The sequence below is a fragment of the Primulina eburnea genome, chromosome 3 (genome assembly GCF_022965805.1).
Source record: "Primulina eburnea isolate SZY01 chromosome 3, ASM2296580v1, whole genome shotgun sequence".
NCBI lineage: Eukaryota > Viridiplantae > Streptophyta > Magnoliopsida > Lamiales > Gesneriaceae > Primulina > Primulina eburnea.
The window spans coordinates 50,271,499-50,332,482 of record NC_133103.1 but is presented as its reverse complement, the minus strand read 5'-3'; the positions used below and the strand labels follow the sequence as shown (position 1 = coordinate 50,332,482).

Here is a 60,984-nt window from a genome sequence, read left to right as displayed (position 1 = left end):
ACATACAGCCTATTGAAAGTCTTACGAAATTCTGATAATAAAAATAAGTAAGATTTCTCTTTACAGAAGAAATAGAAGAATATATTAAACACCAAACAAGTCAGATTTACAGGGGGCTTATATACAATTTTCTCGTCATCTATCTAAAATTTTTATTTACGAATATTTTTTTTTTTTGCAATTTTATAAAAAAAAAGATGGGGCAAAAGCTCCGCTTGCTAACGGCCCAATACAAATATACTATTAATATTACAAATATTATGCCTATACAAAAAAATAATATTATGTTTTTTTTAAAATAGATTTAACCTATTTTTTATATCAAAAATCGAATCCGAAATATTATAACTGATATTTTCGAGAATTAAAACCGAATTTTTAAATTAACGGAACGAATTTTGTTCATCCCCACTCGTGACTCCATCTTAAGATTCAATTAGGTCCCAAAAGGCAAAAAGAAACAAGTAAAAAGATTCAAAATGGATCATATACCTTGAACATAGGTTTTTCAATTGGCAAAAACTTGTGTGAGACGTCTTACTGGTCGTATTTTATGAGACGTATCTCTTATTTGGGTCATCCATGAAAAAATATTACTTTTTATTGTGAATATCGGTAGGGTTGACCTATGTCACAGATAAAGATTTGTGCGACCGTCTCACAAGAGACCTAAATCAAAACGAGTTGTGAGACTGAATTTAATAAATTAGTACATACAATGTGATTTTTGAAGCATTAAAAACACCATTAATTCTAAGGCAAAAACTTGTGTGAGACGGTCTCACGGATCGAATTTGTGAGACGGATCTCTTATTTGGGTCATCCATGAAAAATTATAATTTTTTATGCTAAGAGTATTACTTTTTATTGTGACCGTGAGACGGTCTCATATGAGACCCACTAATTCTAATGGCCACTTAAAATTTAAATCCCATCCTTTCTATTAATATGGAGAGAATCTTGAAATTAATATAATATGCACCCTTGGACTCCACCAAATTCTAACAAATTAATTCCCCATTTTTAACCATATAGAACCCGGAAAATATTTTCACCAAACAATTAAATTTGGTGATAAATTCGTAAACATAATCCCAACAAATCAACTAAAAGCTTGCTTCTCCAACTCTTGCGAGCTAACAAATGTGCCATGAAACCCGTATGGCACTCTAGCAGGTAGCTTAACCGATGCTATCTCTTTCATGTTTGAAGCTTTCAAAACGACCAACTCCGACGTCTCTTTCTCCTCGTCCCTCACGAAATTCATGAGAAACCCTTCGTCCTCCTCGTCCTCGTCCTCGTCGCTAGGCACGAAACATGGCTCGCCCCCGAATATTTTGTCCAAGTACATGTACTTTGTTACATGTCCCGTGGTCAAGTCGACCTTAGCCATACCACTACTTTTTGGCCATGGATCAGTTATAGCCAAATATACATATCTGTCTTTCATACCTAATCTTCTCTTGTTCACTTGTCCACCTTCTAAGTTTATCCCTGATACAATGACCCTTCTGGTCGACTTGCATGTTTTCAAATTTAAACGAATTTCGGTTAGTTCGGTTACTATCGGGTCATCGGTACTAGTAAACATCGCGCCTACCGGCGTCATGCATGAGTTGATAACGACGACGATTTTATCTTTGTTTCCATCTAGTTCCTCCCATGCATTCCACATATGGAAGCAAAAGCAATTTGGGACATCGATCCATTGAATCTCGGATTCATTTTTAGCATTCTTGGGTAAAATACCAAGTCGGCTTATTTTCTTCGGGTCGTGGACCACGGGCGATCTGTCTCGAATCATCTCGGATAACTTGAATACCACTTGATGATCCGGTAAGACAATGTAACTCTCCGTGATGGCAAAGTCATGTATCATCGTTGACTGTTGGATGGAAATTGCTATCTCACTTGACTTATTGCCGCATGGATCGAATTTGAAGAATCGAAGGTGAGGCTTGGAAAGTACATTGTAACTCAAAGTGAATAATTCCCCCGTGACAGGGTCCACCTTAGGATGAGCAATCATGGAATCCTTTAATTGTCCGTTGAAATCGTATCGTTTAATCGTCTCAAGATCGCCGTGGTCCGTAACACGGATCTGGTAGGGGAGATCGTCCTCGGACATGGCTAAGAGCCGGCCATTGAAGTAGATTAAGCTAACATTAGCTACACCGATTCCACGAGCCGTGTCGATCAATCCAACCATTGCCCGAAAGCCGAAAAGGGCGAGCCGAGCCAAGCCCGAGTGTCCATGCAACTCACCGATTGGCTTAGGAAAAACCGATCTTCCCAACTCGACTTCTTGCACCAACCTATTTGTTCTAGTGAACGGCAAGCATAGGTGGCTTGGTTTTCCCCCACCAAGGAGACTACATGAACCATGCCATCACCGTCGAAAAGGTGGTGGCCACTGGTTGGAGGGAACAACGGGTTGCCACCATTTCTAACGTAGACTCCTCTTAGGGTTTTAGGAATGGTGCCGACAACCTCGAGATCATTGCGAACCGGGAACTCTCGAACCGGTGCGAAATTCCCTTCGAGCTGAACAGCCGGATCAACCATCCGGTTCAACCGGCGTTTCTTTTCCATCTTCATTACGACCGATCTCTCCACCATGTTAAGCACGGAGTTGAGAAGCTTTTGAATTAGGGTTAAGTTAGGAGGTTGTAAAGAATCCGGTGGAAACATGGACAACCTCGGAGACGACGGTGGCATAGGTGATGGAAGTGGTGGTTCTTTTTGCAATGTATCTTCAGATGGATTGCTTAGGGCTTGGCACATGAATGAAGAGGACACACATACCATTTCTTTAGTGGATTTAGGGTTTAGTAATGGAGATTTCATATTGGTTTTTAAGGGTATTGGGATGAAGTAAAGATGGTGGGAGAGTGAGATTTGCATGTCAATTTGATGGTGGAAGAAGAAGAATTCTTGAAGGAAGACAGAAACAATAATAATATTACAATCAAATCTTCAAAAATTAAGGATGTTGTGTGTCTTGAGACAATGGGCAAAGGTTTATGCTTTATAGGGGTAAAAAAGGCAGAATGGGGCAGCCATGGCTCGAGTGTATGCTATGTCTAGGAGACAAGTGTAATTGGGGATTATTTATATTAAATTAAATGGGGTGAAAATATTTAAAATATTATGAAATTAGCAATCTCAAACTTAAAAAGATTCAAATTTTGAAGAAAAAAAAAATTTACTTTAAATAATGTTAAACGTACAACCGATATATCGTTACAGCTATATTTACAATTATTATATCACGAGATTTTACTGTAATATCGTAAGATTATGTATTCAATATATAGTGAGATTTTGATAAATTGAATTTTTTGTATTGTACATGTAACATCAGTCATTAAATTTTAAATTTAAATTGAGAAAATCGTCCGTCTGTAAAATTCATAAGGCGACAAGCCAAATTTTAGGGCAAGATAATGAAGTCAAAAATGTTTTAATCCCCTTAAATAAAAGCTCAACCGCCATGCAATTAATTGGTGGAAACATGCCAAGGTAAATGGCAGGAAATGAATGCATATATTGCTACTTTATAATAAGGTTGCCACCAACATGTTAGGTAAAAGATGCTTTGAAAATCACATTAAATTCTCTATTTTATGTTTAGTTCGATTTTAGCAAAAAATTGTATTTTTAGTCATATATATTTGTCTTTTTACGATTTTGCTCGTTTATGTTATCGAATTTCAGTCTTAATTCGTTATATTTTGGGTTTTTGCAATTTTACTCATTTTTCCGATGTGGCTTTGATGTTGTGGTAATGTGGTTTCGACATGAAATTAAGTGGGGTATATTCAATCTAGATATTTAATGAATTTTATGAAATTTTTTGAATGATTGACTTTCGTGGATTTGACTGATTTTTTTATTTATTTCATAAAATCTTACAGATTTGTAAATAGAAATTCGTCAATGCTCGTAGACTTTTTGCAAAAAATTTATAGATATTTGTAAACTTTTTCATATGTATATGCATTTGTACCTTTAATTTTTATTTTTTTTATGATTTCTTTGAACTAATAATTATTTTACGTAAATAAAATCTTTACTTTGAAATAAAGCCTTTATATATGCTGGTGTAAAAACAATTCAAAACATTATTTATTATTGTATAAATATAATTGTTAAATAAAAATATGATAGCTCATGGACTAACTGAAAATACTAGAAAATAAAAAAAAATCAATTTTTAATCATATTAAAAAAATTAAAAAATTATTTTTTATTCAAAATTTAATGATAAATTTAAATTTAATTTATTAAAAAATCATTATTACTTTCAATTTTAGGCCAAAAACCAAAATTATATGAAGATGAAAATAGATAATTAATTAGTTTATATATAGAGGGATTACTCAACGTTATATCTGCAGTATTTCTTTATTTATGATGTGATCAAATGTTAGTTTTTGAATCATTAATATACATGTCAACTAAAATGTGAGGGACTCACGTTATCTAATAATATTGAAATAGGATGAGAAACACACTATCAATGTAGCATAGACTAACCCCATATAAAGATATTTTTTGAAGATGAGAGAGAGTGAGATAGAGAGGAAAAGATGGAAAGAGAAAAATACATCCAATTCTTTTGATTGGACAAAAAATATTTGTTGATAAATTATAGGTGTATTTTAAGCTCTATTGTTTATATGTTAATGAATTTCATGAAGTTATTAAAATTTTACTGACATTTTGAACATTTCTAGACTTTAGTAGAGTTTTTAAAAGTTAAGGTTGAATATCACCTAACTTTTTAAACTCTACAAAAGTCTATTTCGAATACAGCCTGATTTTCTTCAGAGCGTTTATGGAAGACAGGGCTCGAGTGAAAGAATACCTCAATACTTATGAGAAGGCGTCTGGGCAACTCATAAACTATGAAAGTCAGCCTTATCATGTAGCCCAAATACCAACACGATGCTGAGGGAGACTCTGAAAAAATTCTAACTATTCCAGTGGTACAATGTCATGATTTGTATTTGGGCCTCCCAACGGTGTCCATGAGAAGTAAAAAGCTTCAATTTCGATATCTGGTAGAAAAAGTGGCGAAGCGTATTCAAGGGTGGGGAAATAGGTGGTTCTCTACAGGTGGCAAAGAGGTTCTTATTAAGTCAGTGTTGCAAGAAATTCCATCCTATGCGATGTCATGTTTTAAAATTCCTGCTCTTGTTTGTGATGAGATTGAAAATGCTTGTGCAAGCTTCTGGTGGGGGGTGGAAAATGGCAAACGGAAGATGCATTGGCGTACCTGGAACTTCCTCTGCCAACCTAAACAGAGGGGCGGACTGGGCTTCCGAAAACTGGTTGAATTTAACCGCTCGCTACTCGCCAAACAGTTGTGGCGCCTCATTCAATACCCGGACTCCCTGGCTAGCCGAGTCCTTAAGGGCAGATATTTCGATATGGGCCAATGTTGGAAGCAGGTCTGGGGAGTAATCCCTCATATATATGGAGATAATTGTTATGGAGCAAAGAGCTCCTTACCAGTGGGCTGATTTGGAGAGTTGGAGATGGGCGTTCAATTAATATTTTTACAGATAAATGGATACCAAGTATTCAGTCTACGATTGGGCCCTCGAGGGAATCTTGGGATCGCGAGGTAACAGTGAATACCTTAATCAAGGATGGCGCCTGGGATGCTGAACTAATATGTGCCAGTTTTAATCCGTATGTTGCTGGTGAAATACTCAAAGTCCCACTTCCTCGTTCTAATTTGCGTGATTCGCTTTTCTGGCGTTTTGATCCTAAAGGTAAGTACTCAGTGCGAGATGGTTGTCGACTGCAACGTGGATTATTCTCAGTGCCGGAGCACCAATCGATGCCACCTAACGAAAAATGGTGGGCATTTCTCTGGAGTCTCTCGCTGCCGCCCAAGATCAGACATTTCTGGTGGAATATCACCCATGATTGCATCGCTACCAATTTGAATTTGGCTATACATCATGTGCCGGTTAATGAAGCCTGTGATCTATGCAAGTTCTCTTATGATTCCACGTGCCACTCTTTATTTTACTGTGCTTATATCAAACACCTCTGGAAGAACACATCATTTGCGTTCCTGCTGAGAGCTGTGCAGTGGGATTGCACTATGGATCTCTGTTTGTGGATGAAAGAACAACTAACTAAAGAGGAATTTGAGAATTTTGCTATGCATGCTTGGGCTATCTAGAAAGTTAAACAAAACTTTATGCAGAAGGGGCTCGATTACTATGGATGTGGACTGGAGCTTAACCTTCCTTGCCGACTATCGTAAAGCAAAAGAATCAGGAAACCTATGCACGAAGAACGCGAGGGGGAAACCGGAGAAGTCTTGGACACCGCCGAGAGCTAGTACATTAAAACTTAACATCGATGCAGCGGTCAACAACCAACTAAGCCACTACTGCGTAGGGGGAGTTGTGCGGGACAAGCAAGGCCGGTTGTTGATGGCTTTTGGCAAGCAAATTAACCAGCCAATTTCTGTTGTTCATGGGGAACTTTTGGCAATTAGGGAGGGTGTTAGTCTCCTATAAGAACTGAATTTTGAAGATGTGCAGGTGGCATCTGACTCTCTTTTGGCAGTGCAAGCAGTCACTATCGACTTAGAGAACCATAGTTACACTGGAGCTTGTGCAGCAGAGATTATACCCATGTTGAAGCAGCCAGTTGTTTCAGAGATTGTGCATGTTCGTAGAGAGGCTAATAGAGTAGCTCATACTATTGCTCATTTTGCTTTTTCTTCCCCTTCATCCTTTGTATGGGTGAATGGCGAATTTCCATCTTGGTTGAGTAGGCTTGTAATGGATGATCTATAGTAATAAAAATTGCGAGCTTTCTTGTCAAAAAAAAAAAACAAGTTCAACGAGTATATATGCATCTTAATTATAAGGGGAATATAAAACTTTGATGAGTAGGTATCTTGTGAGACGGTCTCACGAATCTTTATCTGTGAGACGGGTCAATCTTACTGATATTCACAATAAAAAGTAAAACTTTAGCATAAAAAGTAATAATTTTTCATGAATGACCCAAATAAGATATTTGTCTCACAAAATACGATTGGGTGACCATCTCACGCAAGTTTTTGTCAATTTTGGATTTTTTGGGATTCAGTCATCTAACTAATCAAATTATGGTCAATATATAGTATGTTTACCTATTTGCTATTTTAGTCATTTTTACATCAGATTATTTAATTTGAGCAGAAATTGATGAGTAGGCGGTCGAGCAGGGTATTTTATTTTTTAACCTCGGTCAACTATTTTTTTAAGAAAATGATATAATTCATATACACTTGAGCAGGTCATTTTCTTAAAAAAAGAGTTGACCGAGGTTATTTAGCCAATTACCCGGTCGAGCTTGGTGACGTGGACATCAAATTTTGTCTTCATGGCTATTTTTAGCCACCTTTAATGACACGTAACGTTACACATTAGCTACTTAATTTTATTTTTATTTTAAAAAGACAAAAAAAAAATTAATATGACATAATAAATTAAATGCGTCACTCAAGGTGCATGGCTAAAAATTGACATGAAGATGAAATCTTCGAATTTGATGTGTCACCAGTCAACAATTTCCAGTTAAATTAATTAATCCGAATCTTTATAGTAGGTCTCTTGTGAGAAGTCTCACGAATCTTTATCTGTGAGACGGGTCAACTTTACCGATATTAACAATAAAAATTAATACTCTTAGCAAAAAGACTCAAATAAAATATCGTTCTCACAAAATACGACCCGTGAGACCGTCTCACATAAGTTTTTGCCTATAATTTATATGGTTAATTTATTTTATTTTATTTTACTTGATAAAGTTGGATTTCAAGAATTAGTTTAAAATTATAAGTATAAAAATAATTTAGAGTTTGTTACGAGGAATGTGAAATTAATTTCACTTGCAAGGAAATTTCATTTGGCAATTTTTTACTCAAAGGATGCACAAGTACGGACATCATCCGGAGAAAGATGCACTTTGTGATACTCCGTCCTATCATAATCCCGAAACAGGAAAGGCGATTTGCCGGTCGTCTTTGGTGGATCGCGAAATTGCCAACCAAACTCACTTATTTTACGTGACAGACGGCCTAATCAGTTTTAACAGCTTTAATTGTCATATTAGACAGGTCGAGCCTCCATTTTGACGGATCGAAAAATTGTCAACTCAACCATCTATTTTATTGGTTGGACAAGCTGAGCCTTTTTTGATAGCTCTAATAATTCGTTGTGGTGACTAAATTGTTGTGAAAAAGTAAAAATTTATGGTAAAAAGTAAAAATCTCAAACTCTCAAAATTTACCAAACTACACACTTTATAATATTTTTCTCTCTACTCAATTGTGATTTTCTTCACAAATGAGAGATCTATTTATAGAGTTTCATTACACATAATCCAAAAATAAAATACATCATTACCTACATCATCACACACAAATTTCTAACTTTACAACTCTTATTTTCAACATTCAAATATTCAACTATTACTTTTTCCATATTAAAATATATTATTTCAACACTCCCCCTTGTGATGATGATCATGATACGATGATGTATTCATTACGTGTTTTTGTACTGCCTCGTTAAAAACCTTACTAGGAAAAACCCATTGGGATAAAAACCATAGTAAGGGAAAAAGAGTGCAGTCACGTAAACTCCCCCTCATGTTGACACGAACAATTCTTCACAAATTTCGTAGATTGCGCATCCCAATATTATATATGTGCTTTCTGAATATTGAGGTAGGAAGTGCCTTTGTGAAGAGATCTGATGAGTTTTCACTTGATTGAATGTGACGAACATCAATACATTTATTCTTCTCAAGCTCCTTGGTGAATGCGAAGAACTTAGGAGGAATATGTTTAGTTCTGTCGCTTTTTATGTATCCTTCTTTCATTTGAGCAACACATGCAGCATTATCTTCATATAGTATCACAGGCTTCTCGTCGAATGATAATCCGCATGAGATTTGGATATGTTGGGTCATTGATTTTAACCACACGCATTCACGACTTGCTTCATGTAGTGCAATAATCTCGGCATGATTTGATGAAGTTGTTACGAGCGTTTGTTTCTGTGAACGCCAAGATATTGCAGTGCCTCCACGAGTAAATACATATCCAGTTTGGGAACGTGCCTTGTGTGGATCAGATAAGTATCCAGCATCAGCATAACCAATTATACTTGGATTAGCATCTTTTGAATACAAAAGTCCCAAGTCTGTCGTTTCTCGTAGATAACGGAATATATGTTTAATTCCGTTCCAGTGTCTCTTTGTTGGATATGAGCTAAATCTTGCCAACAGATTCACGGCAAAAGATATATCAGGCCTTGTACAATTTGTAAGGTACATAAGGGCACCGATGGCACTTAGATATGGTACTTCTAGACCAAGAATATCTTCATCATCTTCACATGGACGGAATGGATCTTTTTCTATGTTTAATGATCTAACAACCATTGGAGTACTTAAAGGATTTGCTTTATCCATATTAAAACGTTTAAGGATCTTTTCTGTATAATTTGTCTGGCGAACAAACATTCCACATTCTTTTTGTTCAATTTGTAAACCCAGACAATACTTGGTTTTTCCAAGATCCTTCATTTCAAATTCTTCCTTCAAGTATGACACAACTTCTTGAATTTCCTTATTCGTTCCAATGATGTTTAAATCATCAACATATACAGCAATAATTACGCATCCGGATGTTGTTTTCTTAATGAAAACACAAGGGCATATTGAATTATTTACATATCCCTTTTTCATCAAGTGATCACTTAGTCGATTATACCACATTCGACCTGATTCCTTTAACCCATATAATGATCTTTGTAATTTCACAGAATAACATTCCCTGGGTTTTGAACTTTGTGCTTCAGGCATCTTAAATCCTTCAGGGATTTTCATATATATATTACTATCAACTGATCCATATAAGTAAGCTGTAACAACATCCATAAGACGCATTTCTAAATTTTCAGATACCGCCAAGCTAATCAAATACCGAAACGTAATTGCATCCATCACAGGAGAATACGTTTCTTCATAATCAATTCCAGGCCTTTGAGAAAAACCCTGTGCAACAAGTCGAGCTTTATATCTTACTATTTCATTTTTCTCATTTCGCTTTCGAATAAAAACCCATTTGTATCCAACAGGTTTTAAACCTTCAGGTGTAAGGACTATAGGTCCAAAAACATTACGTTTATTTAGCGAATCCAATTCAACCTGGATGGCTTCTTTCCATTTTATCCAGTCCTGCCGATTTTTACATTCACCAAAAGATTTTGGTTCATGATCTTCATTATCATTTATGATGTCGATTGCCACTTTATAAGAAAATATATCATCAATTTCATCTATATCTTTTCGGTTCCATATTTTTCCAGTATTAATGTAATTGATAGAGATTTCATGATTCTCGTCAGTTTGTGGTTCTGACAGAACATTTTCATCATCATGTGTTTCTTCAGGAACAACATTCTCTATTTTGTGATCATCATGTTTCTCTATGAATTTTCTTTTTCGAGGATTTTTATCCTTGAAACCGACTGGCCTTCCACGCTTCAGGCGTTTAATGACATCATGAGTATCTTCCATTTGTTTCTTTGGAATTTCAATTCGAGCAGGGGCATTTGCAGCATGTATATATGATTTAGTTACCCCTTTTGTGTCTGCAAATGCATCTGGTATTTGATTTGCTATTCTTTGTAAGTGTACAATTTGTTGTACATCTTTTTCACATTGTTTTGTTCTTGGATCCAGATGTAACAATGATGATACATACCATGTAATTTCTTTTTCGGTATGTTTTTGTTCTCCCCCTAACATTGGGAAGATTTCCTCATTAAAATGACAATCAGCAAAACGTGCTGTGAACACATCTCCTGTCTGAGGTTCAAGATATCGAATGATTGATGGACTATCATAACCGATATAAATTCCAACCTTTCTTTGAGATCCCATTTTCTTTCGTTGTGGTGGTGCAATAGGCACATACACCATACATCCAAAAATTCTCAGATGAGAAATGTCTGGTTCTTTACCAAATGCAAGCTGCAATGGAGAGTATTTATGATATGCACTTGGTCTGATGCGAATTAATGAAGCAACGTGTAAAATTGCATGTCCCCATATAGAAATAGAGAGCTTTGTTTTCATAATCATTGGTCTAGCAATCATTTGCAGACGTTTAATCAATGATTCAGCCAATCCATTATGTGTATGTACATGAGCAACAGGATGCTCAACAATGATTCCCATAGACATACAATAATCATTGAAAGTCTGGGAAGTAAATTCACCAGCATTATCAAGTCTAATTTTCTTGATTGTATAATCGGGAAATTGATTCCTCAATTTTATTATTTGAGCAAGTAATCTTGCAAATGCAACATTTCGAGTTGACAATAAACATACATGTGACCATCTGCTAGAGGCATCAATCAATACCATAAAGTATCTGAATGGTCCACATGGTGGATGGATTGGTCCACAAATATCACCCTGAATACGTTCAAGAAACATTGGTGATTCAGTTTGGATTTTGACTGGTGATGGTCTTATAATAAGTTTTCCAAGAGAACATGCTTTACATTGAAACTTATTATTCTGAAAGATCTTCTGGTCTTTCAGTGGATGACCATGTGTATTTTCTATAATTCTTCGCATCATTGTTGAACCAGGATGTCCCAATCGATCATGCCAATTGGTTAATATCGAGGAATTATCAACTACCAAGTTTGATTCAATGGGACTTATATGTGTATAATGCAATCCAGTAGGGAGCATTGATAGTTTTTCAATCACATATTTCTTTCCTGATTTATATGTGATAAGACACATATATTTCTCATTCCCTTCATTCATTGTTTGAGTATCATACCCATGGGAATATATATCATTAAAACTCAACAAATTTCTTTTCGATTGTGGTGAATATAAAGCATCATTGATCAAAAATTTTGTACCATTAGGTAACAAAAATTGTGCTTTACCACATCCTTTAATCAAGTATACAGGACCTGATATTGTGTTCACCGTTGTTTTTGTTGGTTTTAGTTCCAAGAAATATCTTTTATCTCGGAGGATAGTGTGCGTTGTACCACTATCGGGTATGCAAGCTTCAGCTTTGCTCATAGCATTTTCCATATTTGAACTTCAAAAAAATATGCAATGAAATAAAATTACTGACAATACATATATAAATATAACACATATCATAATTGTACAATAAAACATTATTATATGAATACATGAAAAACAAATTATTGTACATTTATATTCTATCACTATATTGTTCATTTTCAGAAAAATCATTGAGAAAATCTGCAGCATCAAAATTGTTCATTTCTATCCCACCAACATGTTGATCATTTCCAGAGAAATCATTCATAAAATCACCAGCATCAAGATGAGTTGAATCACTCAAACGGTCACTGCGTTCAGTGAAGTTGGTCTCCTTTTCTTTCTCCTTTAATGATTCTTTATAAAGTTTACAAAGGTGCTCAGGGGCTCGACAAACTTTGGACCAATGTCCTGGAGTACCACATCTGTAACAAGAACTTTCATATCTTTTTGAGTGATTCTCATTAACACTTGTATTCTCATGATGTCTTTTCTGTGGATGGTTTGGGACGCTCTTTTGAGATGAGTTATAACTATCTCTATTATTTTCAAAACCACGGCCGCGTCCACGACCACGACCAATTCCACGTCCACGTCCACGTCCACGACCTCGACCTCGACCTCGACCAAAACCTTGTCTTTGAAATTGATTTTGGTTTCCAGGTATAAATTCATTTTTACTTACAGCATTTACTTCTGGAAATGCTGTTGATCCAGTGGGTCGGGACTGATGATTTCTCATTAATAGCTCGTTGTTCTTTTCCGCCACAAGAAGACAGGCGATGAGCTCAGAATATCTCGCAAATCCACGTACTCTATATTGTTGCTGTAGAGTAATATTTGATGCATGAAATGTGGAAAATGTTTTTTCAAGCATCTCAGATTATGTGACCTCATGTCCACAAAATTTTAATTGCGAGATTATTCTATACATCGCCGAATTGTAATCACTGACTTTTTTAAAATCTTGGAATCTCAGTGTGTTCCATTCATCCCGGGCGGTCGGAAGTATAACTTCCCTTATATGTTCAAATCTTTCTTTTAATCCCTTCCACAAAGCCATGGGATTTTTTTCAGTCAGATATTCACATTTCAATCCATCGTCGAGATGTCGACGCAAAAATATCATGGCTCTTGCCTTTTCTTGTGACGTGCATATGCCATTTTCTTTAATGGTCTCGCTTAGATCCAATGACTCAAGATGCATTTCTACATCTAGAGTCCATGGCATATAATTCTTTCCCGTGATGTCGAGCGCAATAAATTCGAGCTTTGTTAAATTTGACATGGTGGTACTAAAAAAAATTACGATGCATTTTATTAGTTAATAAATATTGCAATACAAAGTAACGGATAAACAACAAGTACAAGTATTTGTAAAAATAAAGAAAACGCACGAGGAGGATATTCTCCGATAAATACAAGACTCGTGAGTATGATAACCAAAATAATTAAAAATATCCTTGAAAAAGCCATCTTCTTTTTTCTTCGAAAAATTTGATGATGAATAATTTTTAGAGGAGAAGAGAAAGTTGGAGTGATTGAATGTGTTTGTGAGATGATATTTATAGGGCAAAAACTAACCGTTTGTTACCGTTTATGACCATTGGTGTACAAAAAATAAATGTATGTATTTGTATAATTTTATGGTAATAATATGATGTATATAATAGTAGACATGTTTAAATAATTATGTATATCATATCATAATATTATAATGAGTGTCATAATTTATTTTGTTTAAAAACTTTATAGGCTTTTATACTTGTCGTATCCCTTACCGGGAGTGTGGGATGTCGTCTTAACATCCTCCCAGGATTTATAACAAGTTTATGAAAAATTTATTTTTATTATTTCTAATAATAACATTATATTGTATATTAAATAAATACAGTAAAATAAATAACAGTAAAATAAGTATTATTACTTTTGTTACCTTTTTCTTCTGTTTGGAGCTTGGAAAAGTATGTAGGACTTTTAGAGCTTCGTGCTGATAACGTGTTGTGAAAAAGTAAAAAATTATGGTAAAAAGTAAAAATCTCAAACTCTCAAAATTTACCAAACTACACACTTTATAATATTTTTCTCTCTACTCAATTGTGATTTTCTTCACAAATGAGAGATCTATTTATAGAGTTTCATTACACATAATCCAAAAATAAAATACATCATTACCTACATCATCACACACAAATTTCTAACTTTACAACTCTTATTTTCAACATTCAAATATTCAACTATTACTTTTTCCATATTAAAATATATTATTTCAACATAAATTAATTTATCATAATATCAAAACAGATTATATCAATCGGGCTGGCCCACCCACCGTAGAAAATAGAAGACTTGGAATACGATTTCAATTACCCCTTTGAAAGTGGTTTAAAACATGCAGGCCCATTTGGGTTGCGGTCCGGTCCGGCCGTCCCGGCCCATAATTCATTACCATTAGGTACACACGAAGATATCCTCAAAAATATTTCACTTCGTATTTGAAATTTCGAAGTCAAGCCAAATTCAAATGTAAGCGAATTCGAGCCTAATTTACCATTGTTTATAAATCAGGATAGGGATGTAATCGAGCAGAGTCGAGTCGAGCCGAGCCGAACTCTTGAATGTTTGAGCTTGGTTCGTTTGTAATCGAGCCGAGCTCGAGCTTTATTTAACGAATATATGCATGGTCATGTCTTTATGAGCTTATTCAAGCATTTATCGAGCTTAAACAAACTTAATAAATATGAATTATACATTTAAAGTTTCATTAAATTAATTAAAAAATAAATTATATATTTAAAGAAAATATATTATTCTTATTAAATTTTGTAAATTTATTATAATAAATAAATTTAATAAATTTTTCTATATATTTCATGAATAATATGCAAAATCAATAAATCCAATATCAAAACTATTACTTTTTCATCTAAAAGATTACTCATGAACTTACCAACGAACATGTTCACGAACTAACGACTCGAATACTGTAAAACTTGAGTTTAGTTTGTTTATCTTAACGAACCTCATTAAATTAGCTCAAACGAGCTTTTATCGAATCGAGCTTCGAATAGCTCACAAACGATTTGATTCGCTTACATCTTTAGCTCAGGAAATTTGAATTTTATTAATATATAATATTATATGTTAAATAAATATATTTAAATTACTTATTTTCGAAATCAATTAATTCGAACAAAGATTATTTAAATAATCAAAAGCTCAAATCAAATATACTTATTTAAACACAAACTTTAGTCTTAATTTTTCCATATTCGACTTGATTTGGTTAACTTACACACTGGTCTAAACCAAACAACCAAGAATTCAAAGAACCTCCACACCTCCATCATTGAGAGATAACATTAGAATATTTGTGTTCTTTATCAGTATATATGAAAGGAATTTCTTGTTCTTAGATGGAAGCTACATAAAAATTTCAGTTTTTTTAACCGGCAACTTCGGCCTGCTTCCCTGGAGAAACACGAAATATTATTAGGCTAGAACCAGTTCGAGGGAACCAGGCCAAACTTAACCAGCTGCGTACTTCCCGTGCCAGAAACGCCTAGAGAGCCGTCAGGACGGAGCTATAGGCATAACATAAATTTCGAATATTGCACTTTATCTCGCTAAACGATGAACACAGGAAGCACACTTAAGCAGCAAAATAGAAGATAGAATACATAGGTGTAATGGATAATACGAAAATCGATGGCATTTATGCTTGACTTCTTCAATAAAAACTCAGCATCATACACTCATTACTCGTACATCTCGGTATTTCTCAAGTCAGAAAGTATATTAGTTTCCAATTTTTTTCCTAAACACTGGTGTCATTAATCGGAATGTCGGAAAGCTAAAGATTGGCACTGCATACCTCATTCTGGGTCCGGGGAGCCACCAGGAACCAGCTGCGTTAGGCAAAAAGATTGTTAGCTTTGGCCCGAAAAATTCTTTCATAGGCAATACAAAATAAACTGAGCTGATCCGAGCCATTGAGACGATAGCTTCATTATACTTACTATGGCAATGTTGTTTCCATTTAGCAAGATTTGATCAAGTTTTGTGATTCTACGTCCTTCAGCAGTTATCTCACTGTAGAAAAACACAAAGAGCTTAAAATATGGTAGACATACATGCAAAAGTAAACGTAGTAAACTGTACAAAGGTCAAAGCTCCGAAAAGCAGAATGAACATCAGGAAAAAATCAATATAAGTAACTCTATTTGAAGTTGATATACCTCAGAAAATATTAATCTTTATTTGTGGCTAAAGACTGGAAATTTGCAGGTTAAGATACCTCAAGCCAAGTTTTCATAAAGCAGGGAATATCATTCACAAATAGTATGTCAGTAAAGTCACCCCTAAGCAAACTCTGACTCTCTACTACATTAGTTTATGTTTGACAACTTTGCTCAATAGGGTGAGAGTTTCTTCTTTTTTTTTAATCAGTATTAAGGTGAGTTTTTTTCTTTTTGGACACGATCGATGTTGCGAAAATGGAAATGTCTGCAGGTACAAATAAAGGCTAAAATGATAGCTTGCAACTCATGATATCAAATGTTAAGGACATATATATTATTATGAATTTTACTATGGTGGGCCCAGGGCCCTAAACCAATGCAGTTCAAGTGATGCAAGCCCAAGCCCTTGAAAGAATCTAGTTATGGGGAAGGGAACAAAACGTGAGGGGAGGGTAATTAGGAATCATTCTGTTATTTTGTTGTTCGAGAAAATACTAGCCTAGGGTAGGGAAGAGGAGTCTTCCTCTTTTACAGAGTTTATCTCAGTGTTTATTTCAGCTTTATCCTTGGGACCAGGAGCCATTATTTATGCCGATAGAGTTGCTTTGGCCTTAGGACTAGGAGCCACAATAGTTCTCATGGTCATTGTAGATTATTATGTGAACCCAGAGAAGTTACGCAAGGGTACCTTTGCTAAAATCTTTATTTTCAAAGCCATATATATTGGAGCAAGACTGTATGATATTTCAAGGTATATAGTTGAGGTATTGGAGTTGATAGTTGAGGTATTGTCCTTAAATAAGGAAGATGGGTATCAAGTTAAATCCAGTTGGATACGTTGCAAGTTGAAAATTGGAGTACAGCCAATAATTTTGACTTTGTCCCAATTGGTAACCAAGGTTGTAAATGGCGGGAGGCGGTGGCGGGGCGGTCACCGTAGGGCCGCCTAAGCGGTGCCCAGGCGGTGCCTAGGCGGTTGAATTTTTTAAAATAATTTTTTATCGATAATCATATATAATCATTCAATATAATCACAAATAGTCATCATTTTTTATGTAAGATGTGGAATTAAATAATTTTTAAGCACAAAGAAGTTTCATACAATATAATATCATCTACATAATGTGCAAATAAATATATACATGCAAATCCATCATTAGAACATGTACTAAAATAAACATAAATAATCTTCCAAATCATCTACATATGCACCATCTACTACATCTACATATGCAGGTGGCGGGTGACAGACAGTGTGTGGTGGGCTTAGTGGTTGAGACATGAGAATGAAAACCAAAAGTAAAAAAAAAATGTTGGGTGTGCTAGGGTTTTAAAATTTAAAATTCGTTGGCTTTGACTAGGTTTTTGAAATTGTTGACTACAACTTAAAAATCTTGACCGCCTGTCTTGGCCGACTCGCCCGCCTGCTCACCGCTTCGACCCGCCTCCCCAACGCCGTATAGATTTGGCCGCCTAAAACACCCGCCTCAAGCGTAGGCGGTGCGGTCGAAGGCCGCCTACCGCCTAGGCGGTGCCTAGGCGGCCGCCTCAACCGCCATTTAGAACACTGTTGGTAACTTGGTTCATCTTGGCCTTCCAATTAGACAAAGAAATATTGGAGATCTTCCACAAATTCTGTCACGTTTTGGGGAGTTTGGGAGCTGGTCTGATAACTCACAAGTTCACTGAACTGTTTTGTGGTTTCGCTAATGATAGTGAGATTTTGCATCTTGTTAAGACGGGTTCAGTGTCGAAATTTTGGATTGGGGTTTATTTTTTGGCGGATAAGAGCAATAGCACTAAATATTATTTGGAAGGAAATTTAAAGCATGGTAACATCAGTGGCTGTTTTTACAAGAAAGCTAATGACAACAACTGGGATATGACAAATTATGTGAATAAGAATTGGAAGCATGTAGAACATCAACTGCAGCCCTTGGGTGTAATTACTCTGAATAAGTTAGTGTCAAGCTATCAAGCGGTAGACCAGCGTAAACAGTATGAAGTTGCCATTACCAATGCCATTGTCTATGAGGAGAAAGTGGATAAAGATTTTGGAAGTGGTTACCGTTTGGGTCACGTTAATAGTAACATCATAGACAAGCTAAAAGGGCATGTAATGCTATCGGCTAGAGGAAGTTATGACATGTACCCATTGATGACTACAGATCTGGTGCAAAGGGATGGGGTTACATGTTTTGGAAGTCTCTGAAGTTTTTCACTGACAGAAAAATCTTGAGGATGCAGCATATTAGAGTTGACATTACTACTATTAACTTCATTTTGGTTGGGACTGTGTGGGCCAAGTTGTTGGATATGTGTTACTCTATCAGTGCTCCAACAAATCAATGACAGGTAAGATACGACCAAGGTGGAGCAAAAGAATTGGCCGCTTCCAATTCTTAGCCTTGAGGACAAGGCTGTTCTTAAGGAGGGGAGAATTGCTATGGACATAAATATTATTATGGATTCTACTATGGTGGGCCCAGGGCCCTAACCTATGCAGTTCCAGTGATGCAAGCCCAAGCCCTTGGAAGAATCTAGCTATGGAGAAGGGAATAAAACGTGAAGGGAATTAGGAATCATTATGTTATTTTGTTGTTCAAGAAAATACTAGCCTAGCTCAGGGAAGAGGAGCCTTCCTCTTTTACAGAGTTTATCTCCGGGTTTATTTCAGCTTTATAATAATTTTCTTCATCAATTATTGTATATAAATTATGGTTGCAAGATCAAACCTGAAAACTACTATAATGAAATAAATCCCTTAGCATAACAGCAGCATCATCATCATAGCACATTCCCGCTAATTGTGAGGTCGACTACATGGATATTAGTTCTCCAAACTAAGTGACTTTCCCAAATGTCATCTCTTAAACAAATATCTAAAATTTCCTTCTTATTTACTTTTATCCAAAATTTTAATGGTTTACTCCTCCTTCAACTCCTTCCAATAACCTGTCAATCTAAGATATACCGGATCGGGGCCGTGATTGATCACCTCCTCACATGATCAAACAATATTAGACGTCTATCTCCAATCTCAATCTTATCCTCTATGAGCTACACCAAAATAGCTCATAATTCTATCCTTGTGCGTTTTGCCACACATATATCTTAACAAACGCATTTCTGCTACCGTCATCTTATGCATATGTAGTCATGTAGTGGTCAACACTCCGAGCCATAAAGCATGTCGACCAATAGTTTTATAACATTTTTCTTTCAATCTCACAGACATCCTTCTATCGCATATGACTCTTGATGTCATCCTCAATTTCATCTACCTGCTTTAATCATATGGTCTATATCCTCTCTAATGCCCTCGGTCTTTTGGATAACAGATCCTAAGTAGCGAAAAATTTCACTCTGGGACTTTTGGACCTTCAATCTCAACTGGGCTACACATTTGTCTAGATTCAGGACCAAAATTACAAGCTAAATATTTCGTTTTTGAGCGACTAGTTCTAAAAAACTATCAAGAGCTTCACGTCATCTATCTAATTTTTTTATTTACACCTTCTTTAGCTTCGTCTACAAGATAATATCATCTGCAAACTAAAAATCCCTTGGCATAGCATACATACAATATTTCAAGGCAAATTATAGAAGCTAAAAATATCTTTTGTTTGGTTCGTACTATTCATTAACATATACGGCCCACAACAAATCTAAAGACCAAATGTAGGGCATAACCAAATAAAATTCAATATAATAAGAGCATATTTTTGTGAATCAACTTTTGGTAAGAATAACATACACACAAAATTTCAAGGCAAACTGTTTGTATCAGGACCTTTGGAAAAAAGTCCATCTCAAAAGATTAAGGATAAAAATATAAATACTAATGAAGCATACGCAAAATCAAATAAAACTGTCCTCAAATGCAACAATCATCGTCAATCAGGCCTTAATCATCCACGATTGACTAAATTTACTGCACATAACATAATTCTCCCAAGACCCTTTAACAAAAAAGTGATCAAATGTAGTTTTACCAACAAGAGAGCTAAACTCACAGAGGCAAAAAGAAGGGTTTTGTACAAGTCACCACTAAAAAAGAGAGCAAATATTTCTTGTTTGCATGTGTCAACTAGCGATTTGAACCAAAGTGATTAAAAGCACACAAGTCCTAGCATGGATCAGGTGCTCGCCTCGGCGTGAAAACATAGCTTTGGCGAGTTTATGTAACCTTTGAAGTGCGGCTTAGATGTTGTGATAATCTAAACAAAGTGCAAGATAATAGTAATTCATTTTTGGATATAAACTAATAATAATTCATTTTACTGCCGTTTAATAGTTTATAAAGTAAACACAAGATTATTTGTAATGATATTCTATTCAGATAGATTGTACCACATAACCCCTTAGGATACTTGACTTCAATAAAGTAAGTGTCTTGTACTCCCCCTTATGCTTGGATTGAATGAAAACTATGCACCTTAATGTGTCTTCTGCTTCCAATAACTATACTTTAGACTGCGCGAGTCGTGAACAATCTTTACATTAACTGATTGTTCATATCGAGTAAACAAACATTGATGCGTTCATTTGATCCCAAAACCAATGACACTGCTCTAGCAATAAGCAAACAACAACACTCCAAAAAAAAGTCATCACTTTCGCCGCACATAAATGCAAGAACACCACCAATATGCAATGAAGAAAAAAAATCAAATTTCTTAAGAAATTTTATGAAAACTTCAAGTCTTGCATCTACTTAAATCTTGGGATGCCCCTGAAAATAATTTTGACTCCATAAATTCATCCATTCATAAACAAATAAAAAGCATGAGCACATCAAAAAGAGAGGCATTAGAGAAACCAATTTTGTTAGTCAGAAACTTACTACTCAGTTACATCTTCCAACACCATATTAACATAGACATCAAAACCTCGGAGAGTACCCACCAACTCTTTGTCTCCCTTCATTATAACCCAGATTTTCGACCCAATGCAACGGTCAATCAGCTCTGCAGGACACAAAACACACGAGAAACAAAAAACCCATCAAAATTCTCAGGTAAACCGATTGAACCCAGAAATTTTCTTCAACAAATTTTCAGTGTAAGAGGTAAATTTAACCAACCCCTCCCCCTCCTCACGGTTAAGTACTAGAGGGATTGAAATGCAGAAAATAGAATGCCTATGTTACCAGATGGAAGAAGCTGCGATGGATTGTTTGACGACATTGAGAAGAGCTGGAAATGTAGAGGGCTTCAGTCTAGGGTTTTAGCTGGACGATGTACAGAGAAGGAACTCTGAAGTGTTCGCTTCTCTTCGAAACAAGGGCGGGTGTGCCCACAAAATTTGACCTTGGCACGATATTAAAACTTTTGATATCAAAATAAGATTATAATATATTGAAAACGTATAAATAAAGATAAATATATATTTTCATATTTATAAATAAAATATAAAGAGCAGCTCTTGTAAGACGATCTCGTGAATCTTTATCTGTGAGGCAAATCCATCCTACCGACATTCATAATAAAAAGTAATACAATTGGCATAAAAAGTAATATTTTTTCATGATTGACCTAAATAAGTGATTCGTCTCACAAAATACGACCCGTAAAATCGTCTCACACAAATTTTTGCCAAATATAAATTTAAATATCGTTTGATTCGTAAAATGTGAAAATGAAAGATGAGATTATATATAGAAAAGTAAGAATAACATAATTATTTTTGAGTGGGTCTCATGTGAGATCGTCTCACGGATCTTAATCTGTGAGACGTGTCAACCCTACTCATATTCACAAGAAAATGTAATACTCTTAGAATAAAAAGTAATATTTTTTTATGGATGACCCAAATAAGATACTCGTCTCACAAATACGACCCGTGAGACTGTCTCACACAAGTTTTTGCCATTATTTTTAACTCTGATTATTATAAAACTTGAATCAAAAGTTTGACGACGCAAGGATGTTGAATCTCATCGTTCGTAGCAAATTGTAGCTTACTAAAATATGTTTGTTATTATAGATTTTAATTAAATGAAGATAAAAATAAAAAATTTAAGAGTAATTTTGGTTTATCAAAAATTACAACATAGCTCCAAAAATACTTAATCTAGATATCTCTTCTATATTATAATATAATATAGTATAAATAAATAATATAAATACATCGTAAAAAGAATAAAAGGTAAAAGTCTATAAGAATTTTTTTTAGAAAAGAGGAAATAAATTTTGTAAATTTTCAAGGATCAAAAGATATCTACTCACATTTTGTAAAATCTGAAATATATCGAATGGCATAGATGCCAAAATGTGTTAAAAAAATATTCATTCACACTTTTCTCTTAATATCATGTCGTTTTGTAAATTGTAATATTACTTTTATGATACGGTCTCACAGATCTTTTTTCGTGAGACGAACCAACAGTACTCATATTTACAATATAAAAAAAAAATTGACGTAAAAAGTAATTTCTGATTATAAACATGGGTAGAGTTGATCCTGTCTCACGAAAAAATATTTGTGAGAATATCTCACAAGAGTTATTATCATATATAAGAAATTTTTAGTTTAAGCTTTCTTATTTATTTTTAATTCATTCTATATAAAAACATGCAAGCAAAATTTTTCATTTCTTTTGAATGCAGATATTTTTCATTTTGTGTGAAGAAAATATGAACACATGCAACGGGTCTATATTGGACTGAACAGTGAATGGACAGGTCCAAACTTCATTGGGTTCCGTTACAGACCTGTAAAAACATAAGGCCCATTAACCAGCCCAATTAAGGCTGAACTCAAAACAAATATTTATTTATATTTATTTTTTTTCCGACAAAATCCTTGTACAGTTGAATTAAAATGAATTTAACCAAACCTTTATTTCATAACATTCATGTGTTAGCTGACTCAACAGTTGGACAGATCAAGTAGTAACTGATCCTTGTATCATGGACAAGGTCATGTAGGAAGCTGGAAACAATCCCTTGGAAGCATATTGTATCTGATATAAGTCGAGTGAGTCAATCGCCTCATGCTCAGGTCTAAGACGAGACTCAAAAATAAATTTTGTTACAAAATATTGCATTTTTTGGGTTATCTCCTCCCCAGCTCTCAAGTCTCTCGTCTTTCCCCTATATCGATATCAGTTAGTCATGAAATATCGCTCTTTAAATTTTCAACTTGTGTATTTCAATTCTTATTATTGATTCAGTCATGTGTTTATGTCATTCAAGGACTTCCCTCCCTACTCCAAGTCAATTCGTTAAAAAAAAAAAAAAAATTAGATGCATCAGACCGAAAATATTCGAACCCATCACAATCGAATCGAGACCTACTTCACTTGTTTAGAAGTTAGGTTCACAATTTTGTTTCACTTTGGTATGTGCTTGTGTTTGACACGTCCATACAAAAATTTAGAACAGTAAACATCTCGTACTTTGGTGGGTCTCCGAGATTTTTTCGATAACCTATGTTGTGTTGAAGGGATATCTATCTAATCTGATTGATTGCGTAAAGCCCGCTCTATTATAATAGAGTTAGTTAGTTGATGTGATCGCGCTGAAATGGGTGAATCGAGTAAAGAGCTCCAACGGATCAAATCAACAATTTATAATGTTTGGGAATTTTGAGTGAAGATAATGGCTGTGATAGCACCTGCAAACAATGAAAAGAACTCGTGAATGGACGTCAGAGGGGTGTTCCGACGTAGCCACTCTGATGCTAAAGTCTAGGTTGAGGATGAATACAAGCAATATTTGAGAGAAAATATGTGTAATGCTTAGAGTTTAAAGATTTCAGCATCCTTAAATAACATTAATACCTGCTATTTATAGTAGAAAATGGAGTAGGTACCTCGATTTCAGTGTCCACCTACTAAGTATGGCAAGTCGGTTGCCCATACTCTAGCTTCTGATGGCTTCTAGGACGCTCCAAGCCCAAGTTGTTCTCACAGATTAGACTCCATGTATCAATCATACTCAAGTGTGGTGCAATTCTCGAGGTGGCCCGGACAGTCGGTTACCCGGATACTTGTATGAGAGCCCGGGCTATGATGACTGCCCAGGAAGAGGAGAAGTGCCTCAGAAGCTGGCTTCTGATCTAGGCTATCCAATTGATATCTCGGGTCAATGATGACCCAGGGCCCTTACAGGAGTATCATCAGTGATTCCGGCTTAGTGAGTCCATTCACTGATTCTTAAACATCAGTCGGTTCAGTTCATTTTAAAAATAAAAAATAACCAACTAACGTGAAGATTGGACCACAATCAAACTATCAACATTCAATTAGCCATCACACAATATCATTGCAACTCTCTCAAAAGTACAAGAAGTCGATTTTTACAACCTAAGATTGTCCATTGGCTGTGTTAGTTGAGCTCCAAGGGTTGGTTGTTCCTGCAAAAAAAAGGGTTCAAACAAAACTCAATAAATGCCACATTGTTGAGGTCTACTGTCGGTTCTTTTTTTTGACAAAGAATAAGTAGCAAACATAATAGACCCAAGTACAACCACCGGCGGGTGGGTACGACTGTTTCCTCAATTTTTTATTTTTATTGATTAAAGACTTAAAAATATTTATATTTTTCATTTTCCCTTCTAATATTTCTTATTATCCTCCACTTCTATTTTCTGACTCCGTCCCTAGCTAGATACTGTATGTATTAACATCTGACGAAAAAATTTACCATGTGTCACTCTTGATTTGAGAACTATACCAATTTTTTTACCGTCGTTGCAAATTTCCATTTTGATTAAATGAAATATAATAAAAGAGAATTACATGAATATACATGCATGCACGATGAAAAAAATATTATTATGTCGGAAATTTAAATACGAGAAACTCGAATAAATTAGGAAAAAAATATATATTTACACTCCATGGAAGGAAAATATGCATTTGCGCCTCTAGGAACCTATTCAGTGGCAGAGTCATCACATGTATTAGCCAAATATTTTTTTTAAAAAAAAAGTTGTTTGTAAATTTGTATAATTTTGGATTAATATGATATTAGTCCCGGATAGATCAATTTAAAATATTAAAATATTCTAGATTTTAAAATTCTAGTCCGAACATAGTCATATTCCAGGGTCCGCCACGGAACCTATTGATAATTCTCCATCACATGTAGCTAGCTTAAATAAGTAATGAAGAGATGGTATAAAATAGCTTGGGTCCATCTAATATTTAGGCATAATATATGAACACCAACCAAACTCTTGGATTTCTTGTGATTTTGGATTATTTTCACGAAGTTTTATTAATGTTTATTGGATCACAATTTTAATGTTATACACACACACACACACACATATATATATAGTGTTTCTTGGATGAAAATTTAAATTTTAAGATGAATGCAAGCATCTGAAAATTTTATTACCTTATTGTGCATGTAAAAATTTTGATTAATTCGATGTTGGGTTGTACAAAATTAGCGTTATTTTCTGTTTAACTATTACCAATTTCTGTTGTGAAAAAATAAAAATTTATGGTAAAAAGTAAAAATCTCAAACTCTCAAAATTTACCAAACTACACACTTTATAATATTTTTCTCTCTACTCAATTGTGATTTTCTTCACAAATGAGAGATCTATTTATAGAGTTTCATTACACATAATCCAAAAATAAAATACATCATTACCTACATCATCACACACAAATTTCTAACTTTACAACTCTTATTTTCAACATTCAAATATTCAACTATTACTTTTTCATATTAAAATATATTATTTCAACACTCCCCCTTGTGATGATGATCATGATACGATGATGTCTTCATTACGTGTTTTGTACTGCCTCGTTAAAAACCTTACTAGGAAAAACCCATTGGGATAAAAACCATAGTAAGGGAAAAAGAGTGCAGTCACGTGAACTCCCCCTCATGTTGACACGAACAACTCTTCACAAATTTCGTAGATTGCGCATCCCAATATTATATATGTGCTTTCTGAATATTGACGTAGGTAGTGCCTTTGTGAAGAGATCTGATGAGTTTTCACTTGATTGAATGTGACGAACATCAATACATTTATTCTTCTCAAGCTCCTTGGTGAATGCGAAGAACTTAGGAGGAATATGTTTAGTTCTGTCGCTTTTTATGTATCCTTCTTTCATTTGAGCAACACATGCAGCATTATCTTCATATAGTATCACAGGCTTCTCATCAAATGATAATCCGCATGAAATTTGGATATGTTGGGTCATTGATTTTAACCACACACATTCACGACTTGCTTCATGTAGTGCAATAATCTCGGCATGATTTGATGAAGTTGTTACGAGCGTTTGTTTCTGTGAACGCCAAGATATTGCAGTGCCTCCACGAGTAAATACATATCCAGTTTGGGAACGTGCCTTGTGTGGATCAGATAAGTATCCAGCATCGGCATAACCAATTATACTTGGATTAGCATCTTTTGAATACAAAAGTCCCAAGTCTGTCGTTCCTCGTAGATAACGGAATATATGTTTAATTCCGTTCCAGTGTCTCTTTGTTGGATATGAGCTAAATCTTGCCAACAGATTCACGACAAAAGATATATCAGGCCTTGTACAATTTGTAAGGTACATAAGGGCACCGATGGCACTTAGATATGGTACTTCTGGACCAAGAATATCTTCATCATCTTCACATGGACGGAATGGATCCTTTTCTATGTTTAATGATCTAACAACCATTGGAGTACTTAAAGGATTTGCTTTATCCATATTAAAACGTTTAAGGATCTTTTCTGTATAATTTGTCTGGTGAACAAACATTCCACATTCTTTTTGTTCAATTTGTAAACCCAGACAATACTTGGTTTTTCCAAGATCCTTCATTTCAAATTCTTCCTTCAAGTATGACACAACTTCTTGAATTTCCTTATTCGTTCCAATGATGTTTAAATCATCAACATATACAGCAATAATTACGCATCCGGATGTTGTTTTCTTAATAAAAACACAAGGGCATATTGAATTATTTACATATCCCTTTTTCATCAAGTGATCACTTAGTCGACTATACCACATTCGACCTGATTGCTTTAACCCATATAATGATCTTTGTAATTTCACAGAATAACATTCCTTGGGTTTTGAACTTTGTGCTTCAGGCATCTTAAATCCTTCAGGGATTTTCATATATATATTACTATCAACTGATCCATATAAGTAAGCTGTAACAACATCCATAAGACGCATTTCTAAATTTTCAGATACCGCCAAGCTAATCAAATACCGAAACGTAATTGCATCCATCACAGGAGAATACGTTTCTTCATAATCAATTCCAGGCCTTTGAGAAAAACCATGTGCAACAAGTCGAGCTTTATATCTTACTATTTCATTTTTCTCATTTCGCTTTCGAATAAAAACTCATTTGTATCCAACAGGTTTTACACCTTCAGGTGTAAGGACTATAGGTCCAAAAACATTACGTTTATTTAGCGAATCCAATTCGACCTGGATGGCTTCTTTCCATTTTATCCAGTCCTGCCGATTTTTACATTCACCAAAAGATTTTGGTTCATGATCTTCATTATCATTTATGATGTCGATTGCCACATTATAAGAAAATATATCATCAATTTCATCTATATCTTTTCGGTTCCATATTTTTCCAGTATTAATGTAATTGATAGAGATTTCATGATTCTCGTCAGTTTGTGGTTCTGACAGAACATTTTCATCATCATGTGTTTCTTCAGGAACAATATTCTCTATTTTGTGATCATCATGTTTCTCTATGAATTTTCTTTTTCGAGGATTTTTATCCTTGGAACCGACTAGCCTTCCACGCTTCAGGCGTTTAATGACATCATGAGTATCTTCCATTTGTTTCTTTGGAATTTCAATTCGAGTAGGGGCATTTGCAGCATGTATATATGATTTAGTTACCCCTTTTGTGTCTGCAAATGCATCTGGTATTTGATTTGCTATTCTTTGCAAGTGTACAATTTGTTGTACATCTTTTTCACATTGTTTTGTTCTTGGATCCAGATGTAACAATGATGATACATACCATGTAATTTCTTTTTCGGTATGTTTTTGTTCTCCCCCTAACATTGGGAAGATTTCCTCATTAAAATGACAATCAGCAAAACCTGTTGTGAACACATCTCCTGTCTGAGGTTCAAGATATCGAATGATTGATGGACTATCATAACCGATATAAATTCCAACCTTTCTTTGAGGTCCCATTTTCTTTCGTTGTGGTGGTGCAATAGGCACATACATCATACATCCAAAAATTCTCAGATGAGAAATGTCTGGTTTTTTACCAAATGCAAGCTGCAATGGGGAGTATTTATGATATGCACTTGGTCTGATGCGAATTAATGAAGCAGCGTGTAAAATTGCATGTCCCCATATAGAAATAGGGAGCTTTGTTTTCATAATCATTGGTCTAGCAATCATTTGCAGACGTTTAATCAATGATTCAGCCAATCCATTCTGTGTATGTACATGAGCAACAGGATGCTCAACAATGATTCCCATAGACATACAATAATCATTGAAAGTCTGGGAAGTAAATTCACCAACATTATCAAGTCTAATTTTCTTGATTGTATAATCGGGAAATTGATTCCTCAATTTTATTATTTGAGCAAGTAATCTTGCAAATGCAACATTTCGAGTTGACAATAAACATACATGTGACCATCTACTGGAGGTATCAATCAATACCATAAAGTATTTGAATGGTCCACATGGTGGATGGATTGGTCCACAAATATCACCCTGAATACGTTCAAGAAACATTGGTGATTCAGTTTGGATTTTGACTGGTGATGGTCTTATAATAAGTTTTCCAAGAGAACATGCTTTACATTGAAACTTATTATTCTGAAAGATCTTCTGGTCTTTCAGTGGATGACCATGTGTATTTTCTATAATTCTTCGCATCATTGTTGAACCAGGATGTCCCAATCGATCATGCCAATTGGTTAATATCGAGGAATTATCAACTACCATGTTTGATTCAATGGGACTTATATGTGTATAATGCAATCCAGTAGGGAGCATTGATAGTTTTTCAATAACATATTTCTTTCCTGATTTATATGTGATAAGACACATATATTTCACATTCCCTTCATTCATTGTTTGAGTATCATACCCATGGGAATATATATCATTAAAACTCAACAAATTTCTTTTCGATTGTGGTGAATATAAAGCATCATTGATCAAAAATTTTGTACCATTAGGTAACAAAAATTGTGCTTTACCACATCCTTTAATCAAGTCTACAGGACCTAATATTGTGTTCACCGTCGTTTTTGTTGGTTTTCGTTCCAAGAAATATCTTTTATCTCGGAGGATAGTGTGCGTTGTACCACTATCGGGTATGCAAACTTCAGCTTTGCTCATAGCATTTTCCATATTTGAACTTCAAAAAAATATGCAATGAAATAAAATTACTGACAATACATATATAAATATAACACATATCATAATTGTACAATAAAACATTATTATATGAATACATGAAAAACAAATTATTGTACATTTATATTCTACCACTATATTGTTCATTTTCAGAAAAATCATTGAGAAAATCTGCAGCATCAAAATTGTTCATTTCTATCCCACCAACATGTTGATCATTTCCAGAGAAATCATTCATAAAATCACCAGAATCAAGATGAGTTGAATCACTCAAACGGTCACTGCGTTCAGTGAAGTTGGTCTCCTTTTCTTTCCCCTTTAATGATTCTTTATAAAGTTTACAAAGGTGTTAAGGGGCTCGACCAACTTTGGACCAATGTCCTGGAGTACCACATCTGTAACAAGAACTTTCATATCTTTTTGAGTGATTCTCATTAACACTTGTATTCTCATGATGTCTTTTCTGTGGATGGTTTGGGACGCTCTTTTGAGATGAGTTATAATTATCTCTATTATTTTCAAAACCACGGCCGCGTCCACGACCACGACCAATTCCACGTCCACGTCCACGTCCACGTCCACGTCCACGACCAAAACCTTGTCTTTGAAATTGATTTTGGTTTCCAGGTATAAATTCATTTTTACTTACAGCATTTACTTCTGGAAATGCTGTTGATCCAGTGGGTCGGGACTGATGATTTCTCATTAATAGCTCGTTGTTCTTTTCCGCCACAAGAAGACAGGCGATGAGCTCAGAATATCTCGCAAATCCACGTACTCTATATTGTTGCTGTAGAGTAATATTTGATGCATGAAACGTGGAAATGTTTTTTCAAGCATCTCAGATTCTGTGACCTCATGTCCACAAAATTTTAATTGCGAGATTATTCTATACATCGCCGAATTGTAATCACTGACTTTTTTAAAATCTTGGAATCTCAGTGTGTTCCATTCATCCCGGGCGGTCGGAAGTATAACTTCCCTTATATGTTCAAATCTTTCTTTTAATCCCTTCCACAAAGCCATGTGATTTTTTTCAGTCAGATATTCACATTTCAATCCATCGTCGAGATGTCGACGCAAAAATATCATGGCTCTTGCCTTTTCTTGTGACGTGCATATGTCATTTTCTTTAATGGTCTCGCTTAGACCCAATGACTCAAGATGCATTTCTACATCTAGAGTCCATGGCATATAATTCTTTCCCGTGATGTCGAGCGCAATAAATTCGAGCTTTGTTAAATTTGACATGGTGGTACTAAAAAAAAATTACGATGCATTTTATTAGTTAATAAATATTGCAATACAAAGTAATAGATAAACAACAAGTACAAGTATTTGTAAAAATAAAGAAAACGCACGAGGAGGATATTCTCCGATAAATACAAGACTCGTGAGTATGATAACCAAAATAATTAAAAATATCCTTGAGAAAGCCATCTTCTTTTTTCTTCGAAAAATTTGATGATGAATAATTTTTAGAGAAGAAGAGAAAGTTGGAGTGATTGAATGTGTTTGTGAGATGATATTTATAGGGCAAAAACTAGCCGTTTGTTACCGTTTATGACCGTTGGTGTACAAAAAATAAATGTATGTATTTGTATAATTTTATGGTAATAATATGATGTATATAATATTAGACATGTTTAAATAATTATGTATATCATATCATAATATTATAATGAGTGTCATAATTTATTTTGTTTAAAAACCTTATAGGTTTTATACTTGTCGTATCCCTTACAGGGAGTGTGGGATGTCGTCTTAACATCCTCCCAGGATTTATAACAAGTTTATGAAAAATTTATTTTTATTATTTCTAATAATAACATTATATTGTATATTAAATAAATACAGTAAAATAAATATTATTACTTTTTGTTTAAAAACCTTATAGGCTTTTATACTTGTCGTATCCCTTATCGGGAGTGTGGGATGTCGTCTTAACATCCTCCCAGGATTTATAACAAGTTTATGAAAAATTTATTTTTATTATTTCTAATAATAACATTATATTGTATATTAAATAAATACACAATAAATAAATAACAGTAAAATAAATATTATTACTTTTGTTACCTTTTTCTTCTGTTTGGAGCTTGGAATAGTATGTAAGACTTTTAGAGCTTCGTGCTGATAACGTGTTGTGAAAAAGTAAAAATTTATGGTAAAAAGTAAAAATCTCAAACTCTCAAAATTTACCAAACTACACACTTTATAATATTTTTCTCTCTACTCAATTGTGATTTTCTTCACAAATGAGAGATCTATTTATAGAGTTTCATTACACATAATCCAAAAATAAAATACATCATTACCTACATCATCACACACAAATTTCTAACTTTACAATTCTTATTTTCAACATTCAAATATTCAACTATTACTTTTTTCATATTAAAATATATTATTTCAACAATTTCAAATTTTTTTTAAGAAGGACTTTTAAGATTTTATTTAGGGTAGTTGGGTGAGTGAAAAAATAGACAAGTGGATGTGTTTGAGGGACACGTTAACATGTCCCAATGTGCATACGTGGCCGTACCATTTTACGTTCATGCAACCTAAATTTCTTTAGGAGGGTCTATTCCATTTTGTGAAGATATATAAAAAAAATGTTTTTGAAATTTTTATATTATGATATGTAATATGACAAAAACTTGTGTCAGACGATCTCACAGATCACATTTTATGAGACGGATCTGTATTTGGATAATCCATGAAAAAATATTACTTTTTATGCTAAGAGTATTACTTTTTATTGTGCATATGAGCAGGGTTGACCCGTCTCACGGGTTGAGATCCGTGAGACGGTCTCACACGAAACCTAGTCATGTAATATAGAAGAGAAGTTATATGATGGGTTGCCTGAAAATTATATAATATCTTAGCAAAGTTGTACATTTTTGGCTGAGGCTAGAAGGAATTGTTAAAATGGAACTCTTTTGTTGTGATAAATAATCTTAAAGTTCAGTTTATGAAAAATAAATTAATTAAAATATATAAATATATAAGAATGTTATATTCCATCAATAACAAGTCAATAAATATTTAAAATAATTACAAAAATACTCTCGTCTAGCTGTTTTATAAACATAAATATTTATCAAATTTATGTAATCAAATTTTCTGACAATTTATCAATCAGTAATTATAACAATCAATTTTTTCATATAAAAAAATTACTTTACTCGCAAACTCTTATTGATTTCACATAATATTACTCAAGTACTAAAATAAAATAACATTTTGATGGTATGCAAAACTATCAAAATTAATAACATCTCAACTTCCAAAAGATGACTAAACTACAAAAATTATAGATAAAAATTAAGAGATTTTAAATATAAAGTGAACTAATCATGAAAATCATTTTTAAAAAAAATCACATAAAAAGTTAAATATACAATAATAATAATAATAATAATAATAATAATAATAATAATAATAATAATAATAAAACCCTCTTCTAGGTCGGGCCGTGATACGACCGCCTACCTAGCCTGACAGCAGTTCTAGTTTTGTATTTTAGTGATTGTCTGAAAAAAAAAAAAAAAAAAAAAAATATATATATATATATATATATATATATATATATATATTAAATTGTCGATTTCAGAATGAAATGATAACAATTAAAATTTTAAATAAAATAAAATCAAACTGGCTTCTCCAAGTTTTGGCTTGTACGAGCAGTTGATCGAAAATGCTTTGTAAACCAAGATTTGATCGACTTTTAGTGAAATCAGATTTCCATTTTCATACTTTATTTGACGTATTATCTTTTGAACGATACATAATTTTTGTATTATATCACGTATTATTTTTTGAACGATACAGAGACAGATGACGTAAATATGATCGAGACCGATTAATTGTATCGATCTCTCATAATTGTGACTAAGATTATTGATACCAACTGAATCGGTCGCTAATCGATCTCTATTTTGTAATAGAGATCGATTCCGTGTTTTTCTTGTCATATATGACATAATTTGTAATTTCTACACTCATTAATATGTCTTAGTACACATGAATTTAATTATAAAAAAATAGTAAACTTGGTCCTAAAAATTGACGCCAATTAGTCAAATTTCAGTCTTATTTTTCCATGACTTTGCTTCTTAATCAATTTAGCTACATGATAATAATATTTTATATCACGTTAGTATTTTTGAGAAAAAAAAATAATTTACGAAAAAGTTAGAATTAAAAATACGAATGCATAATTATTTTGGACTTATTTTTTGGAATTTTCACTTTAAAAAAATTAAAATAAATTTGAAAAATCACTTCGCTTACCTACGTCCAACGGGGCTACTATGTACGCAAAACAATTGTCTGTATCACATTTCACCACATCAATGCTATATATGACACTTGTATGCAATATATATATATATATATATATATATATATATATATATATATATATATATATATATATATATATATATATATATATATATATCAGAGATAATATATATATATCAGAGATAATATAAAAAATTCGTTCATTTATTAGCTATTAATTTGGTGCGATTTAATTATCATTTAATTTTCCAAGCATATTATATATAATATATAGCCATTAAATACAAGAGAGGTATACATTTATACACGTATACAAGTTGTAAATTTTAATAGTAGTAATTTGTAAAAATTTGATTTTTATCTAATAATTTTGATTTCTTCTTTATTTTTGGTATTTTTTTTTTGGGAATCTGTTAAAACCGACAAATATTATTTTTCGGTACCAACGTCATGATCTTACTCGGTTTATATAGCAAGAATAAAAACTATATTACACACATTAAAATCCATAAAAAAAATAAACTAAGAATAGTGTTACACTATTTCAAAATTGAAGGTAGAAATATCGTTGTTTTTATTTTATATTTTTGTTCAAATGGATTTTAATGTATGTAATAGCTTCTTTATCTCGCCAAATGAACTAAATAAGAGTGCATTTGTGTCAAATGAATAAAAGTCGGTCGATTATTTAGCGGTCATAGTAGAATTTTTAGTTTTTACTTCGTTACTGGTTCCTTCGACGATTATTAATTATGAAGTAGTATATATCAATCAACCAACTTTGGTAAAAACACCGGTCTTTGCAAATATCTATCGAGTCGTTCAGCTTCGTCCATGTTTTACCATTTTAGGCTTTTAGCTCCCGACTTTTTTTGGTTCAAAAAGGTAATAGTTGAAATTGTGACATAAATTTATGAATTTTGGATATCAATTACGTTAATTGGGTAAATTATTTATAACGTATCGTAAGATACGAAAATTAAACAATATTTATATGTATATATTGTTGAAGTTACAGCAAAAATGCACGAATTTAAGTACAAATTGAATCAAATTAGGTACGTAATTATAATTTTTTAGCTACAAACTGTTACATTATGTTGAGCCAATATAGGTACACGTTGAAATTGTAGAACAAATTAATGACCCATTTTAGGTAACAAATGAATTAAATTGAGTATGCAATAATTTTTGGATACGAAATTAGAACAATTAATAGTACAATCGATGAATTAATCTTAATTTATGTTTAGACTTAGGGACCGAATCACGGTTAAATTAATCTCATTATAATTCTTGAGTCCTTTTCTGATTTTCCGTTTGAAAACACATTTTTTTGGTGCACTGATTTGTCTCATTATTTTTTTAAATCAATAAAGTATTTAGTCTTGTTTTTACGAATTGTTTATATAACTCGAAAAATGCTGATATGATACTGGAAAATGATTATGTAAGCATGAAAAATGTTGATATATCCAACTTTGTGTAAGTAATTGATCGGATCCAAATAACAAAAAAATTTATGACAATGCACAAAAATTATCAGATCAATTCAAAAATGGAACAAGTTCGTTGAAAAAAAAAATTTTTTTCTAAATCAATAAGTATGTATTGTATATGAAAATTACTTCCCATACGTAAGTTCAAATCTTCTTAAGTAGGTTTCTTGTGAGATGATCTCACGAATCTTTATCTGTGAGACGGTGTACTCATTTTTCAAACACCATCAACAACAAAGCATTTTTCAAACACCATCATAAATTTATTAAGCATATTATATAAACTTATTAAGCATATTACAATAAGTGAACTTTCCACTTCTAATATGTAAAATGTGATGTAAAACCAAAAAACACGTATATGATATATTTAAAGTCTGATTCTTGAAATCTGCATTTTTGAAGCACTGAAGTTAATGAACAAATTTTTATGAAAATATGTTATGAACCTACCTAATACATGTTATTCTTGATTCTGACCTCACCACTTAAATGATAAAAATATAGAAATCAATATCAGTTAGCCATGAATTTCATAATTAACACTTGTTTAATCTGAAAATCGAAATATTTCTGTTTATACCCATTATCACTGCTATATTCGAGATTCCCATTGAAAAAACGATGTTAAAATATGAGAGAATTATTTTCTCCCGCTTACTGAGTCACGATCATATCAATCACCCGCTCAACTCCCTCTCAGATAAGAATCAAGAAGAGTTCAAAGAATGCTGAGGCTGGTCGACTAGATTCGATTAATCTTGTTGTTCAACAATATAATGTTAATCCACCGAATTTATTAAAACATCTCATTGTTTCTGTTAGGGGTGTTCAAACTTCGGATAAAACCGAAAAAACCGAAAATCCAAACCGAAAAAACCGAAACAATAAACCGAACCGGAAACCGAATTTTATAATTCGGATATAAATGTAAAACCGAAATTAATTGGTTCGGTTTCGGCAAACCGGAATTTAATTAATTATAATGTTATTTTTATTTTATATTATTTATTGAGATGATATTAGTGAATGAAGCATTATTTGAATAATACTTAGTTGATTGTTGTTTATGTAATTATTTGTACTTTATATTAAATATTTTACTAAGAAATCATTTAAAAAATAACATATTATATTTTATAATATATTTATATTATTAATTTAAATAATTGTATCAAAACCGAAATAACCGACCGAAATAACCGAACCATTTCGGTAGAAAACCGAACCGAACCGAAGAAAATGGTTCGGATATCGGATTATATATTGTAAAACCGAAAACCGAAATAAAAGTCGAAAACCGAACCGAGCGACGATGAACACCCCTAGTTTCTGTTATTGATTTGAACGTTCTCACTTCTAAAACTTATTATTTCAACTATATAATTTGTTAACAACACTAGTGTCACTTACCACCTCGAGTCTAAAACGCAACATGTATAGCATTACTTAGGCTAGAGGAGCGTAACCAACCAACCCTATCGGTTTTTTTAACCAAAAAATAAACAAAATAATAAAAATAATTAATTACTCTGTCACGTGCCAATCTGCCATCTAAGTTGTTGTAGTTTCTCCTCACACGTGATTCTCAGCTACCAGGCTATTGCATGCACCCTTATAAATACCACTTTTGCTCCCTCAAATTTCGGGAACTACCAAATTTCACTCCACCAGGTTGCTAATCCCTTAACCACCGCAACCTACCATTTTCCGGCGAACATGACGACTGTCGAGGCGATCCGTAGGGCGCAACGGGCGGAGGGTCCGGCCACGATTTTGGCCATCGGGACGGCGACTCCGGCGAATTGCGTCGATCAGAGCACGTATCCTGATTACTACTTTCGAATCACCGATAGTGAACACAAAACGGAGCTTAAAGAAAAGTTTAAGCGCATGTGTAAGATCATTTTTGGTTGTTATGTTCTTAATTAATTTATTAATTTCATGATTAATTGTTAATATAAGTTTGATTTTAGCTTGTTAGCTTTACATCGAATCGTTTTGGATAAAGAAAAACTTTTTATTTTTTAAAAAATTTATGCATATTTGGCTTTGGATTTCTGATTTAATTTATTGTAAAAAAGGTACAATTTTTACTATTATATTCGAGTATTAAAATTATTTAAGCAGTGAGATATAATTATGTCGAGATTTATATTTGGAGCACTCAGTGTGGCAAAAAACAAATATTTATATATTTCTGTGTAAATTTTTTAATTTTTGTATGTTATTATTATATGTTTAGATGGCTATAGTTTGTCATTTTTTCTGACGTTTTTCTATCAATCATCAATGTTATTGGATATGTATAAGTCGTGTTCAAATTTTATGACATATTATTTCTAACTGTCGGTTAATTAGTAGTCTTTTTTTTTGTTTTTATTAATTATAATATAATATAATATATTGTTAATAATATTGAACCAAGATCCTGACTCTGTTCTGATTGAGATGAGTATCTTGGAGAAAAAATGGGTACTTATTTTGAGGGAAAAATATTCATATGATTTCAAATTTAATGATATCGAGCAGTTGATTTTTTGTTTTTTTGATCCTATTTTTATGCTCCCCCTGGTCAAAAGAAGTTGAATATATTCAAACTCAATTTTATCTTCGGAAGAATTTTGGCCACGTAGAGTACCCAGGCCAAAAATAGAAGTTAGAAATTCTAACGAATTTTTGGTATCATATCGAAAAAATACTAAATTAATTGAATTTTAAAAATTTTGATGTGGTAAGGATACCTAATTTTTCGACAAAATAATGGTGTGATAATGATATATGCGAAATATGAAAAGTTTTGTATATGTATATTATCGGAACAATATATAAAAATTTAAAAATATATAATATTGTTAAACAATAAAATTACAAAATTAAAAAATATAAGATTTTTTTTGGTATAATAGATATGCTCGATATAAAATTTTTTTATATTGTAATTTTCGATGTGATATATTATATATATTTTCGGGATAAGTAATGGTATAATACCACCCTGACCAAAACGGTGCACATGGAATTTTCACGTGTCTTGAAAAAACAAGATTGCTTTTTTACTCGCCGTTTGACTCATGTAATACCCGACTTATTCTGAAATCACATGTCGCCATGAAATTTTCTCGAATTAATTTATTTACTGTCCTGTTTAACTGTATATTTGGTGATGAAATTTAAAGTTTTTAGGACAGAAAATATGATTTTTTATAATTAATCGTGCCGGCTATAGCTTACTGAATCTGATCTTTAAACTTCATTCTTGTTGAATATGTATGTATAAAATTTTCAGGTGAAAAATCGATGATCAAGAAGCGTTACATGCATGTAACAGAGGAATATTTGAAAGAGAACCCAAATCTCTGTGCGTACATGGCTCCGTCACTCGATGCTAGGCAAGATATAGCAGTGACGGAGGTGCCCAAGCTCGGAAAAGAAGCGGCGCAGAAAGCAATCAAGGAGTGGGGGCAGCCGAAATCCAAGATCACCCACCTGATCTTCTGCACCACCAGCGGCGTCGACATGCCCGGCGCCGACTACCAGGTCACCAAGCTCCTCGGTCTCCGCCCCTCCGTCAAGCGGTTCATGATGTATCAGCAGGGCTGCTTCGCTGGGGGAACCGTCATCCGAATGGCAAAAGACCTGGCGGAGAACAATGCTGGCGCTAGAGTCCTCGTCATTTGCTCCGAGATCACCGTCGTGACCTTCCGGGGGCCGAGTGACACTCACTTGGATAGCCTAGTTGGCCAAGCGTTGTTCGGAGATGGAGCAGCAGCGATGATCGTGGGCTCCGACCCGGTGTTGGCCGTTGAGCGGCCGCTTTACCAGATCATATCCGCTGCGCAGACGATTTTACCCGACAGCGAGGGTGCAATCGATGGCCACTTGCGTGAAGTGGGGTTAACTTTCCACCTTCTGAAAGATGTCCCGGGCTTGATTTCCAAGAACATCGAGAAGAGCTTGAGAGAGGCTTTCGATCCGTTGAGTATCGACGACTGGAACTCGATTTTTTGGATCGCCCATCCTGGCGGGCCGGCTATCTTGGATCAGGTCGAGGAGCGGCTAGGCCTCGATCCGCAGAAGCTTCGAGCCACCAGGCATGTGTTGAGCGAGTACGGGAACATGTCTAGTGCATGTGTGGTGTTCATTTTGGATGAGATGAGGAAGGCCTCGGCGAAGGAGGGGCTGAGCACGACCGGCGAGGGTCTCGACTGGGGCGTGCTATTCGGCTTCGGGCCGGGACTCACGGTGGAGACGGTGGTGTTACATAGTATGGCCACCAATTGATCATGTTATGTGAAGAAGTAAACCTTTTTCTTATGTATTTTCATAAATACAATAAAAAGTAATCGTTCCTTTCAAACTATTTACTTGTTATATATTTGGCAATATTGTTCCTGTATTAATTTGTGTGGGGATTAATTATTATTGTTATTATTATTATTATTTGGGTTTGTATTTAAGTTTATTTAGTAATTAAGTTGGTATCTTTTGAAATTATTTTTGATGTACTAGTAATAATAATAATAATAATAATAGGTGAAGTAAAATACTACTTATTTCTTTTTAAAGAGAGACAAATGTAATATGATATTTAATGTCCCTTTGTCTGCCATTCGTACCCAAAAAAAAAAACTTGTATGTACTTGAGAATTAACACGAAGATGAGACCGAGCTTGTACTTCAATGTTTACATCTTCTGTTGGATTAGTCGATTTTTTGGATTTAATCTTCATTCTTCGTGTGTGTTGTAATAAAAAAAATTATCACGAAGATCAAAAAATAAATTTTTTCTAAGTCATTTATATTTTACCAACACGGGATTTTGATTTATTATATTCTCGAAATTAGAGGATGTGGTCTATTATATTATTAAAATTGATTTTTAATCACATATCTGTCAAATTTATCGGTTTTAATAATCTGTTTTGTAATTTAGTTGTAGTTTCACGTGAGAGCTCGTGACATAAAGACACGTTGGTATCACATCAGTATGGAAAAAATGTATTAAAATTGCAAAGGAAAGTAATATATATATATATATATATATATATATATATATATATATATATATATATATATATATATATATATATTGTTTTGATATCCTGCACACCTATCGTACACATTTTTGTGAGCACCAATGAGGTGTCACTCACTCATTGGATGCGTAATTTTTATATATTTCATCACATCCAATGGGTGAGTGACACTTCATCGGTGCTCACAAAGGTGTGCACGGTAGGTGTGCAGAATATCAAAACTATATATATATATATATATATATATATATATATTAATTGTCTCACATCGGTTGGATAAATAATTTGGGAGTTGTATATGTGAGCTTGGACAATCTTCCCCTCTTAAGCTAGTTTTTGGGGTTGAGTTAAGCTCAAGTCCCAATCTTAACTTGGTATCAGAGCTTACGTTCAATCGTTATATGTTGACTGCCTATACAGGGACGAATCCAGGAATAAGAGTTGGGGTGGGCTTGAACTCAATATGATAAGTTATATATTATTAAAAAAAAAAGTACATTATATCGTTCAACGAAGTTGTGCCTTACGGGATTTTAAAACATAAAATTCATCAATAATAGAATTTACATCAATATGTTTAGCTAAATCTCGTTCAATATAGAGTGTCAAACAATCGGCAAGAAAGTCATCCTCCATTTTATTGCGAAGTGCCGTCTTCACATGCTTCATTGCTGAAAAAGCCCGTTCAATAGTGGCAGTAGACACAGATAATGTCAAAACAAGATGAATCAATCTAGTCAACATAACATAAACACTTGACCGTCCACTCTCGGTCAATTGCTGACACAACTCAACAAGTGTAGAAACCTTTAAATTCTGCATCACATCGAGTTTATAAATGTATCAATTCATACTTCAAAACAACAATTTCTTGATCTGTGAAATCTCCAGGATAAAACTTCTTCGCAAGCTTGCAAATATCATCACTGTTAAATGAGTCAAATGAATTTTTAGGATCTAAAGCTATACTAAGAGAAAGAAGTTTCACCGATGACTCATTGAACCGAGTATTTAACTCCATCAAAATGAAATCTATTGCTGCATTATAAACATCAAAGTGGTAATGATGTTCTATTGAATAAACCGTCGCTAATTAAAACCGTCGATTCACCTTTTTTTATTTTTTAATAATGTAGCGACGGTTTTAGCAATAACCGTCGCTAATAATTGCGACGGTTTTTGATAAAGCTGTCGCCGATCCACATCGGCGACAGGTTTACTAAAACCGTCGCAAAAGTAGCAACAGTTTTTGATAACCGTCGCTAAAACCGTCGCTAAATAAAAAAAAATGGGCTGGGCTACAGCCCAGTATAGCCCTAGCGTAGATCCGTCTCTGTGCCTATAGTCAGGCCACTCATTCTGCCCATAATTGGATTATTTGTAAACTCCACGCTCCATACGTTCATTACTGGGCATGAGAGGGGTGCGGTAATTGTCTCACATCGGTTGAAAATAACCTGAGAATTGTATATATAGGCTTGAACAATCCTCCCTTCAATTTCTTTAGCATCTAACGGGTAAGGCGAGAACCAACGATCAATTCAGAGACTCCCGTAATTTAGATAGAAGTCAGATGTCGCGTCCGCACTTTTACGAAAAATTAACGTCAGGCTATTAGATAAAATGTTCCATTCTAATTCCATGCATATTAATATTACAGTGTAACATCCTCGCACCTTGATTATGCTTTTTTCTAATGAATATATATGCAACAGTAAAGTATTGGACTGATTAATTTTACGATAATATTTATAACATATTACTTTATGTCATAAATTTTTATTTTAAAAATCATACATTAAATCTATATGAATTTAATGAATGTGATGTTTAAAATTAATTAAAATATTATTAAAAATGTTTTGGGGCCAATGTTTGAACATGTGAATGGCAGAGGTAACGTGGCCAGATAACAATCTTTCGACTCAACAAACTTCTCATTCTCGAAGCCATCGACTATTTTTGGAGGTGGCCAAAAACATGTCATCGCTATATGTCTTGTCTACTTTACTATAACTAATTTATAAGATTAATTTTATGTATGTATAACTGAAAAATATATTAATAAGTTGAAATAAAATATTTGGATTGGATATGATGTTTTATCGTGATCATCAATTACAATTTTCGATAAAACTATAATCACATTTAATTTAGAATATATAGTTGATGATAATGACATAACTTTTTTAGAAGATGGTTTTATCTACCATTAGAAGATTTGCTCCGCTTGATGCTCATACAAGTCGTTGCAAACAAAGTTGAACTTATTGTATGTATTTACGTCTTATTTCTCGAGTTGTACGAGTGCTTACATTCTTTTGTGCTCATTTTATTCAATTTTTTATAACGTGAGAACTTGCAGTTATTATTTTTTAGTGTGTACTTGATAAACTTCTGATACCGTGTGACAAACTCGAACAAGAAGGTGTTGGTTGAAAGAATAGAAATCCTGATTATTTGTCAAACAATCACGTACTTCATCTGCTCGAACTATTATTCTTCAGTGTGTACTTGATAAACCTCTAATACCGTGTGACAAATTCGAACAAAAAGGTGTTGGTTGAAAGAATCGAAATCCTGATTATTTGTCAAACAATCATGTACTTCATAGGCTCGAACTATTATTTTTCAGTGTGTACTTGATAAACTTCTGATACCGTGTGACAAACTCGAACAATAAAGTGTTGGTTGAAAGAATCGAAATACTGACTATTTGTCAAACAATCACATACTTCATCTGTTCGATCTATTTCTCGAGATTATTTTATTCACATTATATTATGCTGCTTATGTGGCAAGTTATTTTTTTTTTAAAAAAAATTATATGTGATGAGCCTATACTCTACTAAATTAAATAAATATGACTTGCCAAAGAAGTTAAAATATTCCTACCCATTTATGAAAAACGACATAAGAGCCCGAATAATTTTTTTCAAAATAAAAAATAAAAAAACAACCACACATTAATTAAAAGATTGTTGGCCCATCATATCCAATTTATCAAGGCCCAATCAAAAATAAAATTCACAGCCCAAACTTTTGGCCCATTTTCCATTTAACAGATTAGAATAGGACTCCACCATTCCATAAGCTTCGATACAATATCGACGTGGTGGTTCATATTAGAAGGATTGAGTCAACAATGGAATTTTTTAAAGGGTGCATTTGGTTTTGTATGGAATTATTCAAATCATGTTTTTTTAATTACATGGTAATTGTTTGTGGAGTAGGTCTCTTGTGATACGGTCTCACGAATCTTTATCTGTGAGACATGTCAACCCTACTGATATTCACAATAAAAGTAACACTCTTAGCATAAAAAGTAATAATTTTTCAAAGATAACCCTAATAAGATATCCGTCTCACAAAATACGATCCGTGAGACCGTCTCACACAAATTTTTGCTTTTTTTTGTATTCGAAAGTCTGTAATCGAAACATAACGCTCGATATATCCTACAATTTAAAAAGACCAGAGTAACATCATTACCACGAATTTTAACTTTTAGTTATACGATAAATATTTGATCTTATAATTGATAGCATAATTAAGAAGATATCCTCCATAATTAGATAATTATGTCACAACCCCGTATTTGATAATTAGATATATTCATCTATTTATTAGTAATTTCAATTTTTTTTTACTAATTTTCTACCACCTTTTTTCTCAACTATCTCCGTCAACTAGAATGCAATGCCCAATCTCATGAGCACATTTAATTAATTAGTTGCTTTAGTGTTTTAATTACTTTGAAGATTTATTTGATTTTGGTGCTCTACTTTTAAACCTACTTGTATCATTCCCAAATGCATAAATTTGTAATTTTGCTTGTGAATATTAACAAGTTTTTGAGATAATAAACTAAATGAGTCGTATCCTCCTTTTAAAGGAATCGCTTCTTCAATTGTTTTAATAATATAAGAGTAGAGGTTTTCCTTTGTAATGGACACACCGAAAAACAACTACTCTCTTTCTGAATAAAAGGTTTAATATTTCGAAGATTTCTCTCAAGCTTTGCTTTGTCAAACTTCTGCAAGATTATGTAAGTTTTAGTTTATGTCTTATAATTATATTTATGCTCCACCCTTCGATTATATTATGCCATCTGCAAATTATGGATAAATTGATGAATATCATCTAATTGGAATTTAATCCACCATGAATGTTTTCTTTGAGAATTCTCATAAATAAGAATTGTATCACATGCCATGATATAATCATGATAATTAAACATATTTGGCATTGCCTGAAAAGTGTTTAATTGTCTGGCTTGTCCGAGAGGTAAACCCCAATTAGCCGCTGTGATAATTTTCTTTATAATCATTTTAGAGAATGCAAAATCGCGATTGCGATCCATATGTTGGATTTCAACTGAGCCAGTTTCGACTAGAATAGTTTCAAAATAATCACGAGTTTTTCTTCCCAATATGGGTTGTAAATCTTTAATTAAATAGCTTTGAGCTATATGAATTGGAGATAGACCTTTTAGATCTTTGTCAACAGGACATCAATGAAGACATCCTGAAATTAGATAAGGATATTTTAATTCCTCTTTTGATCCCTTTAAGGTAAATATAGCATTATTATAATAATGAATGTCATATGCAGTTGGATCATCTGCGAATTCTTTAATGGGATCAAATTTCTCTTCATCTGTAGTAGCCATATTAGGCTGCTGAACATTAGCACCTCTTTTAAAAGGTGGCTTATTCATAGGCTTTTTTCCTGTTGCTGGTCTCTTTAGAACCGTTTTCCAAGGTTGCTCCCTGCAAAAATTCTCTGGTTAGAAAATCTGGTAAAGAATTCGATTTTCCAGAGATATGTTCAATATCAAAATCAAAACATGTTAATATAGCTTGCCATCTAGCAAATATTTGTTTAGATGCTATTACTTTAACATCTTTTAAAAGAATATCTTTAGCAGATTTGCAATCAACTCTTAATAAAAATTTCTTATTTAAAAGATCACTTTCAAATTTTGTAATACATTTAACAATTGAAAGAATTTCTTTCTTTATTGTAGAATAATTCTTTTGAGTATTATTCCAAGTACCAGAAGTATATCTCACAAGAATTTCTTTAGATGTATTATCTAATTTTTGTTTAAGTATTCCTCCATATCCAATATCAGAGGCATCTGTTTCAACTATTTTGAATGCTTCTGGATTAGCAATAGATAAACAAGGGAGTTCTTTAACTCTTTCTTTTATTTTTTGTATTGCTAAAGTATGACTATAAGTCTATGGTTGAGGATTTTTCTTCAACCTTTGAAATAATAATTTACAATCTTGAGCGAGATCTTTATAAAAATCTCCTATATAATTAAGACTTCCAAGAAATCTTTGTAATTGATTTACATCAGTGATTTTATCAGGAAATTTTTCAGCAAAAACAATTGCTCTTTCAATAGGAATTATTATTCCATTTTCAATATAATGTCCTAAGAATTTTATCTTAGTTTGAAAAAGTTTTACTTTTTTCTGATTTACTGCCAAACCAGCTGTTTTAGTAACTTGAATAAATATATTTAAATGTTTAAAATGTTGATCAATATTATCAGAATATATAAGGACATCATCTATATAGACAATAATATAGTCTATATATGAATTATAAATTTCATTCATTATATTTTGGAATTCTATTGGAGCATTTTTTAATCCAAATGGCATTACATTCCATTCGTAATGGCCAAATGGTACAGTAAAAGCTGTTTTATATTTATCTTCTTCTTTTAGAAGAATTTGATAAAATCCCGATTTTAAATCAAAAGAAGAGAAAACTTTTCCTTTAAATAATCTATTTAGTAAATCTCTTTTATTTGGTAATGGATGCTTTATCCATTTTAATGCTTTATTAAGCGGTTTATAATTGATAACAAGTCTTGGAGCTCCTCTTTCAATTTCGGCTGCATTTTCAACATAGAAAGCTGGACAACTCCAAGGACTATTACTTGGTCTGATTAACTCTTTTTTAAGAAGACTATCAATTTCTTCTTTGCAATAATTTAAAAGTCTAAGCCCCATAGCTATAGGCCTTGCTTTTGTAGGAATTTTATCCTCATTAAAATCATCTGTATAAGGAAGACTGATCTGATGTTTTTTCCTATTCCAAAAGGCATTAGGAACATCAGCACATATCTCTTTGGATATATTTTCAGAAATAATTTTTATTTTTTCTTGAATTTTTTCAAAATTTAATTTTTCTTTAATATTTTTAAAATGAATTTCATCTTTTAATGAAGTAATAAAATTTTCTTTATTACACACTATTTTTTGTAAAATATTAATAGATTTTGAAACTGGTATTGTTGTGAATGGAAAAAATAAATCATTACCTTTAATGTTGGTATATAAACCCTTTTCATTAATTTTATTAATAGGAAACAACATTTGAAAAAATGGAGTTCCTAAAATCACAGGAGTAGATATATTTTTAATGAGAATAAAAGTTGTATTTAAACAAACTCCAGAATTACATATTGCCACATCAGACAATTTGTAATTAACTATAAGAGGTTGCTTATTAGCAGCTGTTATAAATTGAGTAGTCTTTTTATAATATTTGGAAGGAACAATTCCTTCACTGATACAATTTACATCAGCTCCCGTGTCTAATAATGCTTCAATAGTAATTTTAAATTTTTTATTAATAATTAATGTTACTTTTGAGTACCATTTTTGGGAAATAATCTGATCAATTTTATTGATCCATACCATTTGATTTATTTCATGATCATTATCATTTTTTGGTAAAATATCTTCTTCTTCTTCATCAGAAGTCGAATCTTTTTCCCAAGTGTTATTATTGATACTAAGAGTATTTGCTCTTTCTTTTAAATATTTTATTTCAGATTTTATCTGATCTATTTCTCCTTTTAATTCAGAAATAGTAGGCTCTCTTTCTTTTTGTTTAGCCTTTTCTAATATTTTGTTGTAAGAATATAATTCATGTTCTTGTACTGTATTTTGTACAAGTTTAGGAGGCTTATGATTTGCCATATTTAAATAATGTTCTATAGCTTTTCTTTTTTCTATAGGATCGTTAATTTGATCTATGAGATCTAAAATGAAAGTTTCTTCATTTGATATAACATTTATTTCTAATCCCATAAAATTTATGAGACAGGTGTCACAATCACAATTTGGATCACATATTTTATTTTCTGTTATTTCATTATCAGAATCATTATCTGAACTGCTATTAGAATATTCTGATAAGTCATCAATAATATTAATATAGAAATCTTTTTGTTTTGAATCTTCTTCTTTATTTAGAAGAACGTTTATCAATGATTCTTTTAAATCATTGTTTATATTGAGATTATTAATCTTTTTCTTGACATAACACTTATTAGCTTTATGTCCAATTTTTCCACATTTCCAGCATACTGGAACTTTAGAATCATTTTTTATAGGTTTTTTAAACCTTTTCTTAGAATATCTTTTAGATTTTTCTTTATCTTTTAAGTAATGTTTCTTTCTTTTAAAAGGAAATCGTTTCTTTTTCTTATCCCTTTTAGGATATTATATTGGTTGAAAGCCTATTTGCTCACAAAAATCACCAATAATATTTCTATTTTCTTCTTTTTGCATATCAAGTTGTCTTTTTAACTTGATATCATTACAAAGATTAATTCCTTCTGCAGTTATTTCTGCAGATAAATCTCCATAAGTAAAAATATTCCAATCTATAGAATTTGTTGGAGATTTAGATTTTAATCTATTTTTTACTCTTTCTGCAAAAAGTACCGGAAGTCCGGATATAAATTTTTCTTTCCAGAAATTTGCATTGCAATCATTTCTGGTTAAGACTTTGGTCATAAAAACATCTTTATACCATCTGAATTCAGATAATGTTGGGCATCTCAGATTCATTAATTGTTCTTGAGATCTATCTAATTGGAGTTCATTTGCTCCAATAAAATTAGATAAAATTGTATAAATAAGTGTATTTACAGCATCTGACTCTTCTCGTCCATTAAGATCAACTATAGAAGAGTTTAGAATTTTATTCTTTGCTTCTTTAGAAAGATAAAAATCCCACCAACCTTGAAGTTGGCCTGTGAAACCAGTAATAATGGCTTGAGCAATTTGCCTATCATTATTACCTTTTATCTTTGCTGCAGAAGAATATATTAACATTTGTTTAATAATAGTTTTAATCTGATATTCAGATTTTCCATCTATATTCCATTCAGTAATAGCTTCTCCATTAAACTGAACATAATCTTTTTTCTCTTCAATTTGAAGATCAACAGGTGTTGCCTTTTTATAAAAAGGTTTTACAATTGATACTTTATGCATTTTATTAATCTGCATTTCATCTTCTGACGAACTAGAAATATTATCTAGTTGTTCAGATTTGTTAATTACCGAAATAGAACCTTTTTCTTTAATATTGATTTTTTGTAATCGATCTATTAGACCTTCCATAAAATCATCATCCTTTTTAGAACTTAAAAGAAAATTTTCTTTTTTAAGATTAGGAGGAGGTTTTATCATCAAAGTTTTTGAACTTTCCCCACTAGAAATTCCTGGTTTAGACTTTGATAAAATTTCTTCAATTCTAGTAGTCTGATTTCTTATAGAATGTAAAGTAAGATTGGTAAAATTATTCTGTTGAATAATATGGTCAAAATTACCATGCCCTATTTCTGATTTTAGGGGTAGCATAAATTTCTTTATTACTTTTTTTAATTTGTAAAGTAGTAAAAGGATGATGAATATCAAAAGATTCTTCTCCAGTTTCATGAACATATAATTTATATGTTGATTCAAGAGTATTTATAAAAAACTCATCTTTAAAATTTGGAAATATTTTATTTCTTGCTGGAAAATATAAATTTTCCATCCATTTGAAAAAATCTAAATTTAATTTAGTTTCTTCAATCCATTCTAAATATCTTGGAACATATAATGTTTGTTGTCTAGAATTTAAACAACTTAAAAACCATTTTTTCTTATTAATATTTTTAATCTTATCTAAACTTTTTTGAATAGAGTTATTATTAATAACCATAACATTATATCCCATATCAGAAAAAGTAGGGGAATCTGATTTTCTATTATTAACAGAATAACTTCGTTGAAATCGAGAAGTACTAGATTCGGGAATATCCACTTTATATTCTGGATGAGATACATTATCTTTAGTCTTTTGAAGACCAGATATACTAATTTTTTCAAAATCAGATATAGAAGAAGTAGAATTTCTACTTTCTTCAGGAAGTTTAATTCGTAGATGTCTTTGAGATGAGAATTTTTTTTCAACATCTCCATCAACATATTGAACTATACTTTCCAGTTTTCTAGATTCTTCTTTTAGAGAAGGGGCTATACTTTCCATTTTCCAGATTTCTGGCAAAGTAACTTGACTCCAATTAATTGTTTTAGGAATCATAATATTGCTTTTAGTAATATCAGTTATGAAAAGAGTAGTTACTCCTCTTTTTGAACTAATTTGATTAGTATTGATTCTAAAATTAGATATCGTTGAATTCATGACCTTGTAACAAATTCTATATAATAGAACAACATTTTCTGTTCCATCTATCATATCAAAACCTTCAGTTTTATATTTAAAGTGAGGGCTTTCATGATATTTGGATCAGAAAGAGAAATTGGAAAATTAGGAAAACAACTAAAATGTATTGGTCCTTCACATAATGAGGACTCTACTATTCCTAATAAGGAATCCTCGAATTTATTATGCCTTTGTCTCTTACCAAAATTAAAGCTGAAGTATTTAGGCCTAATCTGGTAAGAGGTTTTAAACCTACTTGTATCATTCCCAAATGCATAAATTTGTAATTTTGCTTGTGAATATTAACAAGTTTTTGAGATAATAAACTAAATGAGTCGTATCCTCCTTTTAAAGGAAACGCTTCTTCAATTGTTTTAATAATATAGTCGGATTTAAAATTAAATCCATTAGATCTATAGATCTTCATATTAGAAGATGCTGGTATTTTCCAGTTTTGAATATTTTTCTCGAAATTTTCAGAAATAATTAATTCTTTGTTCTTAGTATTACTATTTGAAGATTTATTCTTCGTAAAAGATCGTATTAATTTATCCATTCAAGAATATGGTAGATACTGTCAAGGCTTTACCCTGCCTTACCTTTTGGCTTTACAGGCCTTATGGAACCCGACTTAAGGATTTCTCCTAGGTATAACTACCTTCTTCCTTACAGAATAAAAGAATAAGATCGTAATAGAAGAATAACTTTTATTAATTTCTGAAGAATTTCTTCAATTACAATGGCTCTGATACCACTTACACAAGACTTTACAAGAGATTTAATCTCTAATCTTTAAATCTTCGACCTTAAGCAGCTAAATGTGAGCTTTGTTTCTCGTAAGCCTTTAAGGTAATTCTGGATCTTTCCAGATGAGGATGTGTAAACCACTGTTTATAAACATGATTGATTTCGGGGTCTTTTAATTGATTCTCAAGAACCTCAATTTGAGTTTTAATTAATTTAATTTTCTTTTTTAAAATTACAAGATAATTTGCAGATGGCATAATATAATCGAAGGGTGGATCATAAATATAATTATAAGACATAAACTAAAACTTACATAATCTTGCAGAAGTTTGACAAAGCAAAGCTTGAGAGAAATCTTCGAAATATTAAACTTTTTATTCAGAAAGAGAGTAGTTGTTTTTCGGTGTGTCCATTACAAAGGAAAACCTCTACTCTTATAGACTCCAAAAGCAAACAGTACCTCCACTATCGAAATACTTAAACCAATACAATTAAGACACGTACCCAATAAAATATAAAAATTACAGACTCAATAATACACACATATGACAAGAGACTTTTAGTCGGTAGTGGCATCCAGCTCAATCGGTGGTGGCATCCAACTTGCATCTACTGAATCATGCATTAAGTAATGCGAAAATATCACCATCATCATCATAGGGATCTTGTGCATCTTGATTTTTATCATCATTTTCTGCCATAGTAGTATCATCTTCCATTTTATCTTTTCCTTTTGAAGAGGTAGATGCTTGTGTAGATATATTTGATTTTTCACCAAATACTTCTGAAAACATAGAAGTAATGGTATCTTTGTCCAAATGTTGGAAAAGTTCTTTAAGTAAAGTGGTTTGAGTTGGGGTATCATGATTCATGTTTTTCATAGTTTCTCTAGCAGGTCCAAGAGCTATTACCCCTTGTCGATCATAGGCTTTACCTTCTCCAAAGAAGTCTTCTTTTCCCCACCATTTTATTAATATTTTTCTGATCAAAATGGTAGGGGCAAATTTGATTTCAAATTTTTCTTTTGGCAAATCCTGTAATCCATACTCCCATCTTATAATCCAGGGAACATTATAATTAATGGAGAATTGAATTATTGCGGTCATTCCGTCGAATTGTGGATTGGCTTGCTGAAACCACTTTACTTAAAGAACTTTTCCAACATTTGGACAAAGATACCATTACTTCTCAATAATCTAAAATTTTAAAAATATAAATACAAATATGATTGAATTTTAAAATATAAATAATGATACGATTGAAATATTTAAAAGGAAATACCAAATGAGGTGTATTCAATTAAGATTTTTGATGGCTTTTAATTATTTTTTTTAAATAATATATTTTTGTAGATTTAATAGATTTTTATTAACTTTTTACATAGTATCATATATTTACAAATAAATTTATTTTGATTCATACAAGCTTTATTTCAACATTTTTATAGACTTTTTTATATTTTTTATTTTATAAAATTCTAAATGTACTTAATTATAACATATTGTTATTTTTATTAATTTCTCATAACATACTTAGTTTGAAATAATTTTAAATTTATATTAATAAATAAATTTAATTATTTAAAAGTTAAGTCATTTAATCTATATAAATACATATACACACACATATATTTATCGTTGTGTGGATCATATTAATATATATATACATATATATATATATATAAATATATATGAAAAAAATATTATTTATCATTGCGTAGATATAAATTTTTTTTTATAAAAATATGATAGTTTACATATTAATTTAAATTATTAAAAATAATTAAAAAATTCAAATTTTAGTCAAAAAGTTTAAAAAATGTAATTTTATTCATTAAATTTTTTTTTATTACTTTTAATTCTATGAGCCCATAAAATTTTATGATTTTTTTATGTAGAATGTAATAATTTTATTAAAAATTCATAATTTTAATTTTAAACTTTATAGAGTTTCAAGATTAGAAGTAGGGCTGCAAACGAACCGAACATGTTCGCGAGTTTTTCGAGCCGGCTCGATAAATATTCGATTCGTATTCGAACTTATCGAATTTGAGCCGAACTCGAACACGTTCGAACTTTTTTTCTAGCCGAACTCGAGCCCAAATTATTTTGTTCGATAGTTCGCGAGCCTTAATATTTTATTAATATAATATAACTATATATATATATATATATATATATATATATATATATATATATATATATATATATATATATATATATATATATTTCGAATATTTCGAGCATTTCGAGCTTTCAAACCTTAATATCCGAGCAATAATTCGAATAGTTCACGAATATATTCGAATATTTCGAGCCGAACTCGAACTCGAACTTCATTTCGAGCCGAGATCGAGCCCAAATATTTGAAATTATCGAACTTCGAATCGAGCTCGAACTCGAATATACCTATTTCGAGCCGAATTCGAGCCTGACTTTTTTACTATTATTCGGCTCGAATCGGTTCGTTTGCACCCCAAATTAGAAGTCATAAAATAAAGAATTAAAATGTGATTTTTAAACAAAAAAATAAAAAATTTATTCTATCGTAAAATTTCTTCATAAAATATAGCTTAAAATTTTAAGTTTATTTTTTTACCATGCTTGCGAGCAAATTCAACTATTAAGAATTAAGCATCATTATTTTTTTATTATATTTTATTATTATTGACTAATACATTCATCGTATAAATCATACATTATAAATTACAAATCAATTCTAGAATTCAAAAGTTCCTATGATATTAAAATAAAAAATTATTAAATGAAAAAAATGATATTTCGAAAAGGAAAAAAGAAAATATATATAGAGATATGTTTTAAAAATTAGATAGAGTGATAGAGATAAACGAGAGGAGAGAAGAAGAGAAGAGAGGTGATGTGAAGTGACAGAATTTTGTGTATAAGTTATAAGTTGTAAAACTCCATCCAAATCTTTGAGTTCAACCAAAGATAGTTTTTGACAATTTATAGTTTTACCTTAGATTTTAATGTTGGTATGTTAATGAATTCAATAAAATTATTACAAGTCTATTAAAAATTTAAGTACTTCTAAACTTTTATAGAGTTTTTAAAATTCAATGTTAGATACTACTTGAATTTTTAAAACTTCATGAAAGTCTATTTTAAATAATGCTAGACTTCTACATAGTATGCAAAAGTCTTAATTGAATACCTTTAGACTTTTAAAATATGCAAAAAAAAGTAAAAATAATTAAATCTCATGCATTGAATTCACACCGCTGAAAAGATAAAATAAAATAAAATAAAATAATAAAGTTATATCTTGAGGGTATATAAGTGTCTCACTACTTTACGAATAAATTTCCTTTTGGATCTTGAAATATTTTAAATAAATTCATTTACACGTAAATTTATATTTTTCGATTATATTAAACACACAACATATGGAAATGCTAACATTATTATACACGGAAGACACAGAAAACTTGACTAAAATGCTATATTCACACTAATATGATCATTTATTTTATATATAGTGTGGATATAACATTTTATATATTGTTAGAAACAATTTTCCAGAATATAATTTTGTTTCGATCGAGATGTCGCTTTTCCTAAACAAATATTTTCCCACTATGTTGCTACTGAGTGATGACAATTTCCTTCTAGCAACTTCAAAACAAAGAACAAAATTTATAAACAATGTATCTTGTTGCGTATTTTCACTATCGTAAGTGTACAGTGTCAAGTTTTAGTACTGGTATGAGTACAAATATTGATCCCACGAAGAGTAATTATTTAAATTGTATATTAAGTACCATAATTGACATAATTCAACTTTATTTAGAAAATTCAAATAGATAGTTGATAATCAATTCAAAGCAAATAACGAATCCTATTAATTCTTAGCACGCAGTTAAAATTCATTGAGTAGATCAGTCTAGATAAATGATTTCATCTGGTCTCCCCGATGCTAAACTAAAATTAACTAACATATTATTAAATCGCATCATGTTTAATTCCCAAGAACTCGCAATTTTCTTATTCTTTTTTTCAAGTGATAAATAGGTATTACTTATTACAGATTTTAATATGTCTATTCAAAATCACATAACACGTAATAAACACAAACAAGGTTCTCTTATGGGTTCGTCAGAGTTATACGTCTTTTGCACGTTACAAACATCTGACGATGTGATTTCTCATGTTCTAATTTCAATCCCCTCTCTCGAGTGTTATATTTTAATTATTTGATCAATCGAATTATGGCCAGTAATTCAAAAGCATTAACGACAATAAATCACAAATAAACACTATGAATTAATTCAACGAAAATTCAAAATGTCAATAACATAGGTTCAACCAAGACTATGTCAATCTCTAGAAAATAAAATTAGTTCATACTCGAATCTAAATCAATACAAAACCTGTTTGTAATCATTAAAAACGTAAAAGTAAAGAACCAAATTAGAAACATGTTGAAGAGAGATGAAAGTGCGTCTCCGTGTCCGGATTAAGCGTCTTTGTCTCCGTTCTCCGCGCTCCGTCGTTGGCTCTAGCTTTTTTAGTCTCCTCTTTTCTAGTATGTCGGCTGTCTTCTTCTCTTTTTTTTTTTTGTTTTTCTTCCTTTTTAAAGCCCACGACGTAACCTACAGAATTTGGCATTCGCATCGCGCACATATGCACGCCCTTGCTCCGCGCATATGCGCACATCTTTCTGTGCGTTGGGCTCTCTCGCACACATATGCGTGCACCCGCTACTCGCATGTGCGCGAAGTCCTCTGTTTTGGTGCTTCTGGGATTCCCTCTTGCGCGCATATGCACAGGCCTTTCTGTTCTGCTTTGTCTTCGGTGTATCTCGCACGCATATGCGCGCCTCTGACTCGCGCATATGCGCAGGTCTTGCTGTCTTCAGAGAATGGCCATTTTCACAATTTTCTTCTAAGCTCCATTTTCGCTCTTTTTTTCGTCCATGTAGTAGCCTTACCTAGATTCCTCCAATCACACCAAAATTAACAAAGAACACATAATTCCGCCCAAGAAAATAACAATTTATATGATTTATAAAAATAATTTAAGTGCACAAAATGCACTTTATCATATCTGTAAAGTTTCCCAAAACATATTAGAGAAATTCGTACCATAATTCAAAAATGAAATTATATTTATAATGTTGAAACATCTTCCGTCAAAAGGATGTGACTTGTTTGCCAAAACATACGACTTTTCGAATAAACAGACACATTTTGTGAATAATCATTTCTTCATTCGAATCTTTTCTGAATAGACACCATTTCAATTCGAAATATTGCACTGGTTCATTCAAATTTATTATGGCACATCTTATCATTTAATCGCTAAAATACTAGTAATCAAAATAAAAAATATGAATTAATATTAATTAATCCTGATTAGTGCTCTATTGTCCAAATGCTTATCTCTGTCTGTTAATGCAAAGTTTGGTACACATTATAAGATAAACATGCTATATATAATATAAATATAAGTTAAGGATAAATAAGAAGTAGTATATTACATTTAATATTTGCTATGATTTTAATAGGAGTGATTAAATTTATATATTATATTGCAATGACAAAATTAACCTTATCATAATAAATTTTATAATTTCAAAGTTATTGCTTGAGTCATATTTCTTATCTGTTCATGCGCCAACAGTGCTTGCATGATTTATTTATTTTTACTTAATTTTATATATTATAATATATATATATATATATATATATATATATATATATATAAATTAAATGCTTTTAAAAAATTTAAATAAATAGATATCAAACAATCAAACCAAATTCATTTGTCGACAATAATATCATGAGTAGGTCTCATGTGAGACCGTCTCACGGATCTTAATCCGTGAGACGGGTCAACCCTACCCATATTCACAATAAAAAGTAATACTCTTAGCATAAAAAGTAATACTTATTCATGGATGACCCAAATAAGAGATCCGTCTCACAAATATGACCCGTGAGACCGTCTCACACAAGTTTTTGCCTAATATCATATATAAAAAACCAAAGTATGGAATGTAGTATGACAATCTATGAAAAAGCACAAGTGAAGGATCGATGGAAGCACAAGTGAAATGAGAGAAGATATGGCTTAGGATTTTTATAAATTGAGGGCAATTCAGTCATTTGTAGTGTATTTTATCATTAAATTAAAATTATCACACCTAATAGAAGAGATATTTTATTCTTATATAAAGTTATTTATTCAAGATCATGGGCTTTCTAAAAAGATACCAAACGTGAGATAAGGAGAATTATTTATCAATTTCTCTCTTATCCCGCGTACCAAACTATGCCTGATATCTATTTCACAAGATTTTTAAGTCTTTCAGCTGGTTAACAACTAAGTGTACTTTCCTTGATCTGGACATGTGATCAAGCAAAACTTGCACAGTAAAATCTCCAATAAAAATAAATAAAAATTCAGGCTCGAAATAATCGCAAGTGCACGATGTCAAGTTATAGTAAAACGTATAAGAGTACGAGTATCGATCCCACAGAGATTGATTAGACAAATTTACTTTAAATTAAATTCTTTAATTAATTAAAACGACAATTGAATTACTTATTAACTAAATTAATACTAAAACAATAAATTGAAACAAACACATTAAAAATAATATAAACTAAAATAATAAATAAGCGAGTGTTAGGATCTCGGTTCACCTACCCGTCGTTAATTTAATTGATTAATATCGACACTGATTTACGCTTTTGACAGAATTTCCTAAGCAATTAACATACTCTCTCGAGCTATGCTAAACTAATTCTACACGAAAGAATAATAAAATCTCTTTTATTATTTACTAACGGTGAATTGCATGTCGATCTATGAAATCCCTTAGTTTTCGCTCTACTGGACTATGACTACCAACGTGTATCCAACTTCATATCTCTATGTAAATTGTAGATCCACGGATTATGCTACTTGTTCATATCGCAAGTTATTCTCTCGAACTCACCCACAATATTAGATATTATTAAAGTTAGCTAGGCTTTAACAATTCAATGTAAAATAATAGCACAATCAAGAATGAATCAAAAGTCGAGAATTAAATAATCAAACAACGGTTCGGGGTCGGATCCCCTAAATCCTAACTACAATAAAAGAGTAAAGAGAAAACGCTGTTGAATTCTTGTTCCGGTTCCGTTGAGCTATCGCCTGCTACAGTGCTCTCCCTTCCAAATCGCGGCCCCCCTTTTCTCGTGTATTAGGTTAGGTGGTTTTATAGAGTCCATAAAATTTGGAAACAAATCTTCTCGGATTTCGTCGCTCGCTAGGGCGGCCACTTTTGACCGCTGGGGCGAGTGGTTCTCGAATAAAAATCCTTGGCCGCGTCTTTGGTCTCGCTGGGGCGGTCACTTTTGACCGCCCTAGCGAGAGGTTCGCGCAAATACTCCTCGGCTGGATTAAAATGCTCGCTGGGGCGGTCACTTTTGACCGCCCTAGCGAGACCTCTTCGATGCTATGCAAATAAAATCCCATTTTTTGGTCCACTTCCTACAAAACAACCACAAAATACACGAGATCAGCCAAATGCTAAATAATGCTAAATGAATGCTAAATTAAACTAAAACAAACTAATATGATGCATGAATGCGACTCAAAACTAACACTAAAAACACGTAAAAACGAGTCCTATCAACATGCCAGTTGAACAACCTAGAACATGTCTAATTGCGATAAATGTTCAAGTAGATGTGGTGAAATGTGCGCATATAGAATTTTCGAATAGAATAACTGGTAGAGAAACAATATTTGTCATTGTAGAACATACGTATATATCATTATTAGATATAACCGATGACGCTATGACATTTTTTCGAATAAGATAACTGGTAAAGAAACAATAGATGTCATTGTATAATATACCGTTAAAAATTTTCAAATTATCCCAATAACATTCGATTTCGAATTAATTTGAAATTTAATCTCCTTTTAATGAAAAAATCCGAAAATATTTTTTTTAAGAAAATGACATCTTTATCTAAATAATATTTTTACATATGTTATTGAAAATTCAGATTAAATTTATGAATATTACTCATTCAACCACGATTTTCTTTCCACTTTTTGTTCATAATTCTATATTCGAATTTACGTGTGTGTGTGCGTGTTTTTTTTTTTTTTTTTTTTTGCAGAATTAAAAAAAATAAAACAAAAACCACATAATATCAAAAAATTTCTATATTTCGATAATCGCCATTTTGTTTCTTTTTTTGTTTATATATTCACATGAAACCCTTTCACGATTCGAATTTTATTGTTTGATCACAAAAATTAAATTTGCTTGCCTGGTTAGTTTCGTTTCTTTGTTCCTTTCGTCATGCTTAGTAGTTACTACAAATTCTTTGCTTTGATTGTCTGGTTTCTAACACTAAAAGTGAGGGAACGATGATAATAATAATAATAATAATAATAATAATAATAATAATAATAATAATAATAATAATAATAAAAAACTGAATTTGTAAATATTGGGGGAGAATGGACATACCTTTCCCTCCTTCCAATCTTCTTTACAAGGATTCTGAAGGATAAATTCCTAGGAATTTATCCTTCTCTTTCAATCACTTTTTTTTTAGATAAAATTTGTGTGAGACGGTCTCACGGGTCGTATTTTGTGAGACGTATATTTTATTTGGGTCATCCATGAAAAAATATTACTTTTTATGTTAAGATTATTACTTTTTATGGTAAATATCGGGTCGCACAGATAAAGATTTATGAGATATGTTAAGAATATTACTTTTTATTGTAAATATCGGTAATGTTGACCGGTAGCACAGACAGATAAAGATTTGTGAGACCGTCTCACAAAAGACTTATTTTTTTTAATATAAAAAAAAATTATATTTAAATCATAATCATAAACATTTATTATATATACTAATATCATCACTCGCAATGCGTGTGAATAATATAAATATAATATAATTAGTATAATAATATTATGTGTACATATAAATAATATATTATTAATTTTCAAATAATTAGTTTAGTTATCTCAGAAACTTTCGATTTCTAAATTGTTTTTTGGAGAGAGTCGATACCCAAAATTTTCGTTAATTTTTTTTTTTTTTCCAAATTATCTCAGTAAAATTTGATTATGAATTAGTTTGAAATTTAACCTTCCTTTAGCGAAAAAATCCGAAAACATTTTTTTAGAAAGCGTATGTCTCATGTGAGACCGTCTCACGGATCACAATCTGTGAGACGAGTCAACTCTATTCATATTCACAATAAAAAGTAATACTCTTAGCATAAAAAGTAATATTTTTTCATGGATTATCCAAATAAAAATTCGTCTCACATAATATGTGAGCCCATCTCACACAAGTTTTTGCCTTTTAGAAAATAGCTTCTTTTATAAATATTACTTTGTGTTATTGAAAAGTCGGTTAAATTTCTGACTATTGCTCATTCCACCATGATTTTCTTTTCAACTTTTTTTACATGATTCTTTACTCGAATTTACGTGTTTTTTTTGTTGTTGCACATATATAAAGAATTCAAAAGTAAAAAAAAAATAGAGAATATCAAGAATTTTCCAAATTTTGATAATCACCATTTTGTTTTAGTTTTAGAAATTGATAATAATTAAAAGATAATAGTTCAAGTTATTCAACTGATCCAGAAATATCATGTTCACAATCAAAATGAATAATCATATGATCATTCAAATGAGATGTATAGAGTCAAAATCAAAAATATATCTTGCTTTTAATGCATCCATCTATATAAATTCACACGAAACCCTTTCAAGATTCGAATTTGTTGTTTAATCACAAAAATGAAAAATCTCTGCCCTTTTGCTTGCATGGTGGGTTTTGTTTCTTTGTTCCTTTCGTTATCTTTAGTAGTTACTACAAATTCTTTGCTTTTATTGTGAGATTTTTCAGCTTTGCACTTGCTCTCAGATTCCCCATTTATTGTGGAGATTTGGCTACTTTTTCTTCATTTTGTCTTTGGTGTAGAATTATTTGTTTCAGCGCACATGCATTTTCGTGCGTTACTCTGATATTGGATTGGATCACGAAGATCTCTACCTCTTCGTTTTGAATTTAATTTTTATTTTTTCAATTTTTATTTGTTCATGTATTGAGGGGTAGAGAGAGGAGGTGTGG

General features: G+C 32.2%; 5 protein-coding genes across 5 annotated transcripts in view; 3 read left to right on the top strand and 2 right to left on the bottom strand.

Moving 5' to 3' along the window:
- Nucleotides 1–1,084: 1,084 nt before the first annotated feature.
- LOC140828542 (9-cis-epoxycarotenoid dioxygenase NCED6, chloroplastic) lies at nt 1,085–3,002 on the bottom strand. The gene is given in 2 exon segments (XM_073191475.1): nt 1,085–2,331; nt 2,334–3,002. Coding segments are annotated over 2 exon segments (1,800 nt in total). The 5' UTR covers nt 2,905–3,002; the 3' UTR covers nt 1,085–1,102.
- A 3,240-nt stretch (nt 3,003–6,242) lies between these two features.
- On the top strand, nt 6,243–6,827 carry LOC140827442 (uncharacterized). The gene is made up of 2 exons (XM_073190112.1): nt 6,243–6,515; nt 6,570–6,827. Exons 1-2 carry the CDS (start codon nt 6,243–6,245, stop codon nt 6,825–6,827), a joined length of 531 nt encoding a protein of 176 aa, XP_073046213.1.
- Nucleotides 6,828–15,822: 8,995 nt separating this feature from the next.
- On the bottom strand, nt 15,823–21,689 carry LOC140828541 (sm-like protein LSM5). Its single transcript, XM_073191474.1, has 4 exons — nt 21,529–21,689; nt 21,223–21,346; nt 16,155–16,227; nt 15,823–16,043 (listed from the first exon to the last, which is right to left on the bottom strand). Exons 1-4 carry the CDS (start codon nt 21,563–21,565, stop codon nt 16,011–16,013), a joined length of 267 nt encoding a protein of 88 aa, XP_073047575.1. The 5' UTR covers nt 21,566–21,689; the 3' UTR covers nt 15,823–16,010.
- A 15,502-nt stretch (nt 21,690–37,191) lies between these two features.
- On the top strand, nt 37,192–39,983 carry LOC140827816 (chalcone synthase-like). Its single transcript, XM_073190663.1, has 2 exons — nt 37,192–37,435; nt 38,828–39,983. The coding sequence occupies exons 1-2, from the start codon at nt 37,258–37,260 to the stop codon at nt 39,820–39,822; spliced, it is 1,173 nt and encodes a 390-aa protein (XP_073046764.1). The 5' UTR covers nt 37,192–37,257; the 3' UTR covers nt 39,823–39,983.
- A 20,542-nt stretch (nt 39,984–60,525) lies between these two features.
- LOC140827815 (uncharacterized) overlaps nt 60,526–60,984 on the top strand; it is a 4,329-nt gene continuing 3,870 nt past the window's right edge. Inside the window, exon 1 of the mRNA XM_073190662.1 lies at nt 60,526–60,984. This exon is cut by the window's right edge and continues 52 nt beyond it. The gene's annotated coding sequence lies outside the window, so the exon portion shown is untranslated.

Bases quoted from the DNA above. Each gene is read 5' to 3' on its own strand.
- LOC140827816 (XM_073190663.1), top strand. From the start codon at position 37,258: ATGACGACTGTCGAGGCGATCCGTAGGGCGCAACGGGCGGAGGGTCCG. The intron at 37,436-38,827 runs GTAAGATCATTT...TAAAATTTTCAG, and splicing joins AGAAAAGTTTAAGCGCATGT to GTGAAAAATCGATGATCAAG.
- LOC140828541 (XM_073191474.1), bottom strand. From the start codon at position 21,565: ATGTCGTCAAACAATCCATCGCAGCTTCTTCCATCTG. The intron at 16,228-21,222 runs GTAAGTTTCTGA...GTTTTTCTACAG, and splicing joins TTGGAAGATGTAACTGAGTA to TGAGATAACTGCTGAAGGAC. The intron at 16,044-16,154 runs GTAAGTATAATG...TGCCTAACGCAG, and splicing joins ATGGAAACAACATTGCCATA to CTGGTTCCTGGTGGCTCCCC.
- LOC140827442 (XM_073190112.1), top strand. From the start codon at position 6,243: ATGGATGTGGACTGGAGCTTAACCTTCCTTGCCGACTATCGTAAAGCA. The intron at 6,516-6,569 runs GCAATTAGGGAG...GAAGATGTGCAG, and splicing joins TTGTTCATGGGGAACTTTTG to GTGGCATCTGACTCTCTTTT.